Source organism: Pan troglodytes, chromosome 3, assembly GCF_028858775.2.
Source record: "Pan troglodytes isolate AG18354 chromosome 3, NHGRI_mPanTro3-v2.0_pri, whole genome shotgun sequence".
Taxonomy (NCBI): domain Eukaryota; kingdom Metazoa; phylum Chordata; class Mammalia; order Primates; family Hominidae; genus Pan; species Pan troglodytes.
In genome coordinates, this window is record NC_072401.2 from 16874499 (window position 1) to 16946587 (window position 72089).

Consider the following 72089-nt stretch of genomic DNA (forward strand, 5'->3'; position numbering starts at 1 on the left):
TTTTTCCTCTGGAAAAAGGGAGATACCCTGCCCAGGCTATCCTGCTGTAGAGACCGCATAGGGAGACAGAGCCTGGAGGGCGAGAGAGCATGACGGAAGAGATCCACAGCCACACAGAGGCCTTTCTGGTCACTGGAGCTGGGCCACTAGGCACATGCAGATGTGACGTGATCTTGTGTCCCCTAATTCGGGTTGGTCTGTCCCACCAACACCACGTGGAGCAGACACAAACTGTTCCCACTAAGATTTGCCAAAATTGCAGAATGGTGACCACACAAAGGTTATGGATGCTTCAAGCCTCTAAGTTTTGAAGTCATTTGGCATAGAGCAACAGATAATTGATATGGTGGCAGGTAGCTACCACTCAACAAATATGTATAGATGAATAAATGAGTGAATCAACCTGGCCTCAGCTCTGAAGAGATACAGATTATCTGCTGAGGATCTCTGGTCTATTACATGTACTTGGTAACCTCTCGTATGACCTAGAGGAGCTAATGTAAATACTTGGACCAATTTGCACTGTGCTGATTGTCTTTATATTAGTGATCCCTGGTGGATATTTAGAAAATTCCTTTCTGCTTGACAGACAAGACAGCAAACACACAGTTTTAGGGCAGTGAAGTAAGTGCTATGGACAAAAGAGTGTGCATGGCTCCAGGGGATTGTAGTGGAGGGAGCTTATGGCTGCCTAGAGTGGTCAAGGAAGTCTTCCAAGGGGAGGAGTTGTGAGTTGAGAGGATTTTCTTCAACATCTGGAGCTGCAGAGGGAGCCTTCCAAGCAGTAGAATGAAATGTACAAAGACATCAGCTGGGGAAGTTTTGCAGTGTACATGTACCAGGAGTGGCTTCTGGACTGTTTTTCACTAGACCTTACTGACTAGTCTGAGATTTCCCATGTATGTGAGGGGTGGTGGATGGGGCAGCTGGATGGAGGTGATGCTGGGGTGGGGGTGGACAGGGACCTGAGCATAAGCATCCTTGTTGGCCCCTAAGAGTGGAACTTTTCCCTAAAGACTCAGGAAACCCTTGAAGGATTTTAAGAAGTTTGATGTGATCTTATAAGGGCAGCCCTCAGCTTTTGAGATTTCAAGGGACCAGAGCAGCTTTCCAAGTCTTGGACTTTGATCCCACATGGCTCTGCTTTCTGTTTGCTGCTGGCTGCCATGCAAAAAGGGCATTATCTTCAGGCAACAGCGTGTCCTCAGTCTATCCTTTTTCCACTAGGCTTAGAAATCTTCAGGGGGTGCTACGATGAGAACAACTGCTAATTCATTAAATCATTAACTTGTTCTTCAGTCATTGATATGGGTAACAGACTCCTGAAATAGCATTTTCCTTATGAAACTAGTGACAAAGATGTGTTTCTTGGCCAAACTTTAGTCAGGCTCCTGAACCTTCTCCTAGGCTCATCTATGCACTTTCTAGTAAAATCCATTTTCAGCAAATAACTGCTGAGTCACTTTGGCAAGAATTCCCCATCCTCGATACCTGATCAGCCTTGATATCTGATCAGATTCCTCACCCTCTACTGTGTCCTCTGTGATGTCTGATCACCCTGTACCATCTTCAGCAAGAATCCTCTTAGGTCAAAATTGAGCCAGAATCCTTCTTTCCCCTGATGTGTCCTCTTAGTAATTTTTCATCCACTGGCTCCCCTCCCACTTCTCCCCAGGGCTCCTTGGCTATAGATTCCCACTTGCCCATGCTGTATTTGGAGTTCAGTGCAACCTCTCTGTACTGCAAAATCCCATTGCCATAGTTGCTGTGCCTATTTGTGATGGTCTTGAATAAAGTCTTCCTCACCATGTTTCACAAGTATCATTGAAAATTTTTTTCTTTAACACTAGACAGCCAATGTATAGTGCTTTGAGTCTCTCTGAATATCCCTTCACACTGATAATGAACATACAGAAAGTAGAGTCTCAAGTTAAAGGCGTGTTTTCAGAAATAATTGGAAAATGTTTCTGAGTTAGCAAATTGTGATTTTCTGCAGTCAGTTTCTGAGGTCACAGAACAAAATATTAGGGAACTTCTCTGAGTGGGATAGATACTATTCTGCTTCAGAAGGTATTAGACTTCAGAAGCCAGAGAAAGTTTGTGTATCCCTCTGATCCCTGGGATTTATGACATTCTTAATCAGGAAGAAGGATCTGTAAGATTTCTTCCAATTTCAAATGAAGGCAAAATTTATGAGTGGTCAGATGAATAGGCCATCTCTTTCTGGAGACAATTTCATTTCCAGCCTTCATTCAGAGTTAGGATTGATTTATCCCTTTGGTTAGGTGCCAAATGGTCAGCCCTGAGCAAAGGTAGATGTGAGATGTTTATTAGACTGGAGCATGAGCCTGATGGTGTTCTGCTCCCAGTGGGCGCCATGGTCCTGTCCACCCACCAAACCAAGGGCAGACTGCACAGAGTTGCACTCAGAGCAATGGCAGTCCCAAACTAATAAAAAGTGTAAAGCAGTTTAATCTCAGTCTCACTCACAGCAGAAGTTTTGAATCTGCTTTTTTCATCTTTTGTACATAAATTTTACTGCCATGTGCCACCCCCAGCCTCTGCTTTCCTCTAAATTCCCCATAAAACTCTCTCTAAATGGGAGCACAACAGCCTCTCACTTTTTTCCCTCTTTCCCTATTTCTCTTTGAGTTTAGTTCTTCATTATATTAATCAAAATTATCCCCCTTCCCTCATTATCTGTACTGAGCCAAAAAAGAGGCAGGGATAAATTTGACCGGAATTCCTCCTCCTTCAACAAGAGGATATGGGGATGGTCAGGGGAATGCTGAGTTCTGAGCACTGGCCTCATGAAGCCTTGCTTCTCACATGCTCTCTGAAAATACTGACATGGACACAAGAACTGGCCCAAACAAGCCTACAGGAGATGAAGATGGTGGGAAGCAGAAAGGAGCCATCCCGCCACGGCCATCCTTGACAAGCCAGACCAGCCTCCACGCTAGCTGGCTACCAGCACAGGAGCAAGCCCAGGGAAACTTAGCCAAGCCTGGTCCAGATCAGCAGAGCCACCCAGGCTTCCTACAGAACTGTGATAATTAATACATGTCTATTGTTTTAAGCTGCTGAGTTTGGGGCGGGTGGTTGCTACAGAGCAATATTGTGGTGATAGATAGCCAATGCTATCTATCTACTCTCTTAAATCCATCATGATTCAGGCCAGTGTCTAACTTGAATCTCACCTCTTTCCAAGTGGATATCTTTGACTCCTCCAGGCTACCATGATTTTCCTCTCAGACAAATGTCTTCACCAAACAATCAGGTATCAATCTTAGTTTTTCTCTTATAACGTTTTCTGTTTTTCTCTTGTGTGCCAAAGAGTCACTGTATTATCTCATCACTCTGCCCCCACCAAGATAATGTTCCACTCTAACGTCTCATTTAGCCCACAGGAAAAAATAAATTTTGAACTGTCTACATAAAATTAATCATATCTATTTTGAAACCTAACTCAGACATTTTGTTCTGTCTCAGTGGAATCTGTCAAAACAAAAACCAATGAAATAATTGAGTGGTATTAAGGGGGAAAGTAGCTGGCAAGGTTAAATGGTACTAATCCACCCTCTATACATTTTAAGCCTTTTTGTCTGGGAAAATCTGCCTTTTCTACTGGACTGTAAGCTTCCTGAGGTCAGCATCCATATCCTGCATCCCTCCTAAGCCCTCACTGACCACCAACAATTGCTAGTTCTTGGTTATAGATGACTGTCAATTACATGCTTGATGGATTCTTTAAAAAAGGTAACCAGCTAACCATTTCTTCTAATTGATGGGTATTTTGCAATCCTTGCCTGCCTTGTCCTCTTCCCCTCATTTCTCCTTGATTACTGCCAGGGAAAATTCCTCCATCCCAACCCCAGGGAGTCTATTTCATTTCCTAATTACTTTCCCTGCCGAGAACTTTCTTGTCTTGCTGTATCTAACCCAAATTCCCCCTTCTGTAGCTTCAGGCCATTGCTCCTTAGTCTAAATCCTCTGGAAGGAAGAGTAATTCCCTTGATTAATTTATATTGTAATCTCAAAGCTGTTTATACATCACAATTTCTGCTTTCCCTGGAGTCTCTTGTTGCTAGATTAGAGGAATAAGATTTCTTTTTTCATTTTTCCTCTATACCTAATTTTTTTTGGCTTACAGACCTCTCAGATCTTTCTAGGTGCTGCAGTTAGATATCTTTCTTTCCAGGCTGATGTATCAGAATTGCTTCTCGTTTATTGAATATTTACTCCATGTGTTAGGCACTGGGCTAAGCATTTTTACACACATTATATTGTTTGACTCTCAGAATGAGACAAGTGTTGTTATTAACCCTATTTAATAGATGAAGAAATGGAAGCCTGGGAAGGTTGAGTCACATCCACACAGCACAATAAATTCATACAGCTGATTATTGGCAGAATTGGGGCTTGAGCATCTGTCTTTCCATTCTCAGTGTAAGTTCTTAACTATTGTTCTATACTTTCTTTAAATATATTATGTTGTCTTCTCAATGATTCTCACCAGGTTACCTAAATGACACCATGTTCTTCTCTTTGGATATCCCTTTGGTTACAGAAATAAGTGCCTTCAAACAATTAAAGAATATGAGTTTGAGTATCAGTTTGAGCACCTATTTTCTCTGTGACCTTGGACAGGTTATTTTCTAATCTGTGAAATGAGAGGGAAATCATGTATGTTACGATTTCAAATGAGATAACTATGAAGCACTATACCATTAGAATGGATTTTATTTGTTGGAATTATTTATTTTTGTTACTATTAATTATTTATTTTTATCACTAATTTTGAGAGTGAGAAATAGGGGAGTGGGGAACTTGATAAATCCAGAAATATAAAAATAGCCAATAATTATATGGTGTGGCAGCCTAGTCTGGATTTGGAATTTGGAATTCTACCCTTGACTTTTATCTCTGGTACTTATATGAGTCTGGGTGTTATGGACTGAACTGTGTCTTTCAAAAATTCTTATGTTGAAGCCCTAGCAGTGAGTGTGATTGTATTTGGAGATAGGGCTTTTAGGAGGTAGTAAAGGATAAATGAAGCCATAAGGTAAAGTCCTAATCCTATAGGACTGGTGACTTTATAAGAAGAGGAAGAGAGAGTGATCTTCATGCGCACACACAGAGGGCCAGGCCACGTGAGGACACAGAGAGCAGGTGGCCATCTAAAACCCGAGGAGAGAGCCCTCACCAGATAGTGACCCTGCTGACACTTTGATGTGGTACTTCTGGCTTCCTGAACTGTGGGAAAATGGATTTATGTTGTTTAAGCCACACACTCCATGGTATTTGGTAATGGAAGTCTGATCAGCCTAATACACTGAGTCAGTCACTGATTGCATTATGGTCAATTCATGGTATCCCACTAGAATCTTCCCTTGTTGTCAGTGAAGGCATAAACTCCATTTGCAGAGGCGTTTTGTCTGCTTCCCGAGACTTCCTTTCCCATAAGGAATGGTGAAATGATCTTGAGTGAATCATCAAGGGAAGGACCATCTCTCAAGATGAGTCTTTGCATGTGGTGCAGCCCTGCAGGGAATCTTCAGCCTTCCTACCCCATGGGGAGATTCTCCCTTCCTTTTCAGTGTTGGGAAATCAGGGTATTTTTGTTGTTTATTTCTTTATTGATTTTAAAGGAGCCAGTGAGTTCTTTAAAAACACTTCAGTTCTCTCATCTTCAAGGTAACAATGAAGTCACTTACCTGTTACTTAGGCAGGATAGTAGAAGTGAATGAGCATTGTACTAGCTGTGATTCTTTAGCCGAGATGCTTAACCCTTCTAAGCCTGTTTTCTTTTTCTGTAAAATGAGTTCTGTTAGACCAGATGACAGGTTGGAAAGAAAATGCCTATCTAGACAGGTATCAAGGGTGACTGCAGAAACTGGAGCTTACCTGCCCCAAGGGGAGCCACTGCTCACCTCCTGTCAGTTGGTGACCTGTGGAATGCACACACTTGGGATTGCCAGATTTCAGATTTTTCAAAACAAAGTTAGGGATCAGATTTCTTTGTGACATTCCTTGTTTTTTAAATATGGGAAACAGAATTACATTTTATGAAGACTCTGAGCAAGATGAAGCTGGATAGTCCAAACAGAAGACCTAGGATGTTACTGCTGGGTGAATGGGGTAAAGCAGGGCTTTAAGACGTGCACATGAATTCTCCCTTGTTGACAGGTGGGATTGTGAATGAGCTCTCAGGTGATGCAATGCTGCTACTTAGAGTAGCAAGGCAACTAGATGATCTCTGGAGTAGGTTTCCTTCACCTCTAACAGCTGGCGATGATATTGGAATTCTTAAACTTCATAAGACTAACCTACATTGGACATGCATCTTAAAGTCTGTTCTTCACCCACCTAGACCTGCATTCCTCTTGTCTCTGTCCCTCCGTGTCACACCTCTATCACACTAACATCCTGAATTCCATTTGACCTTAAAGTAATTATAGTCTCTTTGGGTCATTTTGGATGCTTGGCATTGCTGGATATTACAGATGACATATATGATATAGAGGCATCCCAGGTTTTTCCAGGATGATTGCATGGGAGCTATCATAGGATGATATGAGAAGAGCAGAGATTGCAAAATGGGAAAACTGAACATAGAATAAGAAATGATGGTCACAATTTCAGACTCAGGTTTTAGGTTTTTCCTGATAAGACCCTCATAAATTAGATTGTTCTGGTGATAGGGGCAGGAATTTATTCACTCAGCCACTTAATAAGAATTTATTCTTTGCGTGTGATGTGCCAGGTAGTGTTCTTCTGGGTAGGGATGTAACAGAAAGCAAGACAAAATTCCCTTCTCTAATGGAGCTACATTCCAGTGAGAGAAACAGATAAGAAACCAGGAAACAAACAAATAAGTAATATAATGTCAGACAGTAATAAATGCTGTGAAGAAAAAAAATATCAGAGTTAGGGGATAGACTTTGCTGTTGGAGGAGTGGGAGCTTCTCTGAGTGGTCACGGAAGGTGTCACCAGGCAGTGTGAAATTCCACTTCATGGTATCCAGATTTTTCATGGTCTGGCTCTAGCCTCACCTTCCACTATCTACCTTATAGTTCATGACTCAGAAAAGCTGAGCCTCGATCTGTTTTTCCTTCCTGTGCTTCTTCTGTCTTGCTGTTCCTTCTATCTGAACTGTCTTCCTTCCCTCATCTGGTTAGCTCCTAATAATCCCTGTAGGCTCCACTTGGGTGTCTCTTCTGCTTAAAGCACGCCCTGAGCTGCCCATTACACCCTGTCCCTCACTGGGACTGCCAGTGGTTATCCTTTAACCTCAGCAATCCGTTAATGCCTTCTGCACTACTTTTCATTGCATTCTCAGTTTCTATTCAGTTGTCTCTATCAATTGGAACAGACCAGCTCAAAGGGGTTTAAATAATGGGCAAAAATTCTAGACTCTTGCTGCTGGGATTGCCCAGGTTGATTGGGCTGCAGGGCTGACCTAATCTGGGCGCTTCTGCTGAGTTTCTCTGTGATTCTCTTGCCCTGCCTTCCTCTAGGTGCTGGCTTCATCTCCAAGTTGGCTGTAATGATTTTACTACATCCAGTGGCCAGAGAAAGAGACAGCAGACTTTCCCTCTTTATCTCATTGAACTCTTAGAGGTCATGTGGCTGCTTCTGAGTCAGTCTTTTAATTGGGAAGGCTGGTGCTGACCCTCTCAGGCCTGGGTTCCTGCACTAATCCCTGGCAAGGCTAAGGGGTTCCCCTTAGAACCATCATGCACAATCTTCAAGCCAGGAATGGGGTCACCTTGTCCTTGGACCCATAAGTGGCAGAGGGCAGATAACTGAACAAGAGCAGGGGTCTGTTAAGAAGGAGGAAGGGGCTACAGATGCTGAGTAAGCTGTCAACTGTGTTTGCTATGTTTGAGTCCACCATTAGATGAATCTCCTTGAGGACAGTAATACTGCCTTTTTCATCTCTGTACTCCCAATACTTGGCACAATGTCTAACATATAGCAGGCATTCAAGAAAAACCTGTTGAATGACTAAGTTATAAGGATATTAAAATAGAAGTTAGTTAGAAGGAAGACAACCTTAAGAGAAAAGCCACATTTTGGCCAAATGAAGAAAATCCATGTATATTTCACAGCACTTTATTCCCTACCTCATGGCTAACCCTACCCTTTGTTATTCCAGATGATGCATGTCCTTCTAACTGTAGAAATGTCCTTGTCAATCACTAAAATTAAGTAAGTATCTAGTGGACAAAGGTTTGAAGGACAATAAGTCATTGAAAAATGTAGACTGATCGGCAAATAGTGGACAGCATATGAAGCTGTGGCCTCCACCTCCTGGTGGGTGCTGTTGATGGCCATAGATCAAACTAAATGCTGCAGGCAGAGATTCACTGAGTTCAGATACTATCCAAATGTTCTGAAACCATTGGGTGAATGATCCCTGGAAATTTTAATCACCGTATTGAAAGTCCTTCAGGGAACAACAACATTTAGACTAAATTTGACTTCTGGCACTCTGCCACATTACGCAGGTCTGCAGGATGATGGTGGGAATCTGCACTGACCTCTTCTAGTCAGTCACTTGCCTGTATGTGCAACTTTTGGTGACAAGATGCATGAACCCAACTGGAACCAGCTGAAGATTCTGGAGTTGCTCTCAGCATCCACTAAAAGCCAGAATCCAGGCTTTGGGAAGGAAAGGCAAATCCAGCACCTCGAAAACTAGACTGAGAGACCTGAACTCCACCAAGATTTACTCGCTGTCACTCTTGGCTTTTCTCTGTTTTTGGAGCGCTGATCTCTCCCAGTTTCTACAGATGATGTTGCAGCTCTTTGCTTTGCTTCTTCTGAACTTGGTCTCCAGAGGCAAACACTCACAGGAAATATTGTGATTGGCACAAACTTGGGTGACACCCACACAATTTGGACCAATTAGTGGCCATGAGCTCAGGTCCAATTATTGGGCCAGCTTGGGTTAGAGATCTTCTCTCAGACCAGTGACACACCAGTGTTTAATGTGCTAAGTTCATGCACCTCTCATTTGCAGCAAGTGTGCCCAGACCTTGGAATCTCTTAGCTGTGTGATCCTGGACAAGTTATTTAACTCTTTGTGCCCAAGGTCGCTTATCTGCAAGTGAAAATAATAATATTATATGGACATTGTTGTGTATGTGTGTGTGTGTACATATATATATATATATATATATATATATATATATAATATGTATGAATGGATAATGTTCATTAGCTCTCACAATGTCACAATGTCCATATCGTTATTATTCCCATTGTTTAGAACAGTGCCTGAGACATAGTAAGTGCTGTATAAGTTGTAGCTTACCAATTAGCTATTAACTGGGTCAGACCCGGAAAGAGTGTTTCACCAAAAGAAGCGTGGGCCTTAGGTTGCTGCTTGACCTTGCCTATTTCTCCTAATGATAATGTTGAAATTGTGGCCCAGATGAGTGGCCCTGTCTATTAGACTCAGCTGCTTGCTACTGGATTCCCCTGATGCTGGCCATATTTAAATGCAGAAAGACCCAATCCTGGGTCATCTAAACCACTCTGAAAGGGCATTGCCAATCCTTCTGACCAAGGTCAAGGTTGGCATGTGGGGCCTGTGCCTGCATGGGGGGCCAAATGCCCTCTTGATTCTTCATGTCATTGCATTCATGGGCTCAAAAATGCAAGCCTTGGCTTCAGTGCAGTTCCTCATTCTCCAGAATGATGCATCAGTGTGTACTCTGAAAGGCCTTGTTGCCACCTGTCCCTGGCCTGAAGGGTCAAGATTAAGGACACCATGAAAAATATCTTGTTGTGTTTAGTTTGTGTTTGACTTGGGAAAACTATAATTAGGATCACCTAGCATTATCCAGAAGAGTTATTCATGCCTTATAAACACTACCAACAGAATTAGAAGAACAAGTTTGGTCAGCAAGCACACATTAACATGATGTCTTTGGTTGATAGAAAAATCTGACAAATCCTATTTCTATTTTCCAAAAGAATGAGCAGTCTTATGAGAGAGTATTTTGGATCAGAAGACTGTGTGTCTTTAAAAACATATATGGAACTCTGGCACCCTGGCACCCCTGAGCTTACAAAATCTCCAGTGGTTCCCACAGCTCTTAGAATACAGTTTGCAGTCCTTATCAGGGGTTATAAGACCCCTGATCTGCATTCTTTAATATGGTGGCCTCTGAACACAAGTCACTATTTAAATTAAATGCAGTTACAATTAAAAGTTTAGTTTGTTATTTTCATTGGCCTCATTTTAGGTGCTGAATAGATGCATCCATATTAGACAGCACAGATATAGAGCATCACTATAATTCCAGAAGTTTCACCATCTTTCATTTTCTCCAGCACACAAAACTTTTTCCCACCATTACACCTTTCTCCCTTCTTCCCTCTTCGCCTCTGTAACTCATCCGGTTTCAGGTTAAATGTTACCTTCTCAGAGAGGCTTTCCTTGATCTCTCCTTCTAAATTAGATCCCCCAATTAGTCTTTCACATAGCAGCCTGTCCTTTGCTTTCATGCTACTTAAGATTTATGGTTATGTAGGTATTTTTGTGGGGAATGCCTGACTTCCCCTCTAAGTTGTAAGCTCATGAGGACAGTCAGTGTCAGTACTTTAACCTCACTGTTCAACATATAGCAGGTGCTCAATCAATATTTGTTGAATGAATGCATGATTGCCTGGGTTCTCATATGTGCCACCCCCACATGACACATTCTTTTTGGTTTTCAGAGGAGACAGAAACCTTAATTTTCTCTTTCCACATATATTTTCTTCCTCCCCTTACTCTGCTATAGGTCACACTTAAAATTCCCTTGCAATCTGCTCTTCCAAGCTAGCCCATTAGAGCCTGTCTCTGTGCCATGTCTGTGCCATAACCACGTTAATGGGATGTACAGTTTCCCTGGAAAAAAGGAAGGTATGTTGGCAGAGTAAACTAAACTTTCTTGTTCAGGGTCTATGGTTTATTTTTCATAATACTAATTGACAGGGTAAGCTATTTTATTTTTCCTATATCTATGTAATTAATATGTCCACTTTAGAAATCAATTATCCTTGATAATTACCATTGGTGCTATGGCTATAAACTGAATGCCAGTCTTGCTAACAAACTGAATAAGACATAATTTCTTGTTGTTCAAAGAGATGATAAACTCTAATCAGCAGCAAATTCAATCAAAACTTACTGACATCAATTGAAATCACATTAGACTTTGTAAAAAAATAGGATAATTATGCTCGTCTTGTAAGTTGCAGGTATTGTAACAACTCTAAAATGTGGGCCTATTTGAATAAATGCTTATGTTTGCTGGCTCTACGCAAGCAGATGCAGAAACGTATAATCTGCATAAATAAATCAGGAGACTATTTTCCCCTCTCATAGCTCTTTAGTTCTATGAGATCCAATTAATACAACTTTTTTTTTTTTTAATGGGCCCAGGGTAATGAGGTAAGCAGGTGTTAGTGTGCTGGCCACTGAAGGAGGACAGCCCCGGTACAGATTTGTCACATGGGGTTACTTTTTAAATCTCCCTTGATTATTTAGAGATAAACTTAATAGTGATTAAGATAATGACTCCTGGAGCTATGCTGGCTGGGGTCAAGTCCCAGCTCCACTGCTCAGTACTGTGCGTCTCAGCCAAGTGTAGGGAGGATGTAGGTGCTCTGTCCCGATCCCTCTGAGTCCCTCTTAGTGGATTCACTAGGATGACCCTTACCCAATGACTGAAGAGCACAGGAATACAAAGGGCTCAGTTCTGTCATATTGTGATGTCATAAGAAATATATATTTGGTTTCTGTCCCCGGTTCCTGGCACAAAGCTCATAAAACCCTTGGAATCTCCAGAATGATGAGGGTTTTTTGTATGCTGATGAGATGACTGATGGCTGGGGGTCTCTAGGTAGCTTCAGAATGCGGGCCGGTCACACGAAAGACCCGGGCATGATTAGAGTGATGGGACTTTCAGCCCCATCCCTTTCCCAAACCTCCAGGGAAGGGAGGGGGTTTGAAGGTTCAGTTGATCACCTTTAATCGATCATGCCAATGTAATGAGGCCTCCATGAAAACCCCAAAGGCCCAGGTTCAGAGAGCTTCCTGGTTGCCGAACATGTAGAGGTTCTGTGCTCCTTCCCACGTGCTTTGCCCTGTCTCTTCATCCGGTTGTTCATCTGTATTGTGTGTGTGTGTGTTTGTGAGAGAGAGAAAGTGAGAGAGGGAGAGAGATGGAGGGAGATGGTCTCCCTGTGTTGCCCAGGCTAGAGTGCAGTGGTACAATCATAACTCACTGCGGCCTTGAACTCCTAGGATCAAGTGATCCTCCCACCTCAGCCTCCTGAGTAGCTGGAACTACAAGCATGCACCACCATGCCTGGAAAAGTTTTTTTTCTCTTTTTTGTACAGATGAGGTGCTTGCTATGTTGCCTAGGCTGGTCTTGAACTTCTGGCCTCAAGAAATCCTCCTCCTGATCCTCCTGCCTCAGCCTCCCAAAGTGTTGGGATTACAGGTATGAGCCACCACACCTGGCATCATCTGTATCATTTGTAATATACTTTACAATAAATAGGTAAACGTGTAAGCTATTTCTCTGAGTTCTGTGAGTCCCTCTAGGAAATTGCTGCTTTGGTCTGGTTGATCAGAAGCACAGCTCACATCCTGAGGCTTGGAATTAGCATCTGAAGTCAGGGGAAGTCTGTGGGGCTGGGCCCTTAACCCATGGGATCTGTTGCTAACTCCAGGTAGACAGTGTCAGTTTTAAATCGAACTTAATGATGCCTGGCTGGTGTCTGCTGGAGAATTGCTTGGTTAGTATGTGGGGAAAAATGTACACACACATTTAGGTAACCAAAGGTGAATTGTTTTGTGTTGTGTTGACTGTGTGAAAATAGGAAAAACAATTTGTGATTTTCCTTCAGAATTCTCCTGTCTTGAGTTGGCACAACTGTGAGAGCATTTACACTCCAGAGCTCCCCGAAGGATCAGGCGAATGCTACCCCATGCAAAACTTCGGCTGATTTCTTACCTTTTGCTCATCTTCCTCCCTTTTCCTGTCCAACTCACCCCAACACCTGTGCTGCCTGTGCTCTCTCTCCCAGAGGCATTTCCTTAAGAAACCATTTGCGCACAACCTTTTTTTTTTTTTTTTTTTTTTTTTTTTTTTTTTTTTTTTGAGATGGAGTCTCACTCTGTTGCCCATACTGGAGTGCAGTGGCGCGATCTCGGCTTACTGCAACCTCCGCTTCCAGGGTTCAAGCAATTCTCCTGTCTCAGCCTCCTGAGTAGCTGGGACTACAGGTGCATGCCATCACTCCCGGTTAATTTTTTCTATTTTTAGTAGAGATGGAGTTTCACCATGTTGGTCAGGCTGGTTCAAACTCCTGACCTCACATGATCCACCCACCTCGGCCTCCCCAAATGCTGGGATTACAGATGTGAGCCACCACGCCTGGTCTTGCACACGAATCTTCATCTCAGGGTCTTTTGTTGAGGAGTCTGACCAAATACAACAAGTTTCTTAAATGTCTGCACTTCATTTTTCTTTTCTGTCATTTGGAAATAATGATAGGACTTTAGTCATGGGATTGGTATGGGTTAATTCATGAAAAGCACATGAAGCTGTGTGTGGTGGGCCCTACATAGAAGGTAGATATTATTAGTAGTATGATTACAGCTTTATGAACTAACTATAATGTCCTAATTCATTATTGGACATTAATGTCCTAATACATATTATTCTGTTGTATGGAATACTGTATTGTAATGCAATATTGCAATATGTAATACTGTATTGTATTATGTATCATACAATGGTATGTACACTTCGCTAATGCAATACAGTACAGTGTGGTTTAGTGAAATGAACTGAAGTGACACACTTGGATTTAAATTTTGGCTCTGCTATTGACTCCGTGCCCTTTAGAAAGCTTTTCCTAACTTCTCTGAATCTCCATTTCCTCATCTGTGAAACTGGGGATATAAACATGCTACGTACGCCTGATTTGGTGGTTGTGAGGATTTGAAGAGAGAATGATGGTCACAGGAGTGGCATCATGCCTGGCTCACAGTAGGCACTTCATCAATGGCAGCTCCTATGATTCCTCTTATTATTAATATGCCTTGCAAAGCAACTAACATCAGATTCAATGCACCTAACAGTTATTAATAGCAATAATAGCTAGGAATATTTGCCAGCATGCCCTCACTGACTCTGATCCATGTAACTACTGTGAGTGTTGGGCAGGGCAGGGATTGTGTGACAAAAAGATAGAGAACACAACTGAGGCTCATGATGAGTTAATTACTCAGGAGAATTAAAGCAGCTGATTTGGCACAAAAGCAGAACAAAAACCCAGAGTTAGTCTGTATTCTGTTCTGTGTCTGCTGTACCATGCTTCCCTCTGTGTGAAAACATTGGGAAAGTTTATGGAGTGGAGGGAGTGAAGACAGAAGAGCTGTCCCCAGACATTTGAAAGAGAGGAGTGCTGTGGCATGGTAGTTTTGAATGACAAGGGCCTCAGTGGCCAGGTGATCTGTATTTGAATTCAGCTCCACCCCTTACGGTGTGACTTGGGGCAGGTCACAACCTCTCTGTGCTCTGCTTCCTCACATATAAAATGAGACATTGCTGGAACTTTCCATATAGTGTTGTGAAGATTAAACAGATGTGTCTGAGGCAGGACTGATTTATCCATTAGACATTGTAGGCACATGCCTAGGGGTCACAAAACTTGTAGGATCCCAGGAAATGTTTTTTTTTTTTTTTTTTTTTTTGAGATGGTGTCTCGCTCTGTCTCCCAGGCTGGAGTGCAGTGGCGCGATCTTGGCACACTGCAGCCTCTGCCTCCTGGTTCAAGCGATTCTCCTCTCTCCCCCTCCCAAGTAGCTGGGACTACAGGCGCCCACCACAACGCTCGGCTAATTTTTTGTATTTTTAGTAGAGACGGGGTTTCACCACTTTAGCCAGGATGGTCTCTATCTCCTGACCTCATGATTCGCCCGCCTTGGCCTCCCAAAGTGTTGGGATTGTAGGCGTGAGCCACCGCGCCCGGTGTTTTAATTTCTTTTAAAAATCAGAAGGGAAAAAAATGAACTTTTCGATGTAATATTTTATTACATACTTTATTACATAAAGTCATCTTTATGCCAATGCAATCATAAAATAGAATTTGTTATTTAATAATAATATTTTTTTTAATGGAGGAAGGGGACCATGAAGGCAAAGTATGTAGAATTCCCGGCAGTCATAATGTGGCTCTGGTGAGAGGTATTTAGTGCACAGGCCGGCACTGCACAGGGTGAGTATTAGGCATTCTCCCTCTGTAGGGGCCGCTGCAGAGTTAACTCAGAGCCGCTGGGTTCACGGAGGCTCAGTGCACCCACACATTCCGCCCTCTTTTCCTTTCTCCACAAGAGCTCCTCTGCTGTACCTGCACCAGATAGAGAATACACCGCTGACCAGACTTTCTCTTAGGAGGGACTTCAGCGAAGTCCATGGGTTAGAGAGGCAGACCTCACAGTGGGGCTGGACAAGGGTGCAGCTTTTTTGGCTAAGATCAGGGAAAACTCATCCGTGACTCTGGGGTCTGTGTCTGGGATTGGGAGGCAGCCAAGCAGGTGGTAGAGAAAGCTGCGAGCTGGGCCTGTGGGATGACGGTGTTCTATGCATGTGACCTCCAGCTGTGACCCACCCAAGTCTTCAGCAAAGTCACCCAACCTACAGACTTTCTCCAAAGTTAGACTGAGGAGAACTGCGCTGAGAAGTTCAAGGCCACAGTCACAACTGCATCATGGCTGAAGAAGAGGAGCTTTAGGAGATTAGAAAGAGAAAGGAGATTAGAAATTCCTTATTCTGGCTGGGCGCGGTGGCTCATGCCTCTAATTCCAGCACTTTGGGAGGCCGAGGAGGGTGGATGACCTGAGGTCAGGAGTTCAAGACCATCCTGGCCAACGTGGCAAAACCCTGTCTCTAGTAAACATACAAAAAATTAGCTAGGAATGGTAGCGGGCACTTGTAATCCCAGCAACTTGGGAAGCTGAGGCAGGAGAATAGCTTGAACCCAGGAGGCGGAGTTCCGGTGAGCTGAGATTGCGCCATTGCACTCCAGCCTGGGCAACAAGAACAAAACTCTGTCTCAAAAAAAAAAAAAAAAAGAAAGAAAGAATAAATTCCTTATTCCGTGGGAGACACTTGAGTGTGGAGTAGCCTTGCTACTCCAGATGCAGCCCAGCAACCCCAACCTCCTCTAGGACATTGTTAGAAATGCACAATCTTGTGTCCACCCCAGGCTGGCTGCATTTTTACAGGACGTGTGGTCTTCGTGTACATTAAAATTTGAGATGCACTGCTCTAGTTCCTAGGCCACTTGGCCACTGCTGTAAAGTGGACCCGGAACTCCACCCATCTGGAAGAGATTCCTTCCTTTTCTTAGCAAGGGGAGCAGGAACTAGAAGATAAGGAACTTCCACTTTTTGGTTTAGGTCAGCATTTCTCAGCCTTGGTCACTCAATAAAATCACCCGAAGACCAACTCAAGCAGAAACTCTGATAGTGGGAATGAGGACTGGTAGATGTTAAACGTTTCCCATGTGATTGTACTGTGTGGCCAGATGTGAAAACCAATCTAGGCCTTCGGCTGCAGGGGTAAAGGGGAAGGAATTTCAATGGAGAATTTCCTACAAGGCCGTAGGACCAGATCTCTGGCTAAAATGGAAGAACAGTTTTGTCTGAAGTCTTCTCTCTACGTAGGTGTGATAACCACGATCGATAGGTGGCTGTGGAGGTGTAGGGAATCCAAGACCAGGGCTGTTCCTCTTTAACTCTTTGAGGATCGCTTGCTCTGTGGCTAGTCCAACTGTCCTCATCTTGTGTGAGATGAAAGCCGTGTAAAGAATATGGAAGCTTTAAAGGAAAGACCTCTGAGCGATAGGTGTCCTTATTATTTATTTATTCATTTGAGATGGATGCTCGCTCTGTTCCCCAGGCTGGAGTGCAATGGCACAATCTCAGCTCACTGCAACCTTTGCCTCCCAGGTTCAATCAGTTCTCCTGCCTCAGCCTCCCGAGTAGCTGGGATCACAGGCACCCACCACCACACCTGGCTAATTTTTGTATTTTTAGCAGAGACGGGGGTTTCACCATATTGGTTAGGCTGGTCTTGAACTCCTGACCTCAGACAATCCACTCGCCTCGGCCTCCCAAAGTGTTGGAATTATAGGCGTGAGCCACCACACCCGGCCTGATATTTTTAGTACCTAGACAAATCTGAGGCAAAGGTTTCCTGAGGCAAGGCAGGGCATGAACAGAAGTGGGTATCAGAGAGCAGTGAGCCTCTGTGCATCTTATCCCTGGATCTGTTTCAACATCAAGCTTCTTGTTTTATGGATTTAAAAAATATATATGTGACAAAGGACTTTAGGACCGATACAACAGGTATAAATTACTCTGTAAGTTTTGAGGGGGAGAAGGTGTCACATTTCTAGATTTGTCTAAATCACGTAAACCCTGGCTCCGGGCCTCTGCTCACCAAGGTCCCTGAGAAGCCCAATGACAGCCACATGACTGGCCTGCTTTGCAATCCCGGGGCTTCCACACACTATAATAATATAGGGAGAGAGGAGGCTGCGAGGCATCTGTCCCCACTGATCACACCACTCTGCTACAAATGCAGAGGTCAGGTCCTGTTCCTTCAATGTCCTTTCTGGCATCTCTGCTTCCAGTGACACCAGAGACATGCCTCACAACACATCTTTCCCTCACTTGGATCAGCACTGTGTCCCAAGGCCCTTCCCTTGGCCCCCTGAAGTCACTGAATTTAGTGTCCAGGCTCTCCATAGTCGCCCCCACACAACCTCTCCAAGGTCCTGCGGTCCTGGAGTGATGTCTGAGAGTAGACTGCAGCCTCCATCCCTGCTGCAGCCTAAAGCCTTTGCCCTCGCCTTGCAGCATGGGATCCAGCCCCCTGGTAACAGGTCAGTCCTTCTCCTTTGCCCTCAGAGGACAAAAGCCTCCATTCTCTTTCCCACTAAACGCGCTGTCCTATAGGGTGACCATGAGTGCCATCTGACTATTCCTGGAGGATCTGACATGTATCTAGTTCAAATTGCAACATGCTGCAAGTGTGAGACCTACACCATATTCTGGGGACTTGGTACAAAGGAAACGTAAAATATTTCAATAATAGTTTTTATATCATGAACATGTTGAAATAATATTTTTAAACTATTGGGTTGAATAAATATATTATGAAAATTAATTTCACCTATTTCATTTTACTCTTTCAAGTGCTTACTAGAAAATTAAAAGTTCACACGTGGTTCGCATTATATTTATTTTGGACAGCAGCACTCTCTGCCCAGTGCCTTTCTCCCCACCTCAGAATGAAAAGCTAGGGGAACAGGAGGGAGCATGTGCAGGGAAGCCCCCTCCCATCTATCAGGCCTGAAGTGCAAGTAGGCCTGTCCCTGTTCCTGCCTCACTCTTCCTGGAAAGCCTGGATCTCTGCATCTGAGCACCTTGCTGCCCTGGTCTGTTGCGAGCATGTCAAGGAGGTAAACAGGGTTACTACATTGTGAGCCAATGTCTTGGTCTTATTTATTCTTAATGTTCTCTCTGGTTTTACAGATGAGGGGGCCAAAGCCCAGAGAGGACAAGTGAGTGACTTCTTTTTTTTAATTTTTTAATTTAATTTTATTTTTTTATTTTATTATTATTATACTTTAAGTTTTAGGGTACATGTGCACAATGTGCAGGTTTGTTACATGTCTATACCTGTGCCGTGTTGGTGTGCTGCACCCATTAACTCGTCATTTAGCATTAGGTATATCTCCTAATGCTATCCCTCCCCCCTCCCCCCACCCCACAACAGTCCCTGGAGTGTGATGTTCCCCTTCCTGCGTCCATGTGTTCTCATTGTTCAATTCCCACCTATGAGTGAGAACATGCGGTGTTTGGTTTTTTGTACTTGCGATAGTATGCTGAGAATGATGGTTTCCAATTTCATCCATGTCCCTACAAAGGACATGAACTCTTCATTTTTTATGGCTGCAAAGTATTCCATGGTGTATATGTGCCACATTTTCTTAATCCAGTCTATCGTTGTTGGACATTTGGGTTGGTTCCAAGTCTTTGCTATTGTGAATAGTGCCACAATAAACATACGTGTGCATGTGTCTTTATAGCAGCATGATTTATAATCCTTTGGGTATATACCCAGTAATGGGATGGCTGGGTCAAATGGTATTTCTAGTTCTAGATCCCTGAGGAATTGCCACACTGACTTCCACAATGGTTAACTAGTTTACAGTCCCACCAACAGTGTAAAAGTGTTCCTATTTCTCCACATCCTCTCCAGCACCTGTTGTTTCCTGACTTTTTAATGATTGCCATTCTAACTGGTGTGAGATGATATCTCATTGTGGTTTTGATTTGCATTTCTCTGATGGCCAGTGATGATGAGCATTTTTTCATGTGTTTTTTGGCTGCATAAATGTCTTCTTTTGAGAAGTGTCTGTTCATATCCTTTGCCCACTTTTTGATGGGGTTGTTTGTTTTTTTCTTGTAAATTTGTTTGAGTTCATTGTAGATTCTGGATATTAGCCCTTTGTGAGATAAGTAGGTTGCGAAAATTTTCTCCCATTCTGTAGGTTGCGTGTTCACGCTGATGGTAGTTTCTTTTGCTGTGCAGAAGCTCTTGAGTTTAATTAGATCCCATTTGTCAATTTTGTCTTTTGTTGCCATTACTTTTGGTGTTTTAGACATGAAGTCCTTGCCCATGCCTATGTCCTGAATGGTATTGCCTAGGTTTTCTTCTAGGGTTTTTATGGTTTTAGGTCTAACATTTAAGTCTTTAGTCCATCTTGAATTAATTTTTGTATAAGGTGTAAGGAAGGGATCCAGTTTCAGCTTTCTAGATATGGCTAGCCAGTTTTCCCAGCACCATTTATTAAATAGGGAATCCTTTCCCCATTGCTTGTTTTTGTCAGGTTTGTCAAAGATCAGATGGTTGTAGATATGTGGCATTATTTCTGAGGGCTCTGTTCTGTTCCATTGATCTATGTCTCTGTTTTGGTACTAGTACCAAGCTGTTTTGTTTACTGTAGCCTTGTAGTATAGTTTGAAGTCAGGTAGCGTGATGCCTCCAGCTTTGTTCTTTTGGCTTAGGATTGACTTGGCGACGTGGGCTCTTTTTTGGTTCCATATGAACTTTAAAGTAGTTTTTTCCAATTCTGTGAAGAAAGTCTTTGGTAGCTTGATGGGGATGGCATCGAATCTATAAATTACCTTGGGCAGTGTGGCCATTTTCACGATATTGATTCTTCCTACCCATGAGCATGGAATGTTCTTCCATTTGTTTGTGTCCTCTTTTATTTCATTGAGCAGTGGTTTGTGGTTCTCTTTGAAGAGGTCCTTCACATCCCTTGTAAGTTGGATTCCTAGATATTTTATTCTCTTTGTAGCAATTGTGAATGGGAGTTCACTCATGATTTGGCTCTCTGTTTGTCTGTTATTGGTGTATAAGAATGCTTGTGATTTTTGTACGTTGATTTTGTATCCTGAGACTTTGCTGAAGTTGCTTATCAACTTAAGGAGATTTTGGGCTGAGACAATGGGGTTTTCTAGATATACAGTCATGTCATCTGCAAACAGGGACAATTTGACTTCCTCTTTTCCTAATTGAATGCCCTTTATTTCCTTCTCCTGCCTAATTGCCCTGGCCAGAACTTCCAATACTATGTTGAATAGGAGTGGTGAGAGAGGGCATCCCTGTCTTGTGCCAGTTTTCAAAGGGAATGCTTCCAGTTTTTGCCCATTCAGTATGATACTGGCTGTGGGCTTGTCATAGATAGCTCTTATTATTTTGAGATACGTCCCATCAATACCTAAGTTATTGAGAGTTTTTAGCATGAAGCGTTGTTGAATTTTGTCAAAGGCCTTTTCTACATCTATTGAGATAATCATGTGGTTTTTGTCTTTGGTTCTGTTTATATGCTGGATTACATTTATTGATTTGCGTATATTGAACCAGCCTTGCATCCCAGGGATGAAGCCCACTTGATCATGGTGGATAAGCTTTTTGATGTGCTGCTGGATTCTGTTTGCCAGTATTTTATTGAGGATTTTTGCATCAATGTTCGTCAAGGGTATTGGTCTAAAATTCTCTTTTTTTGGTTTTGTCTCTGCCAGGCTTTGGTATCAGGATGATGCTGGCCTCATAAAATGAGTTAGGGAGGATTCCCTCCTTTTCTATGGATTGGAATAGTTTCAGAAGGAATGGTACCAGCTCTTCCTTGTACCTCTGGTAGAATTCGGCTGTGAATCCATCTGGTCCTGGACTCTTTTTGGTTGGTAAGCTATTGATTATTGCCATAATTTCTGAGCCTGTTATTGGTCTATTCAGAGATTCAACTTCTTCCTGGTTTAGTCTTGGGAGGGTGTATGTGTCGAGGAATGTATCCATTTCTTCTAGATTTTCTAGTTTATTTGCGTAGAGGTGTTTATAGTATTCTCTGATGGTAGTTTGTATTTCTGTGGGATCGGTGGTGATATCCCCTTTATCATTTTTTATTGCATCTATTTGATTCTTCTCTCTTTTCTTCTTTATGAGTCTTGCTAGCAGTCTATCGATTTTCTTGATCTTTTCAAAAAACCAGCTCCTGGATTCATTAATTTTTTGAAGGGCTTTTTGTGTCTCTATCTCCTTCAGTTCTGCTCTGATTTTAGTTATTTCTTGCCTTCTGCTAGCTTTTGAATGTGTTTGTTCTTGCTTTTCTAGTTCTTTTAATTGTGACGTTAGGGTGTCAATTTTGGCTCTTTCATGCTTTCTCTTGTGGGCATTTAGTGCTATAAATTTCCGTCTACACACTGCTTTGAATGTGTCCCAGAGATTCTGGTATGTTGTGTCTTTGTTCTGGTTAATTTCAAAGAACATCTTTATTTCTGCCTTCATTTCGTTATGTACCCAGTAGTCATTCAGGAGCAGGTTGTTCAGTTTCCATGTAGTTGAGCAGTTTTGAGTGAGTTTCTCAGTCCTGAGTTCTAGTTTGATTGCACTGTGGTCTGAGAGACAGTTTGTTATAATTTCTGTTCTTTTACATTTGCTGAGGAGTGCTTTACTTCCAACTGTGTGGTCAATTTTGGAATAGGTGTGGTGTGGTGCTGAAAAAATTGTATATTCTGTTGATTTGGGGTGGAGAGTTCTGTAGATGTCTATTAGGTCCGCTTGGTGCAGAGCTGAGTTCAATTCCCAGGTATCCTTGTTAACTTTCTGTCTCGTTGATCTGTCTAATGTTGACAGTGGGGTGTTAAAGTCTCCCATTATTATTGTGTGGGAGTCTAAGTCTCTTTGTAGGTCACTAAGGACTTGCTTTATGAATCTGGGTGCTCCTGTATTGGGTGCACATATATTTAGGATAGTTAGCTCTTCTTGTTGAATTGATCCCTTTACCATTATGTAATGATCTTCTTTGTCTCTTGCGATCTTTGTTGGTTTAAAGTCTGTTTTATCAGAGACTAGGATTGCAACCCCTGCCTTTTTTTGTTTTCCATTTGCTTGGTAGATCTTCCTCCATCCCTTTATTTTGAGCCTATGTGTGTCTCTGCACGTGAGATGGGTTTCCTGAATACAGCACACTGATGGGTCTTGACTCTTTATCCAATTTGCCAGTCTGTGTCTTTTAATTGGAGCATTTAGCCCATTTACATTCAAAGTTAATATTGTTATGTGTGTATTTGGTCCTGTCATTATGATGTTAGCTGGTTATTTTGCTCGTTAGTTGATGCAGTTTCTTCCTAGCCTTGACGGTCTTTACATTTTGGCATATTTTTGCAGTGGCTGGTACCGGTTGTTCCTTTCCATGTTTAGTGCTCCCTTCAGGAGCTCTTTTAGGGCCCGCCTGGTGGTGAGAAAATCTCTCAGCATTTGCTTGTCTGTAAAGTATTTTATTTCTCCTTCACTTATGAAGCTTAATTTGGCTGGATATGAAATTCTGGGTTGAAAATTCTTTTCTTTAAGAATGTTGAATATTGGCCCGCACTCTCTTCTGGCTTGTAGAGTTTCTGCCGAGAGATCTGCTGTTAGTCTGATGGGCTTCCCTTTGTGGGTAACCCGACCTTTCTCTCTGGCTGCCCTTAACATTTTTTCCCTCATTTCATCTTTGGTGAATCTGACAATTATGTGTCTTGGAGTTGCTCTTGTTGAGGAGTATCGTTGTGGTGTTCTCTGTATTTCCTGAATCTGAATGTTGGCCTGCCTTGCTAGATTGGGGAAGTTCTCCTGGATAATATCCTGCAGAGTGTTTTCCAACTTGGTTCGATTCTCCCCATCGTTTTCAGGTACACCAATCAGACGTAGATTTGGTCTTTTCATATAGTCCCATATTTCTTGGAGGCTTTGTTCATTTCTTTTTATTCTTTTTTCTCTAAACTTCCCTTCTCACTTCATTTCATTCATTTCATCTTCCATCACTGATACCCTTTCTTCCAGTTGATCGCATTGGCTCCTGAGGCTTCTGCATTCTTCATGTAGTTCTCGAGCCTTGACTTTTGGCTCCATCAGCTCCTTTAAGGACTTCTCTGCGTTGGTTATTTTAGTTATCTATTCGTCTAATTTTTTTTCAAAGTTTAAAACTTCTTTGCCATTGGTTTGAATTTCCTCCTGTAGCTCGGAGTACTTTGATTGTCTGAAGCCTTCTTCTCTCAGCTCCTCAAAGTCATTTTCTGTCCAGCTTTGTTCTGTTGCTGGTGAGGAGCTACGTTCCTTTGGAGGAGGAGAGGCGCTCTGCTTTTTAGAGTTTCCAGTTTTTCTGCTCTGTTTTTTCCCCATCTTTGTGGTTTTATCTACTTTTGGTCTTTGATGATGGTGACGTACAAAAGGGTTTTTGGTGTGGATGTCCTTTCTGTTTGTTAGTTTTCCTTCTAACAGACAGGACCCTCAGCTGCAGTTCTGTTGGAGTTTGCTAGAGGTCCACTCCAGACTCTGTTTGCCTGGGTATCAGCAGCGGTGGCTGTGGAACAGTGGATCTTGGTGAACCACAAATGCTGCTGCCTGATCGTTCCTCTGGAAGTTTTGTCTCAGAGGAGTACCCGGCCGTGCGAGGTGTCAGTCTGCCCCTACTGGGGGGTGCCTCCCAGTTAGGCTGCTTAGGGGTCAAGGACCCACTTGAGGAGGCAGTCTCCCCATTCTCAGATCTCCAGCTGCATGCTGGGAGAACCACTGCTCTCTTCAAAGCTGTGAGACAGGGACATTTAAGTCTGCAGAGGTTACTGCTGTCTTTTTGTTTGTCTGTGCCCTGCCCCTAGAGGTGGAGCCTACAGAGGCAGGCAGGCCTCCTTGAGCTGTGGTGGGCTCCACTCAGTTCGAGCTTCCCAGCTGCTTTGTTTACCTAATCAAGCCTGGGCAATGGCAGGCGCCCCTCCCCCAGCCTCGCTGCCACCTTGCAGTGTGATCTCAGACTGCTGTGCTAGCAATCAGTGAGTCTCCGTGGGCGTAGGACCCTCCGAACCAGGTGCGGGATATAATCTCCTGGCGTGCTGTTTTTTAAGCCCATTGGAAAAGCGCAGTATTAGGGTGGGAGTGACCCGATTTTCCAGGTGCCGTCTGTCACCCCTTTCTTTGACTAAGAAAGGGAACTCCCTGACGCCTTGCGCTTCCCGAGTGAGGCAATGCCTCGCCCTGCTTCAGCTCATGCACGTTGCGCTGCACCCACTGTCCTGCACCCACTGTCTGGCACTCCCTAGTGAGATAAACCTGGTACCTCAGATGGAAATGCAGAAATCACCTGTCTTCTGTGTCTCTCACGCTGGGAGCTGTAGACCGGAGCTGTTCCTATTCGGCCATCTTGTCTCCACCACGACTTACTTCAAGTCACACAGATTGAGTTACAAGAGGGTGCACATCCACGGCTCTTGCTATCACACCACAGTATCCACTGCAGTCCCAATGGCAAGAGAAAGTGGCAGGCAGAGTCAGACAGGAAAGAAGTGCCGACGACAAGGGGTGACCACACAACCCTGATTTTTGAGAATGCTACTGGGATGACTGGAGGTATCTGTGGCCCGTGACTGAGTACACCCCAGCTCCATCCTAATCTTGAATTCTTTGTCCTTCACTTATATTTTTCAGACCCTCAATATTCAAATCTTATTTCTATAAAAGATATTTTGGTGATGGTAGCATGGGTTTTTTTTGTTTATTTAATTTATTATATATATGTATGTGTGTGTGAATGTATATATGTATATACATATATTTCAAGTATATATATATACACATATATATATATATCAAGTGTCTGATCCTCATGCACTTGCAAATGCTTTTTGTGAGCTGTTTTGCTGTCATTTTAACTATATATATATGGTTGAAAACTGCTTCAAATCCCTTGTGAGACAAGGCAGAGTAAAACCAAACCAGTGCACACAAATTTCAATAATTTCTGTGCTGTCCCCTTTGGTGTTGTCTCATGAGGTGCCCCAGAAAGAAGGCTGAGGAAGGAGTGCAGTCTCTCACACAGCACACAGCAGCACACAGCCGGCGAATGGTTCTTCCCCAGGGGGTTGGATACCTGTCTTTTAATAAAATGCAGACCAGCCTCAGGGGGCAAGGTGGTGAGAGCCTTTGGTGGGCCTGCAGAGATGTGGAAAGACACAGGATCAGTTCAAATCCCTGCAAGCTCCTGTTACCACTTAAGTTTCTTCCCACACTTTCTTCCTCCTTGGGGGATAACATTGCTTTTCTGCATCAGAAACTCTAGGAGAAGAGGATTGTATTTCTTGGTGGAATTTCACAAAGACTTGGGTCTACCTTTACCCTCTTTCTTACCTGCATCCAACAATAGAGATTTTTGCAAACAGCCAAGGATGTCTTTTAAGACTGTAATGGAGATCCATGGAAGCTCCCGCTTGCTTCCTTCCTTCGTCACTACCACCACAGCACAGGACATGCAGGAGGCCATAGACCCCAGACCCCTCTCGTGTTCACTGGAGTAGAGAACCCCATCATGGAACAGTCCATGATGTTTGATTAGAGAGAGCTGGTTTTTGCTGTATTTGCCCTTCATTAAGAATTTTCCAGGACAATGGGTTGAATGGATGTTCATGGAAGGCAGATAAATGATCTAATGAAAACTTAGTTATCTCATCTTTTAAAAGGCCACAGAGTCATGCTCATGATGGCCATTTTTTTGAGCATCTACTTTGTGCCAGGAATTGGGCTACGCCATTGTCTTGCATGGCAGCTTTCTTTGTTGGAGTGTGTCTTTCATGTGTGGCTTGCCTCGCTCTTCTGAGACCAGATGTCAGCCAGCCAGGGTAGACCCCTCACTTGACAGGAATGAGCATCATGTTTTGTGGAACAGCTGCCCTCCAGGGAAGCCAGGTCTGCATCTTATATAATGGGTTTGTGTGTGTGAAATTTGCCAGGTGTTGATTTTGGAAGTCAGGGATGAAAGTCAGGGATGGAGAGGGCAGGACTGCCACTCACAAGAGTGAAAGAATAATTCAAAAATCTAAATGTGGGAAGGAAGAGGGTGAGAAGGGAGAAAAAAATAGAGAAGTCAACAAGAGCCTTGGCAGGGGGTGAAGTCCGCAGTGAAAATCCCATGGTGCCAAAATGGCCAAAGGATGCTTTAAAGACAAAAATGTTCTAATGTTTAATTTCAAATGGTTTGTTTTTCCATGATGCAAACCCATTCTTCATCTCCCTCAGGCTCCCCTCCAAATATTCAATCAAGTGTCCGATCCTCATGCACTTGCAAATGCTTTTTGTGAGCTGTTTTGCTGTCATTATCATCATGTGGGAATTGAAGAAGGGTTTGAATTCCACATCTGGATCTAGATGAGGCAGAACCCTGTTTCAGCAGAAGCAGCACCTTAGAAGTAGATTTGGCTGCAATGATGTAATTGTCCCCCAGTTTTGAAAATAATAATGGTGGAAAGCTCTGGATCTTTATAGATAGTGAAATACAGGTTCCAATCTTACCAAGATTTCAAGAGTCTGGAAGATTCCAGCAGACATTTCTGTCTACATGTTATTAATTTAGGCTTTCTTTTTCTTTCTTTCTCTTTCTCTCTCCCTTTCCCCCGCTCTCTCTCATCTTAAGCTTGTATACAGGAATCCACATGTAAAGCTACAGGTAGGTTGAGAAAGATTTTCTAAAAACTCTCTCCAGGGAATTTTGCCCACCAAGAGGCCAGGGAGTGGGTGGCGTAAGACAGGAGTAGGTGGCGAACACACTGTCTGTTCCTTTAATAAGACAAAGGGCGAGGCTGGACACGGTGGCTCATGCCTGTAATCCCAGCACTTTGGGAGGCCGAGGTGGGCAGATCACCTGAGGTCAGGAGTTCGAGACCAGGCTGGCCAACATGGCGAAACCTTGTCTCTACAAAAATACAAAAATTCGCCGGGCGCAGTGGCGCATGTCTGTAGTCCCAGCTACTCCAGAGGCTGAGGCAGGAGAATCACTTGAACCCAGGAGGGAGAGGTTGCAGTGAGCTGAGATCGCACCACTGCATTCCAGTCTGGGCGACAGAGCAACACTCCATCTCAAAAAAACGAAAACAAAACAAATAAAAAAAGAACAAACAAGACAAACAGTGAGTTTTCTATTACATACTCAATTTCTGGTAGGAAGCCCCTACAGGAGATGTAGCAACAAATAAGTTAGTATGTATGCACAATGTGTATACATACTTTATCTCAAATTCACACACAAAAAATTGTATTCAATCTTAAGTAGACCATACCAGCAAAGTAGTTGATATTAGACTTCAGCTCAGGATTAGTCATGTAAATCTTTCAACAATTCCATCTATTACATCTCATGCCAAGGGTTATTCAGTGTCTTTTACTACTCATATAAATTGTCTTTACCAATATGTTCCTTTGCATTCAGCCCTGTTAACCCCTGGGTTCCTATCGCATTTTACTGTGTCCCAGCCTTAGAAATGCACCGTTATCTTTATGCCTGTGTTAGCATCTAATCTGGGCATATATATTTCAGGCTTTCCTGGCTATGCTTGAGTGATCGGTGTGTCTACCAGAAGCTTCCTGATAAAATACTGCTTTCTCTGCTATAGCAGACTTATAGTTTACTTTTAAAATAACTCACTTGAAATTTAACAGGCGGTTTTAAAGCTACATCTGATTTAAGCCCCATAAGTTCTAGCTTTTAAAAACATGCTTGACTTGCCAACCTGGGGTTTTCTGAGCTGTTGAGTGGAAACACAGGCTTGCCATTGTGTTGTGCATTGTGGCTGTGTTCACTGTGGGTATAAAAACAAAACTAAAAAAGCAAACCTGGGCTGGCCTGTTAATCAACTTGGTCACGTTGGATAAACAACCAGAGAATGCCTAAAACTAGGGATGAAATCTTTCAGTTTATAGACGAGGTGTTTAAGTGGTGCTCTCAGTAAAGAAGGGGAAGAAAATGCAAATCCTTTAAGATATAAGCTTATTATAGCCAGTGATTTTTTTTTTTTTTTTTTGAGATGGAGTCTTGCCCTGTTGCCTAGGCTTGTGTGCAGTGGTGCAGTCTCGGCTCACTGCAACCTCTGCCTCCCAAGTTCAAGCAATTCTCCTTCCTCAGTCTCCTGAGTAGCTGGGATTACAGGCATGCGCCACCACGCCCAGCTAATTTTTTGTATCTTTAGCAGAGATGGGGTTTCACCATGTGGGCTAGGCTGGTCTCAAAATCCTGACCCCGTGTTCTTCCCGTTTCGGCCTCCTAAAGTGCTGGGATTACAGATGTAAGCCACCATGCCTGACCTATAGTCATTGATTTTTAAAAATCAAAGAAATAGGCTGGTGCGGTGGCTCATGCCTGTGATCCCAGTACTTTGGGAGGCCGAGGTGGGCAGGTCACAAAGTCAAGAGATCGAGACCATCCTGGCCAACACGGTGAAACCCCGTCTCTACTAAAGATACAAAAAATTAGCTGGGCGTGGTGGCGGGTGCCTGTAGTCCCAGCTAATCGGGAGACCGAGGCAGGAGAATTGCTTGAACCTGGGAGGCGGAGGTTGCAGTGAGCCGCGATTGCACCATGGCATTCCAGCCTGGCGACACGGTGAGACTCTGTCTCAAAAAAAAAAAAAATCGAAGAAATCACTGGATCAATAATATTTATTGTCTTGGCAAATCGTAGCATCCTCATGGAGGGAAAGAAAAGGGGCTAGACAATCTTCAGCCTCACAAGCAAAGCCCTGAGCAAGAAACCTTCACGAATTCTTTCCCGTGTTTCATAACAAGTCTGTGCCGAAGGCATCAAGATCTCCATTTTACAGATGAGGACTTAGGAGGCACAGGTGGAGTACGTTGCAATCCACCTAAATCCCTGGATCCCAAGCCCATCCTCCTGCTGTGTGGCCACTCCCCCACACTTGCCTGGTACTTACGGTTTAGTCTTTGTAGACTCCCGTGGACACCCCTTGCAAACTCAGGAAACCCCCAAGCAGTGCACACACATTCCTAAAAGTGTCTCATAATTTAGCCTTTTATCCTCATCAGGACTTGTCAAACTCCTGGTCTTAAGAAACAAAGCAAAACTGGCTTTCTGCTAGGTCATTTTTGCAGAGCAGCATTTGTTTTCTATATATCATTGGTTTTCTAGCACTTCCTGGCTGCTCACAGCATTCTTTCTGTCATTCCTCTTTAAGATTCCACTTTGATTTCTCCCATGGAGAAAAATCTTGCTTTTAAAAGTCACAGAAAAAAAAACCCTATTCTGATATGGCCTTGATTTAAAATTGAGGAATAATTTGCAAAGCTCCTGTTGGAAAGAGGTGAATGCTCTCATGCTCTCCTTGTGGTTCTGTTCCCTGATACAACTATTTTGCAGAGGAATTGTGAAAAAACCTTTAAACTTTGTCATTAATTATACTTTCAGAAATCTTTCTTAAAAATGATAGTTTCAAAGGTAGAAAGAATTTCATGAGTAAAGAGACTCACTACTGTGTTGTTTTTGGTGGAGGTGAAAAAAGGGGAAAAATTTAACTGTCTAAAAACTAGATATAATGTATCTACTAATGAATATTATGGGACTATTAAAAATGATTTTTATGGAAGTTCAACTTTCATGTGAAAAACTGAATATATATATTTACATGTTTCTTCTCCAAATCTCACTAAAATGATAGTAAAGGGATTTAAACAAGCATAAGACCATGTAGTCCAAGAGAATAAAGGAAGAGACTAAAGGAGGTGAGAGATGGCAGCACAGCTTAAAAAGCTGGTCAGCAAGTTGACTGTTGGTAATGAGTTATGTGGCTGAGAAAGCTGAGCCCTAAGTGCCCACTGGGATGAAGATAAGAAGGAAACAGATCCAATTCAGAGAGCCCTGGAAGGCCTCAGGGACTCAAGGCATCAGGCAGCATCGAGGGGAAAGAATGTGTGGAACTGAAAGGAAGGAGTGCAGGTGAGTTTTCATGGAAGCAGTAAGCCTGGATATTTTCCCCAAATAGGCAATTCTCCCGAATCACCTCTGCAGAAGATCAGAGGTTTACTCTCAGCAAAAATTAAACCAGACAAATTCCAGATTTGGGGACCTGAGACATAAAATAGGAACAGAGAGGAGCCTCATCAGAAAGAAAAAAACAGAGACTGAGTGGGAGTTAACTAACATACTGTACTGTGAAAATCTTAGCCTCCTCTTCCCAACTGTGCGAAGAATGCTAGCAGGCCAGCTCATAGCGCCTGACAGTATGCTGAAGAATTCTCTAGGTAGCAACTAGGAAGTCCCTCTCTTCCCCCAAATCTGCAGATTTTGATGGGGGAATCGTGCATAATGACCAGGTCCAAGTTCTGTCACTGTATGGTGAAGTTTACTACTTGGTAAGCCTGGCCCATACGCAGAAGGCCCAAATGGCTTTTTAATGGCCCATTCTCAAATAAGAACAGATGGGTAAGGATCACCTGACATTTGCAGAAAGCATATAATATGAAAGGTAGGCGCCAAAACATGCTGTCAACAAAAAGAAATAGAAAACAAACAGTGCGGCAAATGAAGAAATAAAAAAAGCCCCCAAATTAATAATAGTTACTTAGGAAGGTAAAACAGGATATTATACTTACGAAAAAATTTAAAGGAATATTTGTAAAATTTTAAAAAGAACTTCTCAAAGTCAAAAATATGACAGTAGAAATATTAAAAATTCAACAAAACTGTTGGAGAGTAAAATTGAAGTAATCTCCCAGAAAGTAGAACAAAGAGAGAAAGATGTATGAAAAACACAGGCAAGTTCCAAAAAGAGGGGACAGAAAAAAAAGGAGGGATCTATGGAAATAGGGTAAGAAAATTTCCCAGGTTTTAAAGGGCACACTATGAAGGTTTTTTAAAATGACCTTTATCAAGTCATATTTGAATGAAATTTCAAAACACTGGAGATAAAGAAAGGATACTGAAATCTCCCAAAGACAAAAGCGTGCTCAGGCAGAGGATTAGGGATCAGAATGACATCAGACTTCTCAATAGCAACACTTGAAGCTAGGTGACAAAAGAGTAACTTTAAATTCAGAGTGGAAATGAATTTCATTCCAGAATTCCGTATCTAGAAAATACTTATTAAAATGTGGTGCTGGAATAAAGACATTTTCAGGTGTGCAAGTTCTCAATAATCTTACTTCTCCTACTCCCTTTCTGAGAAGAAAGTGATTCACAACAAAAAAGGAATACGACAAGAAGTTGGGGGATGTGAAATTCTGGAAAGGGTCAGTTACACAGAGGAGCGATGATATAGTTTGGATATTTGTCCCTGCCCAAATTTCATGTTGAATATCAACCCTGATAGGGGCCTGGTGGGAGGTGATTGGCTCATGGTGGTGGATTTCTCATGAATGGTTTAGCACCATCCCCTCAGTGCTGTCCTCTGGATAGTGAGTTCTTGTGAGATCTGGCCATTTAAAAGTACGTGGCACCTGTCCCCCTCTCTCTTGCTCCTGCTCTGGCCGTGTGACATGCCTGCTCCCCCTTCACCTTCTGCCATGGTTGTAAGCTTTCTGAGTCCTCCCTAGAAGCCGAGTAGATGCCAGCACCGTGCTTCCTGTAAAGCCTGCAGAACCATAAGCCAATTAAATCTCTTTTATTTGCATATTATGCACTCTCAGATATCTCAGATATCTCTTTATAGCAATGCAAGAATGGCCTAATACAAGCAGGGAGAGGATTCACAGGGTGATGGAGAAGAGACATTCAGGGAGGACAGTTTTGCAGCCACCTTAGCCAGCTCCCAGTCTAGACTGAGACAAAAGGTCAGAGAGCTGCAGAGGAGGGTCACCAACATAAATACAATTGACAGCTGTGTGGTATTCAGAGGGTTTGAAATAACATTTGTGTTGGGTGCATAGGGAATTAAGCAAATTAAATACAAGGTAACTATTAACTTGAAGGAGAATAAAAAGTTACAGAAAGGAGAACTAAGGAGTTACAAATAACATTTATACAGAATCAGTCAGATAAACACTAATACATAGTACAACAAGTATCTCTCTGTATCTACATTGGAGAGATGGAGGGAGGGGAGGGTGTATGTGTGTGTGTGTGTGTTTGTGTGTGTAAAGAGAATGAGAGCTAAATTTCTAGAAGGAAGGTAAGGTCTAAACCTGCGAAATTAAGAAGTAGCAGATAAGCATTATGAGAGGCTGCTGTTTGTCCTCCAATATCAGTTTCCCTCTGAAGATTTCTCAAATGTGCATCTGCAAAGGCCTGGAGCTCCAAACTGGTGCAGAAACTGCAGAATCTTACCTATTGTGGCCTCAGATGATGAACATATCACAAAAGATTGAAAGAAATTTTGTGAATGTCTGCATAGCTGAAGATCTCCTGTGGATTGAGGGAGAAGGTGTCCCATTGATGACTACAGTGTTGAGAAATCAACACTATGTACAGGGAATTCCAAGATATATTTTTATTTGATATGGCAAAATGAGATAATGTGATATTTCATGAATTTCAGTATTATGATGGAAATCAGACTCACTTAAAAAAGTAATCACAGCACTCCAACTGAGAGCTGTAATAGAATAAAACAAGGAGCACTGCAGAGGCAAAGAGGAAGAGCCCAGCCCATCCTTGGAGTCCAGTGATTTATACACAGTACTTTAAGCCCCAGCTTGGAAAATGCTAATCTTCACATTCCAGGGAATGCCATTGTTGCTGTAAGGTAATGGGGTGAAAATAAATAGCCTCAAGAGAAGTTCAGATAAATGAATGGGTGGTCATGCTAGAGATGAGCATTTTGAGAGGATATTGAAGATGTTTAGAACACCCTTTGTTGGGACAGGTTCACAAAAGTTAAATTCCTAGGCATGTTCTCCTGTCTTTTAAGTTAGGCAGTCAAATGGAAACCAGTGCTTCCAACCTTCCGACAAATTAGCCCTTGTTGCTACTATGAGTTGAAAGTACAGAATGTCACCCACTGTGTGCCCCAGAATCGTAGACTTAGGGTTACAAGAGGCCTTAGGTGTTCCTTCCAGACTGGCCAGGCTCCAATGAGTTGGTAGCTTCACTTTGGACTAATCTAATCATATTATTATATGTGTGTGTGTATTAGTTTATTCTCATGCTGCTATGAAAAAATAAATGAGACTGGGTAATTTATAAAGGAAAGAGGTTTAATTGACTCACATTTCCACAGGGCTGGGGAGGCCACAGGAAACTTACAATCAGGGTGAAAGGGGAAGCAAACACTTCCTTCCTCACATGGTCGCAGGAAGGAGAAATGCAGAGTGAGGTGGGGAAAACCCCTTATAAAAAAATCAGATCTCATAAGAACTCACTCACTATCATGAGAACAGCATGGGAGAACTGCCCCCATAACCTAGTTGTCTCCCACGAGGTTCATCCCACCATATGTGGGTATTATGGGAACTACAATTCAAGATGAGATTTGGGTGGGGTACAGCCAAACCATCTCAGTGTGTATGTATGTATATATAATACATGATATTACACTACCTGTGTTATACTAAAATATGGCATTACATATTTACACTAGAAGTCTCCTACTGGAACCCCTTGTGGGCAGGAACTTTCTTATCATCTGGTTTATTAGTTCTAGATTGTCAAGCAGAAACATGAACTGTACAAATGGGTCTTTGGTAACCTCACTCTGACATACTCTGCTGTCTCTCCTAGCCCAGACATGAGGAGTCTACGTGTTTAGAAATGCCCCTCTGGAGAATAGATGTGTTGAAAGGAAAAGCTTCAGTAATGAAAATAAAGCTGAAGATGAGTAAACTGTATCCTGTAAAATGGATTATCTAGATCCATATTACTTTTTGTGTGGATATCCCTTTGCCATACCCTGACCAGTGGTGATGTCTCCTTAAGGTTTCTGTTTAGTATCAGCTGTGCTAGGGTCATCAAGAAAACTACTGAATGACTCTGATGAAACCTCTAACATTGCCAGTAAGAAAAGTAAGGCATAGAAGGATTAAGTGTTTTTCGTGGTCACCCAGAGCTGACAGGAACAAACTCTTTTTCCTGCCTGTTCAATCTTCAAATTATGAAGTTTCTTATAGTTTGAGATAAGTAGATATTTTACCATGAAGCTCTAGTGCCTCTGAAGCTATAGTCTGAGAACATTCTCCATCATAGCCAATTCATTCAGTCAGTGGTTGCCTTGGTTAATACTGTAGCCTATTTGATTGTCATAATTTACATAAAATATTAAATCAACCAAAAAAACCCCAGATCATTTATGTTGTGGTCTAGTCACATGCATGAACATAAAACTCAATCTCGTGACCATGAATATGAATAAAGACAGTTTTCCTTTTGGAGTGGTATCCTAGCATCAGAGGATGTCCATTTGCCTGGAACACCTCCAAAAGCACCTGCTGTTAAAGTAGGGGTTAGCAAACTATGGCCCATGGACCAAATTCATCCCACTGCCTGGTTTTGTAAATAAAGTTTTATTGGAACACAACCACTCCCACCCATTCTTTTACGTATAGCTCCTTTCACAAATGACAGAGTTGAGTAGTTACGGCAGGGACTAAAATATTTATTACCTGGCCTTTAAAGAAGGTGTTTGTCAAACTCTGTATTAGAGCATGCTTTCTTGTTAGGAAGCCTGGGTGCCCCTCTAATGTTGACTGATTTTAAATTGGCTACAGTCTCTTTTCAATGTTACCTCTCTGACTACAGAAACATCAAGGGGAAAAAAACCATCATGAACAGAAGTTTTCAAGTGTGACTGAGCAGAATTACCTGGGGAACATTTACAATAGAAATTTTTGGACCCATTCCCAGAGATCATGATTCAGTAGGTCTGGAGTAGGGCCTGGGAAACTTACTTTGATACAAATGATTCTGGTGCACAGCCAGGAGCGAGAAACTTGAGGAAAGCACATGGAAGCTGGAAATGAAACAAGCAGGAAGTGAATTCTGATTCAGTCTTGCTGTGTAAACTTGGGTGAATTGCTTCACTGAGCCTTAGTTATGTCATCTGTAAAGTGGAACTAACAAGTTTTCCTTCACAGGGCTGTTCTGAGGACCAAAGAAGACAATAGTTATAAAATGTCCAGCACTGTGTTTGCACAGAGTAGACACTTGGTTAATGGTCCCTTCTTTCCTCCACTGGAGAATCCAGTGCCTTGGAAAGCACACCAGTTTGATTTTCTTCATTTTGTCTTGTGTATTATGTTTCCACTTCTGTTTATGTTAATTTTGCTCTTGTCAAACTATTCCCCAATCCACAAGTCCTTCTCCATGTATATTAAAGCTAGAGGTGTTTGATTTTTTTTTTTTTTTTTTTTACAAATTTGTTTCTCTGGGAAGCACCCAGAGAGCCGAATGACCCTAAATGGCTTGTTAGCCATATGACTGCCAATGGTCTTGATTAATTCTTTAAAACATAATTAAGGCCAAGTTTTTAAGTACCTTTAGTGATTTTCTTAAAAACCTTGATATAAGATGATAGACTTTATACATTCAGAAGACAATCCATTGGACAAATTGAGATGAAGTTTTGTGAGAATCTCTTTCTTTAGAAATGGAAAGACTTGCTATTAGTTTTTCTTTCAATGTCTGGTAGAATTAAGCAGTGAATCCATCAAGTTCTGGGCTTTTCTTTGATGAGAGACTGTTTATTACACTTCAGTCTCATTGCTCATTATTAGTTTGTTGAAGTTTTCTGTTTCTTCATGTTCGATCTTGGAGTTTGTATGTGTCCAGGAATTTATCCATTTCTTCTAGGTTTTCCAACTTGTTGGTATATAGTTGTTCCTAATAGTTTCTAAGGATTCTTTGTGTTTCAGTAGTCTCAGTTGTTAGTCTCCTTATTTATTTCTAATTTCATTTAGGTCTGCGCTCTGTTTTTCTTAATCTACCTAATGGTTTGTCAATTTTATTTATCTTTTCAAAAAACCAACTTTTAATTTTGCTGATCTTCTGTATTTTTTGTCTGAATTTCATTTATTTCCGCTGTGATCCTTTTTATTTTCCTTTACTAATTTTGAGTCAGTTTGTTCTTGCTTTTCTAGTTCCTTGAGGTGCAAGATTATTCAGTTGAAGTCTTTCTACTTTTTTGGTATGAGTGTTTATTGCTATAAATTGCCCTCTTAGTGCTGCTTTTGCTGTATCCCACAGATTTTAGGATGTTACATTTCCATTTATAGTTGTTTCAGAAATTAAAAAATTTTCTTTTTTAATTTCTTTACTGACCCATTGATCATTCAGGAACATGTTGTTTGATTTCCATGTGTTTGTATGTTTTCTGGTGTTCCTCTTGTTATTGATTTCTAGTTTTATTCCACTGTGGTCAGAAAGGAAATTGATATGATTTTGGGATTTGTTGAGGCTCGCTTTGTGGCTTAAGATATGGTCTGTTCTGGAGAATGTTCCATGTGTGGATACAAATAATGTGTACTGTTCAGCAGTTGGGTGATTTGTTCTGTAAATGTCAGTTGGGCCTATTTAGTCTAGTGTATAGTTTAACTCCTATGTTTCTTTGTTGATTTTCTGTCTTGGTCTCTTTGTCTTACCATCCTGACTGACTGAGAGTAAGCCATCTATGAGTAACGGACACTGTCGACGTTTTGCTCACCTGTCCTCCTGCCCCCTCTGAATTAACTGGCAGTCCTAGTAGACTTCTCAGCATGCTAACATCTTCCCACTTCAAGCAGCAGATCGTTCATCTGCTTCACCTGAGACCTTTCTCAGCTCCTTAGGAGCTTTCTCTCCAGGAGCCAAACACAACCTGGCAGTATGGGGTAGTGGATAATAACCCCAAGTCACCTGTCTGCAGTGGGACAATGCTGTGGGGTATTCTACTTGATGCCTCAGAGGGTCACCACAGGGGTTGAGTCTCAGTTGCCCAACATGTTTATCTGCTCTTTGACGTACTCTTTACTGGCTTTTCTTTCTTCCCTGTCTCAGATTTCTCACTTCCTCACAGGACGTGTGGGATCATCTCCCAGATGAACTACCAGTTCCTAAGTATTTGTCTGAAAGTACGCTCTTTTGAAAATCAAAACTCAGACCAGTTTGGACCCAGGACATAATAGAGACCATGGTCTGGCTTTAAACGGGCCACTTTAAATGATTGTATATCTAGAAAACCCCATTGTTTCAGCCCCAAATCTCCTTAAGCTGATAAGCAACTTCAGCAAAGTCTCAGGATACAAAATCAATGTACAAAAATCACAAGCATTCTTATACACCAATAACAGACAAACAGAGAGCCAAATCATGAGTGAATTCCCATTCACAGTTGCTTCAAAGAGAATAAAATACCTAGGAATACACCTTACAAGGGACGTGAAGGACCTCTTCAAGGAGAACTACAAACCACTGCTCAATGAAATAAAAGAGGATACAAACAAATGGAAGAACATTCCATGCTCATGGGTAGGAAGAATCAATATCGTGAAAATGGCCATACTGCCCAAGGTAATTTATAGATTCAATGCCATCCCCATCAAGCTACCAATGACTTTCTTCACAGAATTGGAAAAAACTACTTTAAAGTTCATATGGAACCAAAAAAGAGCCCGCATCACCAAGTCAATCCTAAGCCAAAAGAACAAAGCTGGAGGCATCACGCTACCTGACTTCAAACTATACTACAAGGCTACAGTAACCAAAACAGCATGGTACTGGTACCAAAACAGAGACATAGATCAATGGAACAGAACAGAGCCCTCAGAAATAACGCCGCATATCTACAACTATCTGACCTTTGACAAACCTGAGAAAAACAAGCAATGGGGAAAGGATTCCCTATTTAATAAATGGTGCTGGGAAAACTGGCTAGCCATATCTAGAAAGCTGAAACTGGATCCCTTCCTTACACCTTATACAAAAATCAATTCAACATGGATTAAAGACTTTAATGTTAGACCTAAAACCATAAAAACCCTAGAAGAAAACCTAGGCATTACCATTCAGGACATAGGCACGGGCAAGGACTTCATGTCTAAAACACCAAAAGCAATGGCAACAAAAGCCAAAATTGACAAATGGGATCTAATTAAACTTAAGAGATTCTGCACAGCAAAAGAAACTACCATCAGAGTGAACAGGAAACCCACAAAATGGGAGAAAATTTTTGCAACCTACTCATCTGACAAAGGGCTAATATCCAGAATCTACAATGAACTCAAACAAATTTACAAGAAAAAAACAAACAACCCCATCAAAAAGTGGGCAAAGGACATGAACAGACACTTCTCAAAAGAAGACATTTATGCAGCCAAAAAACACATGAAAAAATGCTCACCATCACTGGCCATCAGAGAAATGCAAATCAAAACCACAATGAGATATCATCTCACACCAGTTAGAATGGCGATCATTAAAAAGTCAGGAAACAACAGGTGCTGGAGAGGATGTGGAGAAATAGGAACACTTTTACACTGTTGGTGGGACTGTAAACTAGTTCAACCATTGTGGAAGTCAGTGTGGCAATTCCTCAGGGATCTAGAACTAGAAACACCATTTGGCCCAGCCATCCCATTACTGGGTATATACCCAAAGGACTATAAATCATGCTGCTATAAAGACACATGCACACGTATGTTTATTGTGGCACTATTCACAATAGCAAAGACTTGGAACCAACCCAAATGTCCAACAATGATAGACTGGATTAAGAAAATGTGGCACATATACACCATGGAATACTATGCAGCCATAAAAAATGATGAGTTCATGTCCTTTGTAGGGACATGGATGAAATTGGAAATCATCATTCTCAGTAAACTATCACAAGAACAAAAAACCAAACACTGCATATTCTCACTCATAGGTGGGAATTGAACAATGAGAACACATGGACACAGGAAGGGGAACATCACACTCTGGGGACTGTTGTGGGGTGGGGGGAGGGGGGAGGGATAGCATTGGGAGATATACCTAATGCTAGATGACGAGTTAGTGGGTGCAGCACACCAGCATGTCACATGTCACATGTATACATATGTAACTAACCTGCACATTGTGCACATGTACCCTAAAACTTAAAGTATAATAATAAAAATAAACTAAAAATAAAAGTAAATAAATAAATTTGCTTGTGCATTTCTAGCTTTAGCTTCTTTTTTGCAAGGGGAGCTTAAGTATTAGGATCACAGCTGAGGCCCAAGATATAAGAAAAATAGCCTCTGAGCTCCAAGTTATGTCTATTCTGAATCTCTTGCACTTTGTTCACAGGCGAGCATCTTTAGGCCTCTCTTAGGACCTGCTAATCTTTTTCTTTGCATTGATGTAACAAACTTGTCTAAATAATTCCCAAATTTATAAATGTTAAAAGCAGCAAATTATAGAAAATTCAGAGGTTGCTATTAGTACTGCTGCAAATATGGTTGTTACTAGCCTGCTGGTAAACAAGAAGACATAAATTGCTCACAGTAAAAAGCACAGTAGTTTATGACCATTAAGTGAAGGGGCGTGTAATCCTACATACATACAGACTCCAAGGGTTTTTTTCTATTTTAGCTTAGTACAATAACTGATTGTCATGGTTAATTTTATGTGTCAACCTGTCTGGGTCACGGTGCCCAGATACTTGGTCAAACATTATTCTAGATGTTTCTCTGATGTGTTTTTGAATTACATTTAAATCAGTAGATTTCAAGTAAAGCAGATTTCCCTCTATGATGTGAGTGGGCCTCATCCAATCAATTAAAGTCCAGAGTAGAAAAAAAAAACTGATCTCCTCTGAGCAAGAGAGAATTCTGCAGCACATGGCCTTTGGTCTTGAGCTATATTGGCTTTTTTTCTGGGTCTTCAGCCTGCTGCCCTCTCTGCAGATTTTGGACTTGCTAGCCTCTGTAATTGTGTGAGCAAATTCTTTAAAATAAGTATCTTTCTCTACATATACGTACACATTCTATTGATTCTGTTTCCCTGGAGAACCCTAATACACTGATATTTATAATAATTTACCTCTTTGTTCAACACCTATTTATTGAGCACTTATTATGTGCCAAGTACCATTCTAGGAACTTGGAATGGATTATTAAGCAATACAGGGTCTTACAGATTAAGACCCGACCCTGGTGTGCTTTTATTCTAGTGGGGGAAGATAAGTGGTAAAAAGTAAACATGAAGCATTAAATTATGTTCTAACATGCTAGAAGTGATAAGTGCTATAGAAAACAAAAGTAAAAGGAAGACAGTGTGAGGAGACATTGGGTCATTAGAGAAGGTTAAAATGTAATCAATATATTGGGAAAGTAGATAACTATGAAAGACTCACAAATGTGCAAATTGCTTTAAATTAAGCTTTTAATTTTGAGGTAATTATAATAAATGTGCAGTTGTAAGAAATAATATAAAAAGATCCTATGTACCCTTTATCCAGTTCCCTACTGTGGTAACATCTTGCAAATCTATACTAAAGATCACAACTGGCTATTAACACAAATGCAGTCAAGATACACAACAGGTGCATCACTACAGGTATTTCTCCTCCTGCCTTTTTATGACCACAGAGCCCTTCATTTCTTTCTTAACCATTACTATAATTTTGTCATTTTGAGGATGTTATATAAAAGGGCCTTATGGTGTGTAAGCTTTCAGAATTGGCTTTTTTCATTTGGCATAGATCCTTGACAATTCATTCATGTCATTGTGTATATCAATAATTCATTCCTTTTTATTGCTGAGTAGTATTCATGGTATTGATATACCACAGTTTGTCTCACCATTCACCCATTGAAGGGCATCTGAGTTGTTTCCTGTTTGGGACTATTATGAATCAATTTGCTATAATTTTCCATGTACACATTTTTATGTGAACATATGTTTTTATTACTTCATAATGAATGCCTAGCGGGTGCAGTTCCAGGGTCCTATGGTAGTTACATGTTTAGTTTTGTAAGAAACTGTCAAACTCTTCCAGAGTAGCTGTGCCATTTAAAATTCGCATCAGCAATGTATGAGTGATTCAGTTTTACTGCTTCCTCGCCAGCATTTGGTATTATAACTATTTTTAATTTCAATCATTCTGATAAGTGTGTAATGATATCTCATTGTGGTTTTCATCTGTACTTGACTAATGGCTAATGATCTTCCACATCTTTTCAGGTGCTTGTTTGCCACCTGTATATCTTCTGTAGTGAAATGTTTATTCATGTCCTTTGCCCATTTTCTAATTAGATTGTTTAGGTTTTTTTTTTTTTAACTTCAGAGTTTGGAGAAATATCTACATATATATATATATATTAGTTCTTTACTAGCTATGTGGTTTACAAATATTCTCTCCCAGTCTGTAGCTTGTTTTTTCATCCTTTCAACAGGATCTTTTGCAGAACAAAAGCTTTTACTTTTGATGGAATTCAGTTTACCAATTTTTCCTTTTATGGTTCATGCTTTTGCTGTCAAGTGTAAGATCTCCTTGCCTAACCCTAAATCCTGGAGATTCTTCTCCTCTGTTTTTTCTTATAAGTTTTGTAGCTTTATGTTTTACATTTAAGTTTATAATTTTGAATTAATATTTGTATTAGGTGTGAAGCTTAGGTCAAGTTTCATTGTTTTTCCTATGGATTCAATTGCTTCAACACCATTTGTGAAAAGTCTCCATTTCTTTTGTTGAATTGCTTTTGTATAACTTTGTCGAAGATCAGATGGGGATATATTTGTGGACCGATTTCTGGATTTTTATTCTCTTCTATTGATCTATGTGTCTATCCCTCCACCAAGACCACACAGTCTTAACTACTGTAGCTATATAATATGTCTTAAAATCAGGAGGACTGATTCCTTCCACTTTATTATCTTGCAAAATGGTTTTAGCTCTTCTAGTTCCTTTGCTTTTCCATTTAAATTTTAGAATGAACCTATCTATGCCTACAAAAAATCTTGCTGGAGTTTTTATGGGAATTGCATTAAATGTGCATATCAATTTGAAGAGAATTGATGTATTTATTGTGTTGCTTTTTTCAAATCATGAACTCAGCATGTCTCTCCATTTATTTTGATCTGTAATTTATTTCATCAGTGTTTTGTAATTTTTAGCATACAAGCCCTGTGTATGTTTTGTTAGATTTAAAACTAAGCATTTTCATTTTTCAATTGCAAATGGTATTTATTGCCTTTTAATTTTCAGTGTCTGTTGGGACAGTTTTAATTTCTTTATTTCCATTTTCACTTGCATGTCTTTTATTTCCATTGTTGTTGTTTGTTTTCACCTTACAGCACTGGCTAGAACTTCCATCCCTGTGGTGAATAAGAGTGATGAAAGTGGACACCATCGTATTATTGAATTGAAGGGGTGAGTGCCACCTTATTACTGTCAGATGTGGGAAGAAGTTCCACTTCCCCACTCGGCCTCCATTGACATCCAATGCTGGGAGGGTCCTCATTACTGGTGAGTAAGGTGAGAGCTCCAGATCTTTTCTGAGCTTCCACTGATACCTCCTTGGCTGGAAGAGGTAGGAATACCTTCTTACTTCTCCCCACATAACCCCCACCAACATCGTGGTGGAGAGGTGGAGGGCCAGCCCCACTACCACTGGGTTGTATTGAAAATCCTAACTTTCCACTAAGCCTCCTCGGACACCAACTTAGTGTGGAGTGGGAGGTGCACCCAGTTACTTCCATGTGGGGTGCTACTACTGCCCAGCAAAGATGAAGGTCCTATTTTTATATTCAGCCTCCTTTGATATCCTCTTTCTCCCAGTGGGGAACTGGGGAGCCTCATTACATCTCAGTTGAGATAGAAATCTAGGCTTTTTACTGGACCTTTGCAGACATGAGTGGAGCACAGAATTTTCTGCTGGGTTTGGCTGGAGATGAGCTGCTATTTTCTGGAAGTTTTCTGACTTGAAAGATGGAAGCTTGGTTCGCTTGTTGGGTTGCCCTGTTCCTGGTTCTTTGGTGGAGGAAGCAGGCTTCTGTTGGGCTTTATTTTGTCTGTGCTTGCTCACATCTACGGGCTGCTGGCTTCCTTAGGAACAGTTTGGGATATATGAGGGAAGGAGCTTGGGCCCTGAGTTCCCTAGCTGGCCTATCTTCTTCTCTCTACTTTTCATAGCCTTCTCATATTTATTTTACCTATAACATCCAAGGTTTTAAGTGTGCTTAACAGAAGGAATAGGAAAAAGCACATTCACTCCATCTTCTCCAAAGTTGAAGTCCTTCATAAGTTTTTTAAATTTTCTTTAGCTAAAATGACTAAATTTTTAGTTATCTAGAAAACTTTCCTATCCAAAGTGACTCATCAAGGACAACTGTACAATTTTGTTTTACCACCTATGTTATTAAACTAGAGATTTCCCCCAGAGAGTAACATTTACTTTGCTTGGTATTCAATTATAACTATCAGATATTTAAGGCTGAGTCACCTATTTCTAATAACCATGGTGATTGCACCAAATAATTACATATACAACATATGAAAGGCAGTCCTCCAGCCGAGGGATCTGTGGAACCACAGGTCTGTAGAACTAGAGAGAAGGAGAAAATCATTAAATCCTTCTGCACCGAGGGGTGGATATCTGAGTTGGCAGAGCAGGAGTTGAAGGTGCAGGTTTTGACATTTTGGCATGGAGTTGGCTGAGCTCAAATTTCTACCCTGTGTTTATAAGCTGGGTGACTTTAGGCAACTTATTTCATTTTATTTTTCCTCAGTTTCTATTATTTTAAAATGGAGATTATAATCATACATACTTCGGGGGACTGAGGTATGCATTCAATAAGTGAGTGTATATGAAACACTTATAACAATTATTGGCACATATAACCATTCAGTGAATATTACCTACCATAATTACTCATATAGTATGATTTAGAGAGATTAGGAAGACTGCTTTCCACCTATTTTCCTGCCTATTTTTCATCAGTAGCTGGGTTTCAACCACTAATTACTTAGGTGAAGGTATGGGCCCTATTAAATGCAAATCTCACAAGGCCTAGTGTATTATTCTGAAGGCATCTATACCTTGTATTAGAGAGATCTAGCTATTGCCTCAGCTGTTGATGGCAGAGGCCCAAAATGACAGTGGCTTAAAGAAAGATGGAAGCTTGGTTTGATCTCATCTAAAAGTTCAGGTGGTCTGGAAGTTCTGGTCTGCAAAATTGCCAGGGCCCAGGCAGCTTCTGTCTCATTGCTCTGCCATCTCTAACACGTTGTCCTTGTCTACATGGTGCTAGATGGCTCATCCTATATCCATCCACCAAGCATCAGGATGGAGCAGAGACTAAGCAGGAAAGGATCCGCCTTCCTTTTAAGCACATGTCTCCAAAGAAGCCAGCATCACTCCCACTCACATCCCATTGGCCAGATATACATCACCTGGCCACATGTAGCTGCAAGTCAGGCTGGGCATGGATTTCTTCAATGCAGTTGACTATGAGACTATCTAAAAATGCAGTTAATATGGAAAGAGAGTTTGCCCCACACTGCAGGGTGGATTAGTGTATCTTCTACTGCTTACCTTAAAACCCGTGAAGAATCTTCCTGATTCAAGCCCCGTATCCTCACTCTGTCTTCTTATTTGCCTTGCGTATAAACAGTACCTCCTTCTGCTCTCATCAAAAGCCAGCATTACCAGGGCAACAGGGAGAAAAGTCAGTTGTCTCTGTTTTAGGGCAAAAGATCACCTTCTCTGTCATTCTTGGCTAACAATACTCACATAGGTTTTGAAAACCTAGGTTATGCTGGCTTTGTGATGTTGGAATAATAGCTAATCTCTCTAAACCAGTGGTTTTCAACTGGGATAATTTTGCTCCCCAGGGGACATTTGGCAATGTCTTTAGGCGTTTCCAGTTGTCCCAGTTGAGGGAGAGGGCTGTTTTAATGGGTAGAGGCCAGGAATGTGGCTAAATATCCTACAATGCACAGAACAGCACCAACTTATAAAACGTTATCTGGTCTGAAAATATTAATAGTGTTGTGGCAGATAAGTTCTGCTCTAAGCTTTAGTTTCTTTCCAGAAAACTGGGACGAAATAGCACCTGCTTCATAGGTTATACGTGAGGAGCCTCTGAACCAGCACTTGTAAAGGATTTAGCCGAGTGCCTGGCCCATGGTGGGTTCCAGACAACCTCTGTCCTCAGGGACTCTTAATCTTCTCCTTGTTTTATCTGACTTCTCTGCACTCATCTTCTTGCAATCTTTATTATTATTATTTTTAATTTTAGATTCAGAGGGTACATGTGCAAGTTTCCCACCTGGGTATATTGCATAATGCTGATGTTTGGGCTTCTGATGATCTTGTCGCCCAGGTAGTGAACACAGTACTCCCAACTGGCAGTTTTTCAATCCTTTTCCACTCCCTGCCTCCCTCTCTTTGGAATCTCTAGTGCTTATTTTCCTATCTTTGTGTCTGTGTGTATCCAGAGTTTAGCTCCCACTTATACATGAGAACACATGGTATTTGGTTTTGTTTCTGCATTACTTGGCTTAGTATAAATGGCCTCCGCTGCATCCATGTTGCTGCAAAGGACATGATTTCATTCTTTTTATGGCTGCATAGTATTCCATGGTGTGTATGTACCACATTTTCTTTATCCAGTTGCCACTTATTAGCACCTAGATTATTCCATGTCTTTGCTATTGTGATAGTGCTGGAATGAACATGTGAGTGCATGTGTCTTTTTGGAAGAACAGTTTATTTTCCTTTGAGTAAATATCCAGTAATGGAGTTGCTGGGTCAAATGGTAGTTGTATTTTTAGTTATTTGAAAAATGTCCAAACTGCTTTCCATGGTGGCCGAACTAATTTGCATTTTAACCAGCAGTGTCTAACGTCTACTTGCAATCTTTAATTAATAGTATGTATGTCTCTTGGGAAGGGGAAATGAGGGAAATTACATTTTACTGTGGAACTGGTGGATACCAGAATTTTAACATAAATTACTTTATGTAAACATCTCCAAACCATGTGAAGTTGGCATTACTCTCCCCAACTTGGAAATGGGCCAGTGAGGCTCAGGGAGATCTCCTAACACCCTGCGAAAACAGAGTTAATCAGTGGCTGAGCAGGGATTTGACGTCATGTATGTTTGACCCCAATATGTGTGTTTTGGTTGCAAATTGGCTTTTCCCAGTCCTGTAACTTGGAAATTCTACAAGGGTAAAGAGGGCCGGGTGTGGTGGCTCATGCCTATAATCCCAGCACTCTGGGAGGCTGAGGCAGGTGGATCACCTGAGGTCGGTGGATCACCTGAGGTCAGGAGTTCAAGACCAGCCTGACCAACATGGTGAAACCCCATCTCTACTAAAAATACAAAAATTAGCTAGGTGGGTGGTGGGTGCCTATAATCTCAGCTACTCGGGAGGCTGAGTCAGGAGAATCGCTTGAACCCTGGAGGTGGAGGTTGCAGTGAGCCGAGGTCATGCCGTTGCACTCCAGCCTGGGCGACAAGAGCAAAACTCAGTCTCAAAAAATAATAAAATAAAACAAAATAAAATGGCAAAGAGAATCTGAAGCACCAGAATGCTCTGGAGGAAGTCAGAAGAGACTGTTGCAGGGAACAATGATGCAGTCACACTTTTTCCTCAGGTTGGGCTTGTAAAAGCAGCATGTACTTCAACCTGTTTAGGAGCCTTGGCCATGTTATCTTGTTCCCACAAAATGGTAGGCAGTGTTATCTTCTTTTTTCCTTGTTGAATCCTAGGAATTGGGTTTATATTAGTATCCTAAGGATGTTGTAAGAAATTACCACAAACTGAGTGAACTAATGCAATAGAAATTTACTCTCTTACAGTTGTGGATGCCAAAATTCTGAAATCAAGGTGTCAGTGGGGCCATGCTCCCTCTAGCCGCTCTAGAGAAGAATCCTTCTTTGCCTCTTCCAGTAATTGCCGATTGCTGGCAATTCTTGGCATCCCTTGGCTTGTGGCTGCATCACTCCCATCTCTGCCTTTGTCTTCACTGGCTTTCTTTCCTGTGCATCTGCATCTCTGCATCTCTGTATCTCTACATGGACTTCTCATAAGGACAGCAGTCATTGGATTTTTGCTGATTGTAATCCAGCATGACTTCCTCTTAATTTGATTACATCTGCAAAGACTATTTGCAAATGAAGGCACATTCACTGGATTCACTGGTGCTGCGGGTTAGGACTTAATAATAGCTCTTGGAGGGACACAATTCAACCCATGATGGGTCTAAACAGTGTTTTATAATTGATATAAAAGCTAAACCATGTTTTCTTAAAACAACTAGAAACTTCTAACCCAGTGGCAACTTTGGGTGTGCAAGAGAGCTCAAAACAAACTCTCAGTTTCCTGGAAAGAGAGGAGGCCTCCACTATGTCAGCCCGTGGAGACTCCTCCTTGATACTGACATTATTGCAATACATGCAAAACACACAAAAAAATCACCTTAGAGTTTGGGAAGGATGAGGATATTTAATGGCAGCAATATAAGTAATTTTTTTTGCCTCTGCATATACTCTTTTTTAATTAAAAAAATAAAAACGGAAAAACAGATTGGGGTAAAAGCTCTTTAGTTTTTAGAGGTGATATGAAAGGAGAAAACCTGTATGGCTTCTGGTCTTTATACAGTGCATTGGAACAGAAAGTCTTAATTATACCAATCAAGGCGACATCCTTTTCCACTGAACTATGTATTATATTTTCCCTTCAAGACAAAGATGAACATTTATGCAATTAAAATAGGCTGATTGAAAAAAATCCGTGTCAGGCATAAGCTCGGATTTATACTTTTGGGCTCAAATGACTGGGGAACATTAAAAAAACTGCACAACTGAGCAAAAATGGTCTTTTTTCAGCACATATTTTGAACAGGAAAGAGGAGTTTGCTTTCCCCTGCATTCAGCAACCCAGCTCCCCTCCTCATTAGTCCAGTGCAGAGCTGGGGCTGCTCCCTCAGGTCCTCATCAGCTTACTCAAACATGCTGTAAAATTGATCTGACAGCCCATGAAAGGGAGTTTAGAGGCAGGGAGGGAAGGACATGAGAGAGCTAAGATTTTGGTGACATGGAACTCTGTATTTTCAAGGCTATCACCATGTTTGCCTAGTATTAAGGGCTGTGACATTAGCAAGGCCCTCTGATCTTTCGGCTACAAAATTGTTGTGACAAGGGCCCTATGTGTGTGTGTGTGTGTGTGTGTGTGTGTGTGTGTGTGTGTGTGTGTTGAGGGGTATCTTTTGAGTCCTGAGTTTGAAAATACTTATTTGTAATAATGGGAAAGAAAGTTCTATGATTGAAGGCTGAATCCTTTTGACATGAAGAGCAAAGACAATTAGCATTTGTTGATCATTTGTTAAATGTCAGATGCTTTCATTTTTTTTCTTTTAATCACCATGATAATCCTTGAGGTTTGTATTATTATTACCCCATTATACAGATTAGGGCACAGAGACCAAGAAAGATATTTGACATATTTAGCAATCAGAAAAACACAGGCAGAGACGATTTGGAAGTACTCTGGCCATAGGTCCTGGAGTTCCCCAGGAGCAAGTTAGGATGGCTGGGGCCATGGGAAGGTACACCAAGGAATCTTGGGGCAACAACTATTTATAATCCCAAAAATATTTCAACTGCCACCAGAGCAAACCAGGTAAATTGGCTCTGTTTGGAAGAAAAGTTTGCTTTCCCTAAGACAAGCAGTTAGTCACATGGTCTGACTTGGGGTTTGAACTCAGCTCGTTTTACTGCAAATATAATACTCTTTCCAATATGCCACACTCTCGTCTCCTCACTCTATCCTTTCTGTGAGGTCAGAGCCTGCAAATGTGTCTGGAGGAGGAACAGTGGCAGATATTATCGGGGGTGAATGAGGTCAGAGGCTTTCCTGTGAATATCTTTGTCAAGGTGATGGAAAAAGTTTCCAGCAACCTTTAGAATGTGTGTCGTGTATCATGAGGATTGGAGACTACAAAAGAGGAAAAGGTGTTCAAATTCAAAGTTGGATAATTAAAAACAAATACTGTCAACATCAGTAATTTTCCCCAGAGTTGCTCCTCCCTTTATGGTATGGAAAGTTTCAAGACCTGTGACCTAGATGGTCTTCTGGGGAGACAGTAGATATACATGGAGAAAATGCCAACATATTTTATGGTTATGCTAAGCATATTTTGAAAACTTCCGTTAAGATTTTGGTTCAGCCTGGTGCAGTGGCTCATGGCTGTAATCCCAGCACTTTGGGAGGCTGAGGCGGGTGGATCATCTGAGGTCAGGAGTTTGAGACCAGCTTGGCCGACATGGTGAAATCCTGTCTCTAATAAAAATACAAAAAATTAGCCAGGCATGGTGGCGGGCGCCTGTAATCCCAGCTACTTGGGAGGCTGAAGCAGGAGAATCGCTTGAACCTGGGAGGTGGAGGTTGCAGTAAGCCAAGATGGCGCCATTGCACTCCAGCCTGGGCAACAAGAGCAAAACTCCATCTCAAAAAAACAAAAACAAAAACAAAAAACACAAGATTTTGGTTCCCCCACACACAAAAAATAGAGTTTGAAATTTAGTGAATTAATTGTATTCCATGGCTTTTTCTTTACAGATAGATTCAGGTCTCATAAAAAACTATGCCATCTGTACACATTCTGATATGTACAGCAAAATGCTGTCATTTTCTTTCAACTGGCAACCCCAAGCTACAAACAAAAACATGCTGGTGGAAATTAAAGGAAATGCCCTCTCTATCCAATTGAAACAGAGAGATGTATAAAATCCTTTCTTTTCTTTTCAAGTAAGGGCACAAAACAACATTCCCTTCTCTAAACACAAGTAGAAATTTACTCACTGGCTTGGAAAAAACAGGCCAAGAATGGACACTTTTTCCTCCCCAGAGATCAGCGCAGCTCTTATATCTATTTAAAAACCTTTGAATCTGTGCTTCCTGCTGTTATCTTACATTTTTTAATTTCATCTATTTCACTATGCTGTTTTCCTCAGTGAACTAGTACCACCTCTCCCTTCCTTCTTGCAGATTCAAACCTCTTCTGTGATAATCATAGAACTGTAGCATCAGAAGGCAATTCCCTAAGCGTGGTCTGCCCACATCCCTGGTGGTAAGCCAAATGATCGTAAGTGGTAGAGCGGCAATTACTTTTAAAAAATTTGACAGTCATATATCTATTTCAATGTATAGCAAATATAGAATTGGAACATCAAACTATGATTTTATAGATATTATTGCCTAGGACCATGCTAAGTTTCAGAAGTGAATCTATTTAGATCAATAAAAATATATTAAGAAAGTAGTGGCATAGGTGGTGTGTCACTCTAACAGAGCATAAACCAGTTGGGAGACAATCCTACCGAGGTCTGAAGTGGCATTCTCACACATGGACTATGTTCTCAGCAGCTGGGCAGCTAGCTTCTGCTCATGAGGAGCAGAGGTAACTGGAGTAGCATAGTCTGCATGAGGATTGAGCAGACCCAAACACAAGTTGAGAGAGGCTGGGCATTAGAAGAACAAATATCTCCTTTTAAGATTATTCAGCCTGGCAGTCTGTTCTCAATGTGAACTCAAGAGGCTGCTTCCTCTACGTGCCCATGCAAAGCACAAATCTGAGATCTTACTATTCCAATTTGAGGAAGAGCCACCTGCACCTTGGAAAAACGGAAGCGCGTGCAAAAGCCTGAGAACCAGCTGGTTGCAGGTCTGTGCCAGGCCTTTGTGCACTAGGTGTGCCTGGGTCGGGGGAGAAGTCCATGGGGCTGAGCTCAGGCAGGCCAGTGCTCCATGTATGTGGTAACAAGAAGGTAAAGGAACAAGAAAAGCTGTTGAACCAGCCATAAATTGGCTGTCTTCCGTGGTATTCAGTGTCCTGTTTATGACTGTAAATTGGGTATATCTTTATCACAACTGTGCTTTTGGGGAAAACAGGAAGTATTTCTCCTAAGGAATGGGTTTACACTGAATATTTGGTGTATTCGTTCTCACAGTGCTATAAAGAACTACCTGAGTCTGGGGAATTTATGAAGAAAAGAGGTTTAATTGACTCATAGCTCTGCAGGCTTAACAGGAAGCATGGCTGGGGAGGCCTCAGGAAACTTACAATCATGGTGGAAGGCTAAGGGGAAGCAAGCATGTCTTAACCTGACAGAATAGGAGAAGGGGTTGGGGAAGTGCCACACACTTTTAAACTATCAGATCTCATGAGAACTCACTCACTCTCACGAGAACAGCATGGAAGAAATCCACCCCCATGATCTAGTCACTTCCCACCAGGTCCCTTTCCCAAAATTGGGAATTACAATTCAACATGAGATTTGGGTGGGGACACAGAGCCAAACCATATCCCTTGGTATGTTAGTGAGGGCTCTCAAGATAAACAGAACTAACAGGATATATCTATATATTTATCTAACGTAGGAGATTATAAGGTATTGGCTCACTCAATTATGAAGACTGAGAAATGTCATAATCTGCTTGTCTGCAAGCTGGAGATCCAGAAAAGCTGGTGGTGTAGTTTAATGGACTGAGAGCCAGTGCTATAGATTCAAGTCCAAGCCCGAAGGCCTAAGAACCAGGAGCTCCAAGGATAGGAAAAGATTTACTTACTAGCTCATGCAGTCAGACAACGAACAAATTCAACCTTCTTCCACCTTTTAGTTCTATTTAAGCCTTCAACAGATTGGATGATGCCCCCTCACATTGTGGAGGGCCATCTGCTTTACTCAGTCTACCAATTCAAATCCTAATCTCTTCTGGAAATAACCTCACAGAAATATCCAGAACTAATGTGTAATCAGATATCTGGCCATCCTGTGGCCCAGTCAAACTGACACATAAAATTAACCATCACACTTGGTATCATCAACATTGTGCTAATGAAGACTGAGTTATTTAGACTTTGGAAAAGATACAGTGGACTATTGTGCTCATTTGAGGATGTCCACGAAATCAGCCTTTAGTACTAAATAAAAAACAGATAGATATGAAGAATGGATTGTTTAGGCAGATTCTGGCACAGAACATGGCTGATGTTAGAACCTCCCCTCCCCCAGGGTCATGACCTTGGGAAGAAGAGATGGATAAGTAAACCCTTAGACCCATCTCAATATTACCTCCTCAGTAAGTTCTTTCCTATAATAATTGTACCTTACCCTTCCTTGTTCTTCCATCTTCTGTATCACTTTATCTGGACAACTGTTAGGGTAAGCACACTGCTAATTATGTTTTTGTTTAATCCACTTTGATAACATGTTAAATGCCCAGAGTGTACAGATCTCTTCATGATTATCTCTGCACTCTACTCAGAATCCAGTTCAGTGCTTTGTGGAGAATAATAACTCAGAACAATAAAGATGGAACTGAAGGAGGGGGTATAAGTGGGGAGATGTAGCCACGCTCAGCAAGACAGGGCCATGTGGTCACAGAACTACCCAGGAGACTTTGTCCCTGGCCAGCGCCTAGATGACATTTGCTGGATACTTGGCACTGATTGCTGCTAGCTGAGTGAGGAAGGGGGAAAAAAAAAAAAAAATCCCAAAATATATTCAGCTGTTCTAGATTTAAGGTTTGCCTGGCTGCTTCACGGTCACAATTGAACATGCTGGTTACTCTGGGTAAATTAAATTAGCTCTAAAGATATGCCCAATTGCACCCTAAGTTCCAGGTGTTGACAAGTCCTTGGCTCGAAACAGGATCATCGGTGACAATAAATTTCACATATTTGGCTTTTGTAAAATCTAAAAGATTTGTTCATATGGTTATAAATGGCTAAAGAAAACAGGTAAAGCAGCAGGTGCTAAGATATGTGTTGTTTGGTGGCTTAGACAGGCAGATAAGACCCTTAAATGTTGTAGCCTTTGAACCTGGGATGGGGCAGAGTGATATCTGATGCCATGGTAAGCAGAGTAACAGGCTGGGGAAGCATTGTCGTTGCATCAACAGGTAGGGGTTTGAGTTCTACCTCTGCTGCTTAGTGCCTGTGTCACCTTGGACAAGGTTATGTAATTTCTCTGAGGTTCAGTGTTTTTCTTTGGAAAACGGATTTTAAAACACTTGGCTCAGTGCTCAATAAATAGTAACTTTTTTATTATTTTAATGTAGGACCTCATTTAATCCTTACAATAACTTCATGAGTGCTCTATCAATATCCCCATTTTATAGATGAGGAAACCAAGGCAATGGAGACTTGGAGAATGTATTAGTCAGGGTTCTGTAGAGGGACAGAACTAATAGGATAGACATATATATAAAGGGGAGTTTATTAAGGAGTATTGACTCACACAATTACAAGGTAAGGTTCCACAATAGGCCATCTGCAAGCTGAGGGGCAAGAAAGCCAGTCCAAGTCCCAAAACCTCAAAAGTAGGGAAGCCTACAGTGCAGACTTCAGTCTGTGGTCGAAGGTCCAAGAGTCCCAAAGCTGAAGAACTTGGAGTCCAATGTTCGAGGGCAGGAAGCATCCAGCATGGGAGAAAGATGTAGGCCAGAATACTAAACCAGTCTAGTCTTTTGAGTGCTTTTATTCTGGCCTTGATGGCTGCTGATTAGATGGTGCCCACCCAGATTGAGGATGGGTCTGTCTTTCCCAGTCCACTGACTCAAATGTTAATCTCCTTTGGTAACACCCTCACAAACACACCCAGGAACAATACTTTGTATCCTTCAATCCAATCAAACTGACACTCAGTATTAACCATCACAGAGAGCATAAGCAAATTGCCCATGGCATTAGAAGTAGAGATGAATTTTGAATGTGTTACCAGACCAACAGGTTTGTATGCCCACTGTGCAGTAACATACCAATACATCGAGACAGCAAGGTTTGCATCAGAGAAAGAGTTCAATTATCACAGGATGGCTGAATGAGATGAGAGGGATACTTAAATTCAGCTCCTTGAGAAGTTCTGGGCTGGAGTTTTTAAGGGGATTATGGAGAGTGAGGGGCTGGGAAATTGAGGTCATTGGCTACTTGTATTAAGGGGGATGAAATCATTAGAATGTAGGAACAACATTCTTCAGTGAGTCAGCCTCTTCTTAGTAGTTTCACTGGTATGCAGGATCTGAAAGAACATCTCCAAATAGAAAATTTAAGTTTCACAATGCCTAAGTTGTTATCTATAGAGCAGTTAAGGGGAATTTTAATCTTGTGACAGGGTCTGCAAGATTCTGGGGCAACAGGCACCAACAACTATGAGGAAGCAGGTCAGAGAGCCAGCTCCCGTCATAGTTAATGCTGAATGTGCTGCAAGCTGGATTTATTTTTGTTTCTTCCCCTCCTTTCTTCTTGACTTAAATTCAGTTTTCTTCTCCTTTACTTTTATAAAGTTTATAGGGATGGTTACAAATCTGTGTCTCCAGGCCAGCGACTGATCCCACTAACCCACACTGGTAACTTATAGCTATTAGTAATTTATATTCCACAACCAGCATAAACATGCTGGATGAATTCACTTGAAGTTGTCAACTCTCCTTTTCTTCCAAGATGACTCAGAGACTTGCAAACTGAATACTTGTATAAGATGCATCTCTGTCCTCTTTGGCAGCTTGGCATACTGGGTCACAATGTAATAATTACTTTCATGGTCATCCAGGAACAGACAAATCCCTTCTTTCCTCATGCCTTCAATGTCTTGCCTGAGAAGCAAGAGGGCTGGAGTCTGAGAGATGATCTCCCAGCTCTCACATGCATGGGAACGCGAAAGGCAGGCATGGTCCATTGGAAAAGAAAAAAAAACCTGTTTGGATCAATAAAAAGGGACAGGCACGGGAAAACAGTCAGAGCGTGATAGATGAGGGAACATGTTGTTATGTAGGTGGGGAATAAGAGGAAGACAAGGGTGTATAGAGGAAATGGGAGAGATCTGTGGTTCTTGGGGACTTTATTTAGAAAATTCTTCACAATTCTCAGAAAGCTTAAATAGTTTTTGAAGAAATAGGAGTGAAATTCTTTGGCTAGAAAGTGGACAGGAGACCACTGGGTCTGTGTGCCTGTGTTTGTGAGAGTGTGAAAGTAGATGGATAAAATTTGCAAGCAGGAATGAGTCAGACAGCCAGCTTCTGGTACCCTTGCTATAACTATCCAGAAGCATGAGTCCATTCTGGTTTTAGGACTCAGGAATATAAATGGAATTTGTATTGCCATCCAAGGGTGGGTGTGAGAACTGGTGAGAATATAATAGATTACTTGTGTTTATGAGGTCTGATATGAGTAGTTTAAGCTGTAAAAGCAAGATATGAGTGAGTCTCATTTTCTGTGGTTCTTCCAGTTGCCCCTAGAGAGAAAAAGTGATGACTGGGTATACTCAATCCAATAAATAAATAAACACATACACATTTTGCAATGATTGCTTTCTGCCGATGTTAAATATGCCTCCCAAGTTGGGAAAATGGCTTATATGTTCTACTGTCCCTCCTGCTTTCTGTCTCCCCAGCCCCTCTCTTCCTTCAAGGCTGAAGGCTTCCATAGTCAGTTGAGACTCTGCTTCACACATTATAATGAAGGCGCTTGCTCTCTAAATGACTCTCTAGTCCTGATTGTGCTAAATAGGGTTTCTGTGGTTTCAGATGAGGACCATTTTTTGTTGTTGTTTAAATGCTGATGGCCTCCCAGACATTGTAGAATCAGTGGGGTGCTGAGGAGTGAGGGAGAGGAAGCTTCTTTGCCAGTCTACCAAGAATTGGGGTAGGAAGCAGTGAAAAGAACCCCCTGAGTTTCTAAAACCTCTCAACTGGAGTGGAAGAGGAGGGGTGTCCTTTGTAAATTATCCAAACACATTTCCATAAAAGTTGAGCATTTGTACTAAAATGGGATCTTGGCTTCATTTTCCCTGCAAATGGCCAGGGAGAAGGAAGCACTCTCTCATTGGGTGCAGAGAAGGAAAAATATGGCACCCTGCCTAGAATGGAGATTTTATGTTTTACAGAAATGACTTAGGAAGGACATCCTGCAAGAAGCTGTTGATCAGTGAAATGTGTATTTGCTCAAAACACACTTTCCCAGCTGAGCCTCACCCCTTCGTTCCAAGTCTTCCTGGCTGGGTCCTGCACATTTGGCTCCCCCATAACCTTGTTTAGGACTGTTTCTGTTGAGGATCACACTGTGCAGAGTTTCAAAGTCATTCTGCTAATGTGAGTACTTCTCCTATTTTATGCATCAGAAGGCATTCAAAATCTGTCCACAGTTGAGAGCATCAGAAAAACAAAACAAAACAAAACAGGTGTTTATAAAAGCTAACTTACTATATGCCAGACCAATTCTAAGTACTTTACAAATATTAACTCATTTAATACTCACAACAAACAGTTGTTGCACTTATTATTGCCCATTTAAAGAAGACTTAGGCATAAACATGTTAGTTTGCCCAAGGTCACAAAGCTCACAAGTGATGGAGCCCGTATTTCATTCCGAGCTGTCTCACAGCACAGCTCACACTTTAAAGCACAATACTATAATAAAAATAATACCTGCTTCATGGGGTTGTTCTGAAGATCAAGTGAGATTATCAATAAGGAAAAGCTGTAATTATCCAATGTGGGAGAAGCAGAAATATTTGAGCTGTGTTTCTGTTAGATCCTTCTGATAGAAAAATCACAATTGCCAGGATCCATCCTTCCTTCCTTCCTTCCTTCCTTCCTTCCTTCCTTCCTTCCTTCCTTCCTTCCTTCCTTCCTTCCCTCCTTCCCTTCCTTCCCTTCCTTCCCTTCCTTCCCTTCCTTCCATTCCTTCCATTTCCATTTTCCATTGGCTGCCACAGGTGACTGGATACTTGATCTAACTGAGAAGAATTTTGAAATGTGGAAGGGAGGAAGGAAGGAACAAAGAAGGAAGAAAGGAAGGAAGTGAGGGAGGGAAGGAAATGGCTCTTTTCTTTCCTGTTTCACTTCCCATTCCCTCACTTCTGTGTCCTGAACTCACACTTCCAGATCACTTCCCGTCACTGGACCACTGTAACCATCTGCTTTCAGAAGGACCCAGCCTGAGATTCTCTCTCTCTTCCTCCTGCCCTTCCTTTCTTTTTTCCCTTAGCCTTTCCTTTTTTTTGAAGTGATATTAACTTTTTTCTTAGATTAGCGGATATTTTGATCTTATTTGAGTCATCTGACTGGAAGACCTAGTTCAAATACAGCAGATTTGGGTAGGTAAAATGTCAGCACTTCTTACCACTCTATCCCAGTGTCCAACCCAGTTCTGGAACATGACTAGTGTTCAGTAAATGTCTATCCAAAGATTTTGGAAAGTGTGGGCTAACCATTATTGCCCAATCTACCAAAAACACAAGTGTAAAATGTATTTTTACATTAGCAAAGTTGGAAAGTTATATTTTCTTTTTCCTTGTCTTTCCCAGAAAAATCATTAACTTAGGTCTGCTGTTTTCTGTATTTCACTTCACATGTGGAATTTCAATAGTTCAAGAAGACAGGAAGGGGTGGAGAAACACTAAATATATATGTACTTACACACACACATATATATATACACATATATATATGTGAGAGTGTGAAAGTAGATGGGTAATAGCACTGAAAAAAGGAAAAGGCTCAGGAAGGAAGGAAGGGTAGGAGGAAAACAGAGAGAATCTTAACCTGGGTTCTTCTGAAAGGAGACTGTGACAATGGTTCACGGATGGGAAGTTTATTTGGAAGTGTGAGTTCAGGACACAGAAGTGAGGGAAGGGGAAGTGAAACAGGAAAGAAAATACACACACGCACACACATATGTATGTGTATATATGTATACATACATACATATGGGTGGGTCAGTCAGCTATTGCTGTGTAAAAAACCTTAAAAATATCAGTGGCATATAGCATACAAATTTATTTTTCATTTATGAGTCTTAAGTGATATGTGTCACACTAATGTGTATGTATATATATATACACATATGTGTGTATATATGTATACATACATATACTTATATACATACATATATGTACATATATACACACACACACATGTGTGTGTGTATGTGTGTGTTGTTTCTCCACCCTTTCCTGTCTCCTTGAACTATTGAGATTATAGGAAAAAGCTTTAGGCATGCCAAAATGGAGATATATTTGTGCCTTTCAAGTGACAGTTTTGAGGATCACTGGCCCACTGATGCTTCTATCTCTTTAAATTCTTGATTCAGACCAACTACCTAGAATGAACCTTTTCCAGGAGAGACTGTTACCCAGTGGACGAGGAGATGGTAAGGCATAAGTAGGTGCAGCTGGCATGGTCTGACAAGCGTGTACCGTAAAATGAAATCATCGCACCAGAAGATTAGAGGTGATAAAGTAAAATATGGAAATTTGAACAAAAAAGCAAAGGAATTCATTGGAGAATTAAAGGCAAGACTGAAAGTCTGGAATAAAGGGGTAATTGTGCTTCATTTTATGGCAGTGGTTTGTGGTTTTATTGATTGGTTGACTGATTTGTCATTTGTTGAATGCCTATGTGACAGATTCCCTAACAAGGGCATCTGTGTGTGTTATCTTGATGAACTGTAATTGAGAACTGTAGTCTTGATTCTTTAAGTGTATAGACTTGTCTTGTTTACTTTTAATTTTTTTCACCTCCAACATAACCAAGTAGTGATTATAAGGCATCCCTGTAAACCTTTTAAGCTGCTTTTCTATGTTTAAGGACATTCCTATCTTATGAGTTTGCTTCTTTCCAAGGTGAAAGCCAGAAACTCACCTTCCAACTTTCCTTGCTCTGGGTCAGACACAATGGTGTGAGATGTCCATGTGGAAACTAGTGTAATGGATATCCAGGTGCTAGGCAGTGACAGGCACGTGGTCCATTGCTGTGCAGAGGTAGCAGTGTTGGCAGAGGTTCTAGTGGTGCCCCCAGCATCAGAGGAACAATCCATGTTATCTCTGCCCAGAAGTGGCAGTGGTTGTGCCACTTCTGAAGCAGTCCTTTGTTGTAATTTGAAAGTTATTCCTGAATTTGTAGTCTTCAGTCTTACTTCAGTCTTTCCTTAAATTCCTAGAGCTTTTGTGATCAAACCAGTTGAAATAATCTCATAACTGATTCAATGTCATACTCACGTTTCAAATTTCAAAATGATAGCCTGAGAACTATTTGAAATATCTTCCTTCCACATCAAACACCTGAGAATGATAGAATTTTTTTTAAAAAAATAATAAAATATTTATTTTAGAAATAATAAATAAATAAGAAAAAGTAGCTTTTAATAATGAGAGAAAATGGGCTGGGCGCAGTGGCTCATACCTGTAATCTCAGCACTTTGGGAGGCTGGGGTGGGTGGATCACCTGAGGTCAGGAGTTCAAGACCAGCCTGGCCAACATGGCGAAACCCCGTCTCTACTAAAAATACAAAAATTAGCCAGTCATGGTGGCAAGTGCCTGTAATCCCAACTACTTGGGAGGCTGAGGCAGGAGAATCGCTTGAACCTAGGAGGCAGAGGTTGCAGTGAGCCAAGATTGCGCTATTGCTCTCCAGCCTGGGTGACAGAGTGAAACTCCGTCTCAAAAAAAGAGAGAGAGAGAAAAAACATTTCCTGGACCATAAGCTGCAAACAATTCCTAAAAGAAGGGAAGGCTGTGGGTCAGTCAGCTATTGCTGTGTAACAAACCTTAAAAATATCAGTGGCATATAGCATGCAAATTTATTTTTCATTCATGAGTCTTAAGTGATATGTGTCACACTAATGTTGAGTTTTATCAGTGAATTAATGGTCATCTCAGTAGTGACACCTGCTGGTCAGGAAGTAAACTCCATTAGTGGCTTTCCATTACACTCTGGATTAAGACCCAAATCTGTAACATTGTCTGCAGGGCTCTGTGTGCACTCCCTCATCTCTCACTACTTCCGGCCTGGCTTATTCCATGCCAATTACGCTGCCTTCATTTAGCCCCTCAAATCAACTGGAATATTTCTAGACTTGGAAACTTTGCACAAGCTGTTCCTTCTATTCAGAGCACTAACATCACTCTCCTTCTCCAATTTGCTTGGCAAATTCCTTTCTCTTCAAAAATCAGTTTAACCTCATCTTACCTATACCTTCCCTGTCTTTCCAAGCTAGAATAGTTTTCCTTATTATCTGCTCTTATGATGGCACCTGTTGCTTTCTGTTTGTGTCACTTAGTCACAATATAGTTTTCTATTATATGCCATACTTTGTTTAATGTCTGTTTCTCCAGTGTGGCTAGAAGATACTTGAGGGTTGGAATCATGATGTTTTTGTTCAGTGTTGTATTATGAATTATTGATCCAGTGTTGGGTTTTTGGTAGGTTTTCAAGAAATATGAATGAATGCCTGTTTAAATAAACTGATACGTCAGGGTATGCACAACTAAATTATGAATATATACCAGTGAATTTTGTGAATGTAACTTTTGTGGTTGACTGAGTAAAACATGCACCTCTGTGAAAGAAAGAACTGTAGGGAATTTGCTAGTGTTTGGTTTCACAAAAATACTGAAAGTTAGTTTGTCTATTATTCTAAGATTGGCTCTTAGGTAATCAACATGTGTCACATTAAGTTGAGCTTTACCAATGAACTAATGGTCACTCAGTAGTAACACCTGCTCTTCAGGAAGGACACTCTTCCTTCTCCCCATTAGCTATAATATTTTTATTGTCCTCCTCTTCACAGCTTCTATCAAAACTTGAAGTAGACAAGGACCTGATATGCAATGGACTGAATGTTTGTGTTACCCCAAAATTCATTCGTTAAAATCCTAACCTCTAAAGTGATGGTATTAGGAAGTGAAGACTTTGGGAGGAGAGTAGTTCCTGAAGGGAGAGCCCTCATAAATGGAATTAGTGCTCATAGAAAAGAGGCTCCTTCTACCATGTGAGGTTATAATGAGAAGACAGCTAGCTGTGAGGAAGAGAGCCCTCACCAGACACTGAATCTGCTGGAGCCTTGATCTTGGACTTCCCTGTCTCCAGAAGTATGAGAAATAAATTCCTGTTGTTTATAAGCCACCCAGTCTGTATTCTGCTGTATTCTGTTACAGCAATCCTAATGGACCAAGATGTTTTTACAACTTGTACATATTGTTTTACGGTCTTGTACATTGTACAACAATGTACAAGAAGTTTTTAGTTGCCTACCTAACCATCCTATGCTCTTTCTTGTTAATTAGAACCAATTTTGTTCAGACCTATCAACTTCAAGTCCAAGGATTTTATAAGAGATGAGTCCAGCCCTAGTCCTAGGTATGAGTCTTGATTAGTTTCAACCAACTATGATGATTATGAATAGATTTTCATTAAAGAAAATTGAGAAATCCAAAAAAGTAGAAAACATACTGATATTTCACTATGCAAATGCAACCACTTTCCATATTTTCTTGAAATTCCTTCCAGTCTTTTTTCTATGCACCAGTGAATTGTTCTAGCATATAGGATTCATAACCTCATATGCTATCGTACCCTACCTATTTACATATAATACATTGTGCTCCTTTTTCTAAGTCTAATTCATTCTAATTTATTTTTATTGGCTGCATATTTCTTTAAGAAATTATTTCTCAACTAACATAAAGATGTTACTGTTTGTATTAGTTTCCTAGAGCTGTGGTAACCAATTACCACAAACCGGGTGGCTTAAAACAACAGAAATTTATTCTCTCACATTTCTGGAGGCTAAAAGTCCAAAGTCAAGATGCTAGCTGGCCATACTGTCTGTGAAGGCTCTAGGGGAGAAGCTTATCCAGGCCTCTCTCATGGCTTCTGGTGTTGCAGGCAATCCCTTGCTGTGTAGATGCGTTGCTTCAATCTGTGTCTCCATCCTCATATGGCCTATCCTTGTGTGACTCTGTATGTCTTCTCTTTTTCTTATAAGAACACTAGTCATATTGGATTAGGGTGGATCTTAACTTGAACACATCTGCAAAGACCCAATTTCCAAATAAGGTACTATTCAAAGGTGCTGGGAATTAGGACTTCAACATACCTTTTTGGAGGATATAATTCAATTCATTATACCATTCGTCTGAAGTTGAAGAATTATTACAATTTTTTCTATTATATGTACCACAGCATTTAACATCTTCATTCAGTGTTTTCTACATCTAGAATTATTTACTTAGAATAGATTTCCCAGAGAGGAATTCCTGGGTAAAAGTATGAAAATGAGCATTTTAAAGTTCTTTTACAAATTGCTAGGCTCCTTTCCAAAATTACCAATTGCTAATTGCCATTAGCAATACACAGGGGTGTCTCTTTCACCTCATTCTTGTGAGTATTTGGATTTTTTAGTTTAAAAAATACACACACATAAAATGATCAGGAAAAAATAGTATCTCGTAATGTGCATTGAGATCAAACACTTTCCCATATTTGATTTGCTAATTGCATTTCCCTTTTTGGTGAATTTTCTGTTTCTTTCCTTTGTTGACTTACCTATAGGAGTCTTCATGCTTTTCTTTTCTTTTTTTTTTGAAGCCTAGTTCATATAATGACCTACTTTTTTGATTGTCCCAGCCTAAAGAGCTTGCCTTTTCTGCACTTTTTTTTATGTTTAATTTTTTAAAATTGTACTTTAAGTTCTAGGGTACGTGTGTACAATGTGCAGGTTTGCTACATATGTTTACATGTGCCATGTTGGTGTGCTGCACCCATCAACTCGTCATTTACATTAGGTGTATCTCCTAATGCTTTCCCTCCCACCTCCGCTCACCCCATGACGGGCCCCGGTGTGTGATATTCCCCTTTCTGTGTCCAAGTGTTCTCATTGTTCAATTCCCACCTACAAGTGAGAACATGCAGTGCTTGGTTTTTTGTTCTTGCGATAGTTTGCTGAAGATGATGGTTTCCAGCTTCCATGGATGAAGCTGGAAACCGTCTTCATGGTTTTCTTATCTGTTTTTCAAATGTGTTGCATTATTTTTCCTAGTCTGCTGGTTCTCATTTTTTTTGTTGTTTTCATCCTGCAAAAATTCCAATTGGTATGTTCTTGCCTGCAAGAGTGATTTTGAAAATGTAAACAAGTATAGTGCAAACACAAATCCGTCAAAATGGGTGCTGTCTGTGCACTGTACTAGGATCTGTCTGCCCATCTTTCCTTTTATGAATTATTTTATTCTTAAAAACAGAAAGTCTTTCTCCCTTCAAAAAAGAGAATTAAATTGAATATTCTTTTAATTTTGTTTATATACATTATATTTTTAATTAATCAGGATATCTTTTAGTATATGGAATAAGGTAATTATTTAAATATATTGTGTTCCAAATTGTTAGCTGATTGATCCAACCTCATTTATTAAATAACTCGAGCTTTTCTGGGAATTGACTTGTGATGAATTCTTTATCATATATTAGAATATGATAGATAATAGGATCATTTTCTGGGCTGTTGTCCCTGGTGCTATTTTCGCACATATGTCACATTATTTAAATCTTTATAGCTTTATAAAATGCAGTGTACTTCCCCTTTAACATTTTCTTCAATATTCGGTTTCTTTTTATAGGTGAATCTTAGAATCATTTTATCAAAGTCAGGTTGGGATTTTTGTTAAAATTGTAGCAAGCCACACATTAATTTAAGAAGAATTTATACTTTAGCAATATCCAGCCTCACCATATGGTATCTCTCTCTCCTTCTATGCAAGACTTCTTTTATATCTTTTCGTAAAGTCTTTCAGCTTTCTATGTAGGTCACACAGTTTTCATTAGAATTGTCTCATGATATATTATCATTTTTGTTGTTGCTGGAAATAGGAATTTTTAAATTATTTTATACATTATTTTTGGTACTCTTTATTTGTTTATCTTGCATTCAAATTGCTAAGTTACATTAAATTTTGATACTTTATACCACATGCCTTTGGAGCTTTTAGACTGATAAGTACATGATCTATAAGGAATAATATTTTCTATTTAAAATATTTTTTGGTCAGAATTTCTCAAACAATGTAAAATATGATGATAAAAAGAATTTGCTTTTTTGGCTCTTGATTTTGATATGAAGTGACTGCCAACTATCAGTGTGAAATACATTTTCTTTTTCTGGTAAGTAGCTCCTCTTATATTCCTACTTGAATTTTAAAAACAGACCGGTCATAAATTTTATAAAGTGCCTTTGCACCATTTTGATATAATTTTTGTTGGCTTTGACCTATTGCCATGATATGTGATAATAATAGCTTTTTATTTGCAAACCATTATTAAAATCCTACATTATATCCAGTTTGACCCTGGTCCTGGCAGACTTAAAAACTATATAGTTGAATTACACTTAATATTTCACTTTATTAATTATTAACAATGGGTTTTAAAATCATTAATTGCTAATAAAACAGCAACGATAATTTGTTTTTGTCACATAGACCTTACCTCATAAAAAGAAAAGAATTTTACAATCTAGAGACTTGGTCTAGTACCAGAACCTGGGGCTACTCCAAGATAAAGATATTGTTCATTTACTTATTCATCCATATGGGCATTGTTTGTCTTTCCACTGTAAATTCTCAAACATTTTCTGAGCAGCCCCTGTGCTGGGAAGAGGTAGAATTTCCAAGGTCAGTCCCTGCGGTCAAGAAGACTTAAGTTTATATCCTAAGTCTTGTTATTTATTTACTGGCTATGTGAACTTGGGCAAGTTTTCTAACTCTGAAAAGTCTCAAATTTCCTCACTGGCAAAATAGGCATAGTATGTAGCACCTGCTTGATGGTGCATATACAAATAGTGTCTATCAAGCTCTTAATGGCATCTGCATGCCGATACTGAATCCATGTTATTATGATGTAATTACTGCGTCCCGGGATGTAAAGATGGATAGGTCTGTGCCCTGTGCTGGACAGCAGGGGTTATATAGTAACTGCATATCATCTGGTCCTTCTCAAGCCTCCACTAAAGGTTTGAGGGTTTTCCCGACTTGTATATTATTCAGGGTCCCTGGGATTCTAGCCCATTTCCCTTCATCATTCTGAAATCCACACATACACTCCTCATCATCCAATCTTCATTTCTACCCCTATATAAGGGATAAGAACTGCTGGATAAGAACTAGAACAGTTCAACAATTACAGGAGAAACATAAGCCACATAACCAAGTCACCTGTGCCATAATAACTGATGAATTCTTGGTGGGGTAAGATGAGTTGAATATAGTAACGGCGGGTTTCTGTTAAAGCTAGCATCAGTCCATAACCTTGAGAACTCGGACTTCCAAGGGTGGTCTCTCTTTGCTTTGTCAGCATGAATCAGTAGCCTCAGCTGCAGAAAAGATTCAGAACATGCAGATGGCTTCACTACCCCATTGCTGTCCTGATCTCTCCTGACACAAGCTAAGTGTCAGAGGTCTTGGCCTTGATTGCCTTTTAACAAGTGGCCTCTGGATTGAACATGCTTCATCTGTATCATCAAGGTTGGCCGCCTGTTACTTTCCTGGTGATTGTGATGATTTATTTTATTTTGCAAAAATGATTTATTTTCTTGGTCTCCCCTCCTTTGAAGAAACTTAGCTAACTTGTCTTGTCTCTTTGCCCTCTGCCCCGGACTCTACAGTAAGTCTCATTTCAGAACACTGCCCCTCCTTCCCATGGGTAATGGGGTTTCTGCAAAGGAAGCCTCTTTGAACCTTTTGGGCTGCTGAATTGTGTCAGCCTGGAGACAAGAAGTTTGTTATGCTCATTGTGTCAGCTGCAGACGTAATTCATGAAACCATCGCAGACACAGGATGTCACCAAGTGATGCTTCAATTTTACAGCCTCCCAGAGCTCCTGTTGGCAAACAGTGTTGGATGAAAGCTGGGAGGTTTTCAAAGGCCATGGGCCTTCTTTTCCTGCCCCTTGGTTCCCCTTTACTTTGCCTCCTCCATCTTTGCCTTTCTGTATGGGTCATGCTGTGTGCCCCTAAGATTTTTAAAGCCAATTAGCAGGTTAGAGACTGTCGAGGCATATTGACCTGTGAGATCACAGTAATTACTGTCACCGTAATTTCTCATAATATTGAAGCTTATACTGACCCTCTCCATGGCTTTGTTCAAAGCCTGGTGGGGAGAAGGCTGTTTAGATACTGTAATCAGAATTCTTGAGCTGAACCATTTTTTAATTACAGCTTCGATAGGGAGCTGTGCAGTTTGGGAAAGGAGTCCAGCTGGGAGTTAGCATCTCTTTGATCACAAGGCTGAACGATTCACTTTGATCACAGAGACAACAGTTCATAAAAGAGCCTGGTCTCTTTCTGAAATTTGCAGGTAAACAGAGGGATCACTTGAATGATCCCTCTGTGGAATGAGCAATTCAGATCCAAGACAATGGTCTTCTTTGAACTGGATTTAGAGGCCTATTGATTAGCATAGCAAAGGGGATTGATGGGTGAAAAAAGGTGGCTTTAGTCCCTAGACAGGTGCATCAAGAGGTCACTGGCTAGGTACTCTGTGGTTGGGCTCCCAGGTTTGGGATGAATCCCTCTTTGGGGACTGCATGTTGTTCAGGTAAATCTGTATACAAATAAACATTGCAGGTAACCTCAGAGGGAAAACCTTGATCTGAAGAAGGTGGTTCTAACAATAGGAAGCTTGCAGGCTTTGGAGTCAGGGAACCCCGAGATAAGATCCTTACCTCTCCATTTGTTTTTTTAATATGCAGGAAGAGGATCTAGATGCCTAAACCCTTCTGTGCCTAAAATCTTTTATCTGTACAAATTGGACATATTTAGGTTGGTGCAAAAGTCGTTGGGCTTCAAGGGTTATTTTAAAGGTTTAATGATGTGCATTTTGAGAAAGAAGGCCTGCTAGGTGCCAGACATGTTGGGAAAGAAAAAAATACCAAGGTGTCCTAAAACTACTGAAAAATTGTCCTGCCTAGGCTACTGAAAGGAAGCTATACTTGATTTTCCTGAGCAAATTGTTTTAAAGTGCTATTTGATTTATATTCTAATGGGATTTGTTTGAACATTTTGTATATGAGAAGTTCCATTTGGCTAAATTATAGTGCTTGAGTTTTGGGGGGTTATGGGGGTACTGCCACATGCCACATGGGGGAACCATATAACCACAGTTGCTGAGTTTTAGGAATATTAGTTGGGCAGGGATTATTTAGAATTTAGTTGTGAATGTGACATGTGTGATTTGGTTGGTTCCTCTTGTATTACCCCATATCACTGATCACTTGCCATCTGGTTGGGACATACAGATAAATCACCAAGATCTGACAGTCACTGCAAAAAGACATTGGCCCTGAATAAATAAGCCAGTCGCTTTGAACAGAAAACAAAAGGCCCAGGGTTGTCGATGCCTAAGACTTGGCTCCTAGGAAGGAAACACACCATCTGCAGAATGGCTCCATCAGACTTTCTTTCCCATTCCTCTCCTATAGCTGCCTGCAGCTCTGCTATTGGCTACTTGCATTTCTGTGTCATGGCCAGCACTCTTTTATGGGGAGCAAGTGGGGTTGGAGAAGGGAGGGAACGGTGGCTTTGTGTGGAGGGTCCACCTAAGAATTCCTGCTATGTCTTTTTTTTTTTTTTTTTTTTGTTGAGATGGAGTCTCGCTCAGTTGCCCAGGTTGGAGTGCAGTGGTGTGTTCTTGGCTCACTGCAAGCTCCGCCTCCCAGATTCACGCCATTCTCCTGCCTCAGCCTCCCAAGTAGCTGAGACTACAGGCGCCCGCCACCACGCCCAGCTAATTTTTTTTGTATTTTTAGTAGAGACGGGGTTTCACCATGTTAGCCAGGATGGTCTTGATCTCCTGACCTCGTGATCCACCTGCCTCGGCCCCCCAAAGTGCTGGGATTACAGGCGTGAGCCACTGTGCCCGGCCAATTCCTGCTATGTCTTAATCAAGGGATGCCGGGAAAGTGAGGTATGGGACCTCCTAGTCATTAAAAAGACCAGGTCGGCAACACTACGTCATGCCATTTTAATGAGCCATTGTTGAACACCTACTGTGTTGTTTTGCTTTGGCTTCTATGACAAAGTGCCTTAAACAGGCTTAAACAACAGGTTGGCTTAAACAACAGAAATGTATTTGCTCACAGTTCTGGAGGCTAGAAATTCAAAATTTTAGGTGTCCACAGGCTTGGTTTCTTCTTCTTCTTCTTTTTTTTTTTTTTTGAGATGGGGTCTCACTCTGTCACCCAGGCTGAGTGCGGTGGCACGATCTCAGCCCACTGAAACCTCCATCTCCTGGGTTCAAGCGATTCTCCTACCTCAACCTCCCAACTAGATGGGATTACAGGTGTGCGCCACTACACCTGGCTAATTTTTCCATTTTTAATAGGGTTTCGCCACGTTGGCCAGGCTGGTCTCAAATTCCTGACCTCAAGTGATCCTCCCACCTCTGACTCTCAAAGTGCTGGGGTTACAGGTGTGAGCCACTGTGCCCGGCTAAGCTTGGTTTCTTCTAAGGCCTTTCTCCTTGGCTTGATGATGGCCCCTTTCCTGCTGTGTTTTCATCTGGTTCTTCCTTTGTGTGTCCACAGGTCTGTGTACAAATTTCGCTTCTTATAAGGACACCAGTGATATTGAATTTGGGTCCATCCTAATGAGCTCATTGTACTGTAATTATCTTTTTGAAGATTCTGTCTCCAAATACAGTCACATTCTGAGGCACCAGGGATTACGACTTCCAACATACGAACTTTGGAGGAACACAATTCAGCCCGAAGCACCTGGTCTCCATCCCCATCCCTAGGAATCCTTTTTTCTCTTTCCTAGTAACTCTGTGCCTCAGTGTCTTCATCTGTGAAATGGCATCAATAGAAATATTTTAAGGAATACATGAGTTGAGCTCACGGAGCAGTACCTGACACAGAGTAAACGTTCAGTAGGTATTAGCTATTATGGTGGCAATCATTTCAACTTTCTGACAAGTGCCCTTGAAATTTCCTTTTCATCTCCCTACACCAGGATTGTTTTCTTTTTTCTGTCTTTTTTTTTTTTTTTTGAGACAGAGTCTTACTCTGTTACCCAGGCTGGAGTGCAGTACCACCTTTGCCTCCCAGGTTCAAGCGATTCTCCCACCTCAGCCTCCCGAGTAGCTGGGATTACAGGCACCCGCCCCCATGCCCAGCTAATTTTTGTAGTTTTAGTAGAGACAGGGTTTCGCCATGTTGGCCAGGCTGGTCTCGAACTCCTGACCTCAGGTGATCTAGCTGACTTGGCCTCCCAAAGTGCTGGAATTACAGTTGTGAGCCTCTGTGCCCGGTTCCTACACCAGGATTGTTAAAGTGTGATCAGGTGACCACCAGCATGAAAATTCTCAATGGTGGGATGAATCTGAGATGGCCTCAGGTCTAAGAAGCCCAGCCCTGGGGTGGGTGCGGCAATTTCTTAAGACAACAGCCTCTTGAGAACAGGGACTATGTCTGAGACATCCGTGAATCCTGGACCTCTCCCACTTGGGGCTTGGAGCCCGTGTTCATCCAGTGCTTACTGCACCAGCTGACAGCTGGACGTTTTAGATGGGAGAGGAGGGAGACATCATCCAGGGTACGGTATGATGAAACAAAATACAAGGTACAAATGACGTTTTGGACATTTCCTAAATGAGGAAGCTGAGGAGGAGAGTGCTGTCAGCTTGACCAATTTATAGTTTTGAATTTGTGCCCAGAAGCTGTTTTCAGAGAGGATATTTTTAGAAATATGAAAATAAATACAATTAAATTAGAGAGATACATCAAGTTTTTTTTTTCTTGTTTTAAGACTGTCCTCTGACCATTACAGCTTAGGTAATGACAACTCTTTGAATAACGGTGCCGTATTTTCTAATTAAACAATCAAGGCTCTCCAGTCATTACATTAACGAAGATAAGGGTCAAAAGGCTAGAACCTAACAGGAAAGGAATTTTAAATGGACAGAAATGGCAATAAAAATGGAAAAATTTTTTCTGACTTTTTTCTGTATTTTATTAACACTTTGTGGCCTGAATATATTTAAATAGCTCTTTGCCACTTAATGTAAAAGTCAGCCTTTGGAGATGAGAATACACACAAACACACACACACACACACACACTTTAGAATCAGGCAGACCTAGGGTCACACCCTGGCTTACTAGCTGTATGGCCTCAAGAAGGTTCCTTAACCTCTCAGAATCTCAGTTTGCTCTGCTGCAGAATGGGGAGATTTAATACCAACACCATAGTTTGGCTGTGGGAATTAAATTAAATAATACATATAAAATGAATATGCATTTGACCCATCATAGTCAAGAGGTAGGGAATGTTGCTTAAATTATTTTTTTTCCTGTGTCCATGTGTTCTCATTGCTCAATTCCCACCTATGAGTGAGAACATGCAGTGTTTGGTTTTTTGTCCTTGCGATAGTTTGCTGAGAATGATGGTTTCCAGCTTCATCCATGTCCCTACAAAGGACATGAACTCATCATTTTTTATGGCTGCATAGTATTCCATGGTGTATATGTGCCACATTTTCTTAATCCAGTCTATCATTGTTGGACATGGGTGCAGCACACCAACATGGCACATGTATACTTATGTAACAAACCTGCATGTTGTGCACATGTACCCTAAAACTTAAAGTATAATAATAATTTTTAAAAATTATTTTTTTTCAACCAAATCAAATGTGGCTCAACTGGCAGATACTAGAGTTGGCTAAACAAAACAAAACAAAACAAAATTCTAACTTCTTAGTGACTCCTTCTTAGGATTGTTACAACAGTTGGAAGATATTTATAGGGGTTTCCAAGGCTGAGGACACCATTCTGAGGTTTTGCCTTGCCTAGGACCACATGATGCAGAGCCCTGCTGGTAGCATCTGCTTCCCTCTTTTGGGTACACTTAGCCACACTGCTATTTGCCTCAGCTCCCAAAGATCTGGAAATAACAGCAAAATCTCAGGCAACTATGCAGGTCAGGTCAATCTGAGATTTAGATACTATTAATGACAACATCTGGAATTTGCAGGCATACTTTATAGATATTGCACGTTCAGTTTGTCTCAAACTACAATAACATGAATATCATAATAAAGTAAGTCATACAAATGTTTTATTTCCCAGTGCATATAAAAGTAATGTTTCCACTATACTGTAGTCTACTGAGTGTGAGACAGCAGTATGTCAACAGAAACAATGTACATACCTTAATTTTAAAATACTTAATAGCTAAAAAAAAATGCTATCTTCTTCAGTGAGTCATAATCTTTTTGCTGATAGAGGATCTTGCCTCAATGTTGGTGCCTGCTGACTGATCTTAGTGGTGATTGTTAAAGGCTGGGGTAGCTGTGACAATTTCTTAAGACAACAATGATGTTTGCCACATCGATTGACTCTTCCTTTCACAAAAGATTTCTATGTAGCATATGAGACTGTTTGATAGCATTTTACCCACAATATAACTTCTTTCACAGTTGGAGACAATCCTTTCAAATCTTGCTGCTGCTTTCTCAAGTAAGTTCATCTCATATTGTAAATCATTTGTTGTCATTTTAACAATGTTCACAGCGCCTTCACCAGTAGTACATTCTATTGTAGGGAACCACTGTCTTTGCTCATCCATAAGAAGGAACTCCTCATCTGTGAAAGTTTTATCATGAGATCACAGAAATTCAGCACACCTTCAGGCTCTGCTTCTCATTCTAGTTCTCGTGCTATTTTCACCACATCTGTAGTGATTTCCTCCAAGAAGTCTTGAACTCCTCAAAGTCATCCATGAGGATTGGAATAAACTTCTTCCAAATTCCTGTTAATGTTGTTGTTTTGACTCTTCCCATGAATCAAAAATGTTCTTAATGATGTTTAAAATGATGAATCCTTTCCAGAAGGTTTTCAATTGACCTTGCCAAGGTCCCCCAAAGGAATCACAATCTATGGCAGCTACAGTCTTACCAAAAGTATTTCCTAAGT

The 72089-nt window shown here is 41.1% G+C and overlaps 1 long non-coding RNA gene across 1 annotated transcript; it reads left to right on the top strand.

Annotated features, from left to right (window-relative positions):
• The first annotated feature begins 11835 nt into the window (after positions 1-11835).
• On the top strand, positions 11836-52850 carry LOC129143700 (uncharacterized). Its single transcript, XR_008547457.2, has 4 exons — positions 11836-11904; positions 12405-12508; positions 42633-42708; positions 50337-52850. It is a non-coding gene; the product is annotated as an uncharacterized LOC129143700 (long non-coding RNA).
• Positions 52851-72089: the final 19239 nt, after the last annotated feature.